At 37.0% G+C, this 59,226-nt stretch overlaps 2 protein-coding genes across 7 annotated transcripts; one reads left to right on the top strand and one right to left on the bottom strand.

Annotated features, from left to right (window-relative positions):
- The first annotated feature begins 485 nt into the window (after positions 1-485).
- LOC112521450 (BTB/POZ domain-containing protein FBL11) lies at positions 486-44,284 on the top strand. Of its 5 annotated transcripts, none has more exons than XM_025130317.1 (20): positions 486-790; positions 905-955; positions 1,873-1,990; positions 3,393-3,528; positions 4,304-4,353; positions 4,920-5,008; positions 5,084-5,174; positions 11,097-11,133; positions 11,255-11,406; positions 12,702-13,254; positions 14,914-15,189; positions 16,342-16,487; positions 24,029-24,364; positions 24,950-25,193; positions 26,541-26,596; positions 39,847-39,927; positions 41,265-41,309; positions 41,392-41,460; positions 43,423-43,612; positions 44,080-44,284. In XM_025130317.1, the coding sequence occupies exons 1-19, from the start codon at positions 516-518 to the stop codon at positions 43,594-43,596; spliced, it is 2,979 nt and encodes a 992-aa protein (XP_024986085.1). In that variant the 5' UTR covers positions 486-515; the 3' UTR covers positions 43,597-43,612; positions 44,080-44,284. The 5 variants fall into 5 exon arrangements, with proteins under 5 accessions (XP_024986085.1, XP_024986086.1, XP_024986087.1 ...); XM_025130318.1 differs by having other exon boundaries at positions 1,881-1,990; XM_025130319.1 differs by lacking the exon at positions 24,029-24,364.
- Positions 44,285-51,466: 7,182 nt separating this feature from the next.
- Positions 51,467-56,719, bottom strand: LOC112521236 (serine/threonine-protein kinase D6PKL1-like). Of its 2 annotated transcripts, none has more exons than XM_025129974.1 (3): positions 56,553-56,719; positions 53,323-55,168; positions 51,467-52,460 (listed from the first exon to the last, which is right to left on the bottom strand). In XM_025129974.1, exons 2-3 carry the CDS (start codon positions 54,945-54,947, stop codon positions 51,629-51,631), a joined length of 2,457 nt encoding a protein of 818 aa, XP_024985742.1. In that variant the 5' UTR covers positions 54,948-55,168; positions 56,553-56,719; the 3' UTR covers positions 51,467-51,628. The 2 variants fall into 2 exon arrangements, with proteins under 2 accessions (XP_024985742.1, XP_024985743.1); XM_025129975.1 differs by having other exon boundaries at positions 55,254-56,719.
- Between the last annotated feature and the right edge of the window lie 2,507 nt (positions 56,720-59,226).

The raw sequence follows: 59,226 nt of genomic DNA on the forward strand, positions 1-59,226 counted from the left end.
GAACCGGCGATGGGAGGGGGGAAGTCGTCACAACAACGTCGCGCCCTTGCCGATCGGTGTTGATTCTAGTTGCATCACTGGTGGAGGTGACCGGAGAAGGCGACGTGAAGGTGACCGGAGACGGTGGAGGTGACCGGAGACGGTGGAGGTGACCGGAGAAGGCGACGTGAAGGCGACGTGAACTCGATGGGGGGAAGGGTAGTTCTRGAAAAAACAACCTCTGAACCATTAGGCAGCCCATTAGATGCAAAATGGTTAAGAGGAGGATTGTAACCATTAAGAGACATTTTTTTTTTGCCAAACACTACCAACATCTGAGCGATTAATGTCACCGTTAAGAGGAAACAAACAACCCCTTAAATTCTAATAAGAACTTGAGCTATACAAGAACCTCTATTCTTTAACGGAGGTTGTTGTAAAAACACAAGAAAAAAATTTCAACAATGGATGCTCTTAAATCAAAACCAAACCTTATATAATTGTTAACGGTTTTGCAATTCCGCTAAAGGTGGGGAATGGTTTTTGTAGTTCTTCCATTTTATCGGTGCTTTAAAAACAAGGGTTTCAGACGTTTCGCCGATCAAGAGCAGTCCATGGCGTCGCCGGCTCAAGACGACGGTGGTGACGCTGTGCCGGTAGTTCTCACATGCATTGATCGTCATGAGCTGGTTGAGTATAATCCTACTCAAGATAACGACGAGGTTGTGATATCAACAACGGATGTTCACAGTTGGAACATTCCGTCAATTCTCCAACACAGAATCATTAAAGTTAAAGCTCACAGAAACAGGTAAACGATGATTTTCAGTTTCGATTATCATAGCTGGTTGAACTGTTCAATTGTTGTTCAGCCTTAATCTCTCGGAAATTTAGCAAGATACTGTTTCTGTATGCTATTTTACAGGCTCACTGAATATTCTTCTTATTTCCGTGGACTCCTTGGAGGAAACTTCAGGTAATTATCTTTTCGATAGCCTAGCTCTTTCCGTCCAACATTGTTTTACTTCGACTTTACTCGAAAGCATGACATTTCTGAACATTGTACTTGGTACATTGTTCTTAAACAAGCTTGAGTTTATGTTTACTTCGTTTTTGTTCTTTTTTGTTCGTAATCTCACAAGTAGATAATTTGTTTTAGAAATCTAGTGCTAATAGTAATAAAGTTGTTCAAAATACTAATCCAGAAAAGAATACTCTTTTCATTTTGGAAATTTAAGCATTCGATTCTTCAAATTCAAATTGGCATCGAGTCTTTTAGATTTCAGTTCCACAATGTTCCATTGAATCAATTTAACAATTAGTTTTTTAGTACATATTATTCTTGTTAACATTTGGAGTTTCAAAAGCAACCTATTTTACAACCGGAAGTAAGATGTGGTATTCTTTTGAATGCAGCAAGTACGTGACACGATCGTAGTCTGCATGTTTAGTAGGTTAATTGTGTAGCAAAGGTTTGATTTGATTTTTGAGTCATAATTCCTTCTTGAAACTTGGATATATTCATGTTAATGTTGTAGTTGAATGTCAGTTTTTTAATTCTGTAATGTCAAGAAGGGACTTCATTCAATCATAATGGAGGGAACATTATTGCAAATTTGCAACCCTATGAGGGCATGGAGTGAGTTGACTTGAGACATGTTTAGTAGGCTTGAATGTTGCTGAAATTCGTATATGTTTTCCATAAATATGAATTTCTTTAGATTCAAAATGATATAATATCAGCGCATTACTTCTGAGTGGTATATCTAGTTTTTCTGTTAATTTGTAAGAAACTAGAGGTATCCAATATAACTATGCATAGATGTATATCTATGAGCTTCCTGTCATGCTGTTTAATTCTTTCTTCTCTTCTAATTGTTTATATGTCATCAGTGATCCAGACCTTGAAGTCTTAGTTCAGTGGAACCAGCCAACATTTTTGAGTCTCCTGGCTTCATTGTTTGGTTCTCCAGTGGATGTTACCTCAGAAAATTTTCTTTCTCTATTTGAGGTAAAAATTTGATTATTGTTGAACAATAAAAAATCAGCCATTCCCTTATAAATTGCTTGTTTACCTCATCATTTCCTCCTGCCACCATCCATATTTTCATCTTCCCCTAAGTTTAAACCCTGATATTGACACTTTTTGTTCTACCTAAAGTAGCACATATCATCTGTGGCAGTGTTCACTCTCATTTCTAGCTTGGATTTTGCAAGTCAAACTTCCAATGTCACGTGACATCTCAGAAACATGTTCTTTTTGTTATTTTTTATTGGTACCACCATTTTAATGACCTTATGGATGTGTTCAGTTGAATATCAGTTTTTTGATATTTTAATGTGTATCCGACGTAATTTGCTATTCTTTTGTTAAACTAAGTTGTGGATGCTTAACTCTTCTTGATCAATTGTGCCATGGAAGTGGTCTCTAATCTTTCATGAAATGTCCTCTATATATTAAGGGGCATATCAGGTAGTCAAACTAGTCTACTCACCTACTTTGTGTCGGTTTCTGGGTATTGAGCTTTATTTTACCTTTGTATTGTTATCTATTTTAATCACCCAGTATCCATTGGTTCCTCCTCATTTGTTAAACAGCAAGCACTCTATTAGTCTTGTTAAGGACAATGTCTAAAAGCACTATGTTCTATCATAGTGCATATGTTTTACCATCACATGGCAACAGGTACTGGCCTAAGAGCATATACTTGAAGCAATCTAAAGTGGTTGGTATCTTAAATGCGTTCCTTTTTGTACTTGTCTTTTGGTCACAGCTCCATGTTGCGCCCATAATCATGCGAGACATGTGAATTTGACTTTTCCAATTTATCATCGTTATATTAAAGTACTGCCTCAAAATCAGAACAAGAATCCATATTTCAATTTCAAGGGTGAAATTGGTTATTTTTAACTTCAAATCTGACGAGTTATTTTCTTGGTGCAGAATTTTGATATGGACTATACAAAGAGTATAAGAATAGAAATATATTATTTTGAAGAGAAAAATCTAAAAATCAAAGTCAAGTTTGAGCATTTAAAGTGCTTATGTGGACAGGGAATGATAATTACCAGTTACGCACCAATCTCATTTTTCTCTCTCCTTATCTTACTAATCCTTCCATTAGAGTTAGTTCATCATATTGCCCCTACATTTTTATGCTTTAATGTCCTCATATATGGTATCTAGCAATAGGACTCATGAAAATAGGTTATTTATAGAATCTCGTCCTGCCTAATTATTTTTGCTATTTGCGTGTAACAACTTTGGCCATTAGGAGTTTCATTGCTGTTTATTCTTCCTACAAATAATTTGTACACTGCTTAACCATCACATTTCCTTGGATTCTCGAAAGTTCACAAAATAGTAGATGTAACAATTTATATATGATATGATTTCATTTTTGGTTTTTCAGGGTGCACTTTATTTTGGTATGGAGATGATTCTCTCAAAATGTAAGATGTGGTTGACTAAGGCAATGTCAGTAAACAGAGCACCCTTGGTACAAGTTAATGATCTTATCGGTATCTGGGAATTTGGTTCTGAAATCGGTGAGCTTACTGTTAAGAAGTGGGGTTTTTTATCCCTTGCCAAATACCTGCATCAAGTGCTTTCGGGGTGCAATTCTTTCAGTGTGCGGTGGGGTTCATATACTGTAGATGAAGTCTAAGTTTGTTAGGGTATAAATTACATTAGCTTAAAAATAGGATGAGAATATTTCGAGTCAGTCTTCCCTAATTTTGTGGGGCTGTTACAGCTTGTTACATTATTTAAAGAAAACTGATGCATGTTAATAATATACATAATAAACTATTCAATTCTTTACATACCATGCAGCACTGACCTTATCCCTGAATTAATGACCACAAAATCATCTGTATACAAAACTGGCAGCGCATAAGAGGAAGTTTTGGTCTTCCTCTTCCAACAGGAGACGATCATTCATCTTTAGCAAAACTGGAACCCTAAGGCTAAAAAAGACGACAGACGAAGTTACTTTTTAGGCAGTGTCGACTAATATGGATTCACTAACGGCATGATAAGACTAATGTTTTACCATTTTAGTGTGTATTTATCTTACATATTTAATACATGAATCATGAAAGAGTTTTATTGGTCAGGTTTTGGACTTGTATATATATACACACTTGTACACTATACAAATACAACCATAAAATCTTAAAATATCTGGATTCCAATATCTATGCGTTAGGTACCTGCATCCTTTGAACGTAGGTTTAGCACTAGTTAATATTGATAGAAATGATTAATTCACAAGATGTTGGTGGTGTTATGCCTGACAAGCTGAAGGGTTATGAATTGCAGTGAACAACTATCTTCCCGAACTATGTACAAGTTACCTTGCAAAGAACTTTGTACGTATATTACTTGACTCATCTCAACATTTTACTGACAAATTATATTTAGTAACCTTGGCAACTCGCCCTGTACGACCAATTTATTTTGGAAAATGGTTATAAATGGGATATCTAAAACCAGTATCCTAGCAGATGGCCAGATGCCAATGTTCTTTGGTAAGGGCTAGATCCCCACATGGGATGCTAGAGATCTTATGCGTATAAAATGCTTTATCTTTGATTTTCCTTGGACATGTGAACTTAATATGGTCATGATGCATGCACCGATGGTTATCTCCAATATTAAGAAAGTGATTGATCTTTATATTGATGCTAGTTGAAAGAAGTGCATATGATATTTGTAAACTAGAAAGATTAACATGAGTATTTGCAGACTTGTGGTTCTCCATAGTCAAAAGACTTACAGGATAAACCACAATGTTGTTAACTATAAAAAGATAGGAACTATGGCTTCAGACGGCTTATCTGAACTTTGAAGTCTGCATGATAAAAGTTATCACATGTTTGGTCAATCATGTTGAACTACTGATATTTATCAATGCACAAAGGTTTGATTCATGCAGATTTGGGCAATGTCCTGCAGTTCTTTTGGTGATGTTCCCCAGGATTTGTTGCTTTCTAGTATACAACATCCTCATTTGACTGTTGATAGGTTAGTTTGAATTGGCTATAGCTCTACTGTTTCATAGTGTAAAACAGAACATATTAATGTTCTAGATATCCCCAGTGAAGAACATCTTTGTGGTGCACTTCTGGCTTGGATTGCTGCTAACAAAGAACGATGTACTGAAGATGTTTCTATCGACCTTTTGAAGCAGGTTAGAATATGTCTTAACATCTATCGAAATTTTAGAAACACAATGTCAATATTTCCACTATCATCACCATTTATCTATTGAATATATGTTTTAGTCTTGATGTTATTGAATTGTTGTAAACCGTTGCATCTTAAAAACTAATACAAGATGAAATGTTACTATAACATGCAAGTTCTTCTAAGATTAATGCTGATCTCCTATCTTCTTAAAATGTTTATCTTGCATTCTCTCATGCATTTTACTTTGCTATCCTTCATCTATCTCTCATCATTTTGAATGTTTTGTGGCTTTCGGTTTAGTTTTATAAGAGTTCGATAAGAAATGCAATATCCATAGACAAAAACTAAGAGACTCGATTGAATGATTACTCTGAAATGAGAAAGGAATTACAAGGAAACAGAAAACAAGGATCCACGGACTAACTTCCCTCTCTCAAAGCAAAAGCTAAGAGCCAATGAAGTCACAAGATCATTCTCAATGCCTTTCACGCACTAACCCCTCCCTCTATTGATTAGACAATTCTTCTTTCTAATTGTAACTAACTGGGCCAAATTTCCCCTTTGGGCCTTCTAGAATACACTTTCCATACCCTTGGTTTGGGCATGACTACGATCACTCTTGTTGGATCTGTATCATTACTCCCTCCTTCCATTAAAGTCTTGTCTTCAAGACTTGCATCGGGAAATTGGTTCTTAATTGTATTAGCATCCTTTCAAGTGGCTTCCTCCAATGTATGTTCTTTTCACCATATAAGCCATTGTAATACCGATTCCCCATCTTGAAGTACTGTACGTACCACACAAATAGCTTCGGAAGAAAGCATATTAGTGGCGTCCAACTCTAGTTCGGGTGGTGGTACTTGATCAACCGTATTAGACAACACGACTTCTTTTAATAGACACATGAAAAACTGGATGCACCCACGACAAAGGAGGTAAATTCAGTCCATAAGCAACCGGTCCGATCTTTTCCGCAATCTTGAACGACTCAAAATATCTAGCAACCAGTTTCTGATGGATTCGGTGATCAACGGTCATTTGGTGATACGGCTTGAGCTTGATATAAACACATTCCCCAATCTCGAAACTAACATCTTGCTGCTTCTTACGTACAAACTTACGGTAATAGCTCGTAAAGTCCAAAAAACCATGTAAACGTTTTAGTTGTTTTGGAATTGGCCATTCCGAGACCTTTTTAGGATCCATGGCAACACCTGGCCTTTGTAATGTGTCCCAAAGATTCTATAGAAGAGTGCCAAAACAAACATTTTCCACGATCAACCCATAATACTTAACAATTTGTTAATGACTCCGCAATTGACAAACCGTCGACAATGATCAACGTGATTCTTCCAACGATAACCACATGTGTAAGGATTCCTTGGTCACTTGAGAATTAGACTACCCTTGAATACACACTGAATTTCCATGTAACATGAATCTTATTAGTTGCTGCTTCCAATTGTGAACCACATCTCCCAAGGTCTTGAGCCACTCCATGCCCAACACCATATCCAAATGCCCTATATCGAACAACAAAGCCTCAACTTCGAATTCATAGGCTCCCACTAAGACTTTGACATTTGTACAATGTTGATTAATGAAGATTTTACGGTCATCACCCAATTGAATGTTGATGCCTGAAAAAGAATTGAGGCAATCCCAATGCAGTCACAAGTTTTCGCGATACGAAATTACAAGTGGCTCCACTATCCACCAAAATCACCACAGGAATTCCCATGATTGCCCCTTCGAACTTCAATGTTTTGCCCCCAGAAGACAAATCGGCCGTTGCCCCCAAAAATTCAATGCCGTATACAATCCGGTCAGAGGAGCCGTTTCTTCTTTAGCAACTTGTTCTTCAAGAGCATCCAAAGCGTGGATCTTGCCTTCATCGTCCATAGATTTATCATCTCCCAAAAGGAGGATCCGTAGTTTCCCTTCAGGGCACTTATAAGCTGGATCAAATTGCTGCCACAACGAAAACATAAACCTTTTATCGTCGCTCCTCCCATTCAGTGCACGTAAATGATCGAAACCTCGATTACGACTGAAACAATTGGGACATGTTTCACGATGAAGCCCCTGGAGTATGGGTCTAAGGAAATTAAGGACCTGAATCCACCTGTTGGATTGGGCTTTTCTCTCTGATGTTAGAAGTATTGGGCCATTTTTGCTCATAAAGGTCTAATGGAGTAGATCTCACATCGAACTGGAAAGAAAAACCAAGCCCATCTCCTCTTTGGTAAAGAAACCGAGAATGGGAATTATTCCCTGACGAAGGCTAGAGCATCTTCTCGACGTCTTTTGCCAAATACATAGTATCAAGACATGATTGAGGGCGATGTAGGCGTACCCAGCGCTTCACCTCATCTCGTAAACCAACAACAAAATAACCCTATGCCCAAGATTCAGGCAATCGGGGAACTAAGGATAATAAGTATTTGAAATCGTCAATATAACTGTGGGTAGAAGCTACCTGTTTAATCATAGCTAACTGTTCATAAGGATTCTGAATCTCGAGAGCACTAAAATGTTGCCATAATTCGCTTGTCAATTGTTCCCAAGTAAGTGAATCATAATTTTGCTTAACAATCGTGAACCAATGTTGAGCGACTCCCACCATAATCAAACGTGCCAATTGAATTTGAGGGTGAGATGGCATACCATGAATATCGAAATACAAGTCTTCTGAATCCATCCTTGAGGATCAAAGTCATAGAACTCTGGTAGTTCTATCTTCTTTGCAGCCGAAGGAAAAAACTGGATAGAGCCCATTTGCGACCCTAGAATTTGAGAATTACCTTCCTGATTCATCGAAATACCACCTCCTTGAGACAGTGGTGGAATTAGAGAACTACCTCTCTGATTCATCGGAGTACCACCTCTCTGAGGGTTGATGGAATGTGAGACTTGCCGGAGACCACATTCGGTCCTCCACTTCCGTAATTAGGCCGTTTACCATGTTGTTCTTTACCCATGACATTACAATTTTCTGAAATTCCTCCTCTTTAGTGCGATCTGATTCCCAAGCTTAAATCGTAGTTTAGATCTCTAGGACATCCGATTGAAGCTTTTGAAGTTGCTCTTCATGTTGATCTAAACAAGCTTGTTAAGATATGTAGAATACGGAAAAGATTGCTTCAATGTCTATGTCTCAACTCTGAAGACTTCTCTCCACGAATTCTGAGAATTCAGAATTCAGAGTTCAACAAGATGAGATATTCTCTTAAGTATACCTCTGAAAGAGTTAACTTCAGAGATCTAAACTTTCAGAATTCAGAGTCCGATGCTACTTACACATTGAGTTTGGAAGTCCATCCAATGTTGAGCCTACAATGGCACAAGATGCTACTTTCCTTGACACTTGCACAAGTCAGACCTACCTAAACGGTTTGTGAGTCAAATTGTCATAACATCCATAGTTATTCCCTTAGTGGACATTCAAGGATTAGATGGAAGACCTAGTGAGATGAACATAAACAAAGTCTCATTTCAAGATACATCAATTGTACATGATGAATTCGTTTCATCCACAGGCCATCCTACACCTGTAGGCATGCTAACAGGATTATCTGTTGATCCTGGTTTCCTATCCACAATGGTCACACATACTGAATTTCAAAACTTCAGTGACTTCTGTAAGAGTGAATTTGCAAAGATTCCTTCCAAACTAAATGAATTGACGGCTACAAATCATAGAAGTTTGGAGGATAGGATGGAATCAATGGAAGAAAAGATTAGGGGGAAGGCCAAAGATTATTGCTAAGGAAGACTGGCCAAATGATAAGAAGCTAATTGTTTGGATGAGACAGTAGATTGAAGCACAGTTGAGTTACAGGGTTATCATTCAACAAAAGTTCATTCCAATTTTGAGTGACAGAAAGTTTGACATTTGAAGCAAAGGGGGAGATTGTAGAATACATAAATGATTGCTTCAATGTCTTAAGTCTCGACTCTGAAGACTTCTCTCCAGAATTTTGAGAATTCAAAATCCAGAGTTCGACAAGATGAGATATTCTCTAAATATAACTCTGAAAGAGTAAACTTCAGAAATCTGAACTTTCAGAATTCAGAGTTCGATGCAAGAAATCTTCCAAGTCAAAATGTCTAAAAGGTCTGAAGAGCCAAAGGACGAAAAGTCTGAAGAGCCAAAGGACAAAAAGTCTGAAGTACAAGAGATCAGAGTTAGAAGATCAACTTTGAACGAGTTGAACTTAGACGATTTACAGAATAAGGCTTCTCAGAAACGACGACCATCTCTAACTTGTATCATTTCTTACTTTGTTCTAGTTTGCAATTTGATTATTTGCCAAATTTACAAAAACCAAATCAAACAGACTAGTAAACATGCTCGAAAGTAGCCTCGCCCCGGGGGGGGGGGGGGGGAAGGGGGACTGTACGTAGACATGACCTCTACCTCAAAGAGCAGAGTGGCTACTTTTGTGAAGACCCCCGACTTGCGTAAAAGTATGAGATAATATGAAAGAAAAGTAATGAGTAGGGACATTGAAAACATACAAAAAAGTAAGTTAAGGCAAAACATGCACAAAACAAGTATGACAAAACACACAGACCAAACAAGGCCCCTAGCCTAAACTGCGAGCCATCTACCCCTAACCTTACTCCCTTTTTCCGAACCACGCTAAATACATGTCCCCCATCTAGTTTGCTACCCTGATCCTTTCGTCTCTAAGTACAACTATTAGAAGTCCTGTCCTCGGAAATATCTTAAGGCCCATGTCCATTCTCAATTGCTCATCCACGTCCTCCTTGGCCTTCCCCTCCTTATTTCCTCAACCATCACTATTTCTACTCTCCTACGGTGCCATCGTCGGTCGCATAAGCACGTCCCAAGACCATCACAATCTCTCCTTTCTCAATTTATCTGTTATTGGGGTAACTCCCAACTCCACTTGGAAAACCTCATTCATAATTTTGTCTGACATGGTCCGACAAGATGCCTAACTAAACATCCTTGTTTATGCAGCTTTCAACTTACTCAATGATGTTCCTAGTCGCCCACATTACAACCCATGCAACATAGCTAGCTTGATGGCGACCCTATAGAATTTTCCTTTCATTGTTAGTGGAACTTTCTTGTCACACAACATCCCTGTGGCAACTCTCCACTTTAGCCATCTGCCTTTATGCGATATGTTATGTCTTCATCAACCTCTCTCACTTTTTGGATCATGGAACCCGATTTTATGAACTCCATGCGAGCTCTCTATCAGTTTGGTTCTCATAAAGAATTTTTTCTCTACATCCTAAATTGCTTGTTTGAAACATGTGTTGTTAAGAATTACTTAGACATTTCAATTTGAAGATTATGGTCTCTTATAATATGGTTACTTCTCTCCAGTTTATCTTTCAAACTGTATCTTTCTTCAATACGTGTTCCAATGTAGCACTTTCCTCTTTCCAAAAATCCTATGTAGCATCTTTTTCATTTGAAGGAACTTTTTAACCAGTCCTATTACATAAAAGCTATTGTATGCTTGTTGGGAGCAAATAAATATACACATATCTGATACTATTATGCTAAATTGTCTGAAATGGCTACCTATTCCATTAAATCCGCATAACAAATACATGTTGCGTGTTAAAGGTGCTAATAGTTGGTGTGCACTCAATGTTGTTTTATGTAGATTAATGATATGGTGACAACAATGTGTCATTTTATATGGACGATTGCATGAACAATTTGCATATCATATTGAAAAGTGAGCTTACATACGAGGATTACTGCAACTTAAATAGACAATCCTAGAATTCTAAAATGACAATGAAATGTTTACGTCCTTTGGCTATATTATTTCTGAATATTGAGGCTTGGTTATATGTATATTACATCCCGTTTTGGAACATTGGGTGTATTATGTTATGCATGCTTCTTGATGCACCCACCTTTTGTGTGCAGATCCGTATTAGCCTTTTGCCGCTGTGGTTTGTTGCTGGTATGTTAAAAAATATCATGTTTTTCACATAGGATGTTTTGGTAAACACTATATAGGGCTAGTGTCTAGTGATTCATAATCTCTTTGGCAAAAAAATTGATTGAATTTCATTCAATAACAGGGAAAAGCACCTATCAGTCCTTATCCATGTGTTCTAATGCAAGCTCCTGCAGATCCATTACCATCCTGAAACAACCTTCTACATATTATATGGATGCGCTAAGAGATGGTGACTTGCATAATCTTAGAATCCGTTTGACAGAGTTCACTCAGGTGTGTACTGCCCCTATGCCAATAATGTTTTAACCTGCTTTTCAAATTTGGTTATCTTTGTGCAACTTTTGTCTTGAATGCCAAGGAGTATTCACGTCAATAAAACCGTCTCTTTGTGGAACACAAGAGAAAGGCTGCATAGAAAAACCTCTCCTGAATCTATGTTAAGCTGATAACCGAACTGACTCACTCTTTAAGGTCTCTATCTGTAGAATCATTTTAAAACTCAGGGATACATAGAGTTAGGCGAGGATCTAAGCAGTTAACGCGGTCCATTGCGGAAATAGCGGTCGGGACCTTGATTTGAAATAGCAGTTGTCGCGGTGATATAGTGGTAAAAAAATTATGTCTAAAATAAATACGAAAATATATAAAACTTAAAATATTGTATGTCTAATACATATCAAGTCAAAAAATTCAAACCACACAAACAACATAGTAATAGGAGCTGTGCTGTCGAGATGAGAAGAAAAATCGAGAAGAAAACTTAAGTAAAAAAATCGTGGAATCGGGAAGTAAACTCGAGTTGTTGAAGCTTTTTGGACTTGGAACCAATGAGCTGAGCTTTGGAAGTTTGACCTAATTGTTTCTATTGTTGATTTAATTGGTTTCCTTTTTGTTTACAGGCCTAAGTTTGACTCTAAATAGCCCACATGAATGACACAATGAGCGTCCAAACATAATTTAAAATTAAAAAAAGGAGTCCAAAAGAGCCCAAAAAGAAAAATCGGTATAACAACCACTATTTGGTATTAAAATTGCAGTCAATAGCGACAATAGCGGCCAGTATTTGAGGTACCGCTATAATACACCTCTATTCATGCACCGCTATTTTGGCCAGGACTGCTATATGCTATTTCGCTGATATGGCGCACTATTAACTGCATAGTCGAGGATTGATTTTATTCAATACAATGTTAACCGTGTATAGTAGGCATGGAGATATTTTACTGGATGAATACAATGGGAATATTCATTTTCTACTTAAATAGCCAAGACAAGGTCTGCAGAATATAGAAAGACATTGCTAATTCTGAAAATTTATGAGTTTTCAAATTGGCAAAATCTATAGCAACCACAAAATTCGCCATCCAAATCTCTTTGAAATTCCTTTATGTAGAAAAAAAACATTTTGAGTTACACTTCCTCTCCCTGCGTAACCGCAATCCCTCTTTAGAAAAGGGAAAACATGATGAGTTTGGTGGTAACATTGATGGTTGCTATGTGCTAGCTCCATTATGTTTCTGAGCGTGTTCTTCATCATTGTTTAATACATATGTTTGTTGTATTTGCAGCGAATGGATCTTTCAGGTTGTCCACAGATAAAACCAGCAATTATTCTCTTGTCCGTGCTTCCTTGTCCCCTTAGCTTGGAACCCCTGTTGAGGAAAAAAATCAAGCAATTAGTTATCAATCATGAATTGCTTAATGGAAATGCTTTTAAAATTTCATGGGAAATGTGGCCAAACTTGATCTTTGAAGCAGTGCAGGAGATAGATATCTCCAATTGTCCCATGCTACCTCTTGAGGTGGCTGTTGAGTGCTTTAGCATGTCGTTTCCATCCTTGAGAACGTTGAAGGCGGCTAATCATCTAAGCTTCAGTACAACAAAAGTGTTGCAGCTGGTGAAGAGATGTCCATTACTTTGTGATATTGACTTAACTGTGGATGTCAGTCCAGTGATACCAACACGAATGTCAATTTTATCCTCATTTCCTGCTACCCAAACATCTTCCGCGTCGTTTGATTTAACTGGTTCTCCTTTGCCTGGTTCACGGTCTTATATGTCTAGACCATTGCTATCCAATATTACAAAGCTCACTCTGGAGGGGCGTATTGATGTCTGCGGTATAAGACTATCTACATCTTTACTTTATGAATTGTGTGGTTAATAGCCAGCTTGTGGGATTTACTCTACTAGTGAATAAAATAAAGTTCACCCTATGCTCGTAAAGTGTGTGACATAATAATCTATTGTATACTTTATAACTTTGTAGAAAAGCTGTAAACGGAATATCGTTAAATAGTTGTATATTATACGTTAGGTAGTTGTACAAATTAGAAAGCAAATCTATTAAAATAGGTACCTATTCCTTAGCAAGTAGTTAGATGGATATCTCTAATGTATCTAATATCACCTTATGACTCTATCACATCAGTTGAGCCTTTGATTTCTTTAAATCACATGGTGTTAGAGCTCGAGAAGAATGATGGAGTCTTTAATCACATACTATCTCAAATAAAATACATTTTGTATCTTCTAAAAGATACTGGAATGACCGCTTGTTGGCTGATAGATACCTTAATGGATGGAACAAGAAGTTGGGAGACATCACCGATTGAAACTAGTCGATGTCCAACAATAATAACTAGTAGGACGACTTAATTATTACACACTCTACTTGAGATACCATTCACTGTTAGCTTGGTTGGCTGTTTCATGCACTATCTGTATTAAGAATACCTTGAAGCAGCCTACAAAAATTTTCAGATATTTGAAGAGTCATCCTAGTAAAAGCTTGCACTTTATAAAGGGTAAAAGCCGAACCACTAATGCAAGTTGGGCAGACCCAACAACAAACTAAAGATCTAATCTGGTTACCATACTTATGTATGGGGTATTCTCGTCAGATGGCAAAGCAAGTAACCGAATGTGGTGTCTCAGAGTAGCGCATAGGCTGAATTCCGAGTTATTGTATCTGTGCTACACTTTGGATCAAAAGAGCTTTTCCGACCAAAATTAGAGGTTGAGCTACCAATGAAATTGTTTTCCGATAATAAAGCAGCCATAAACATCTCATAGAATTTGTACAACACGACCAAACAAAGCACATTGAGGTGAATTGACACTTTATGAAGAAAAAAATGAACGCTCGAATAATCTGCAATAAAGATGGAGTGCAGCCTGTAGAGCACATGTAACGCACAGTCGGGTTGCTCATTCCATATGTAGCATCCAAAGACCAAACAACATATATTTTAACCAAGGGGATGTTTAAACCTATCTTTGACTTTCTTGTAAACAAGGTGATGCATGATATGTAGGTACCAACCTCAGAGGAATGTACAAATGCTGTAGTTAGAATGCGCATTAAGTAGTTGTCCATTATGCATTAGGTAGTTGTACAAGTTAGAAAGCAGATTTAATTTAATAGGTAAACATATTCTTTAGCAAGTAATTACATCACATAGATATCTCTAATGTATGTAAATTATCCTCAGCGCTCTATCAAATAAATTGAAGCATTTGATCCTCTGAAATCACAACCCATTTGGAACAAAACATGAATAATTACGATGAAATATGGAGATCATTGAGGGTGCTCGTGGATCTTTGTTCTGTAGGTACTTATCCTTTAATATCTATCCATGTTTGTGTCTCTTCTATAAGAAGCTTAACATACATGCTGTTTTCATTATCTACATTTAATCTGCAGTTAGATTTGATGTCTATGGTTTTAGATTATTTGGTTGATGTGCTTACTTTTCTATGAACTTTTCTGCCAGATTTTGACCTCCAGACTATATCTAATATCTGTGTTTCCTTAACTTACCTAAGCCTTAAAGGTTGTACTTCGCTGAGTGATGTTGGCATGTCTGCTCTTATATGCAAATGTTTGAAGCTAAACTCCATTGTGGCATGTGACACCTTTTTTGGTCAACAATCAATTTTGGCTCTTTTCTCTTTAAATAATTGTTATGATCGTGTTGCTGCAAAACATAGTGAAAAGAATATTCTCCCGGCTTGTAATCTACAAATGCTGCATATGGGTGGCTGCAAAGGTGGGCTGGTTATTTATTTTATCGTTTTGATCAATTACTTGTTTCTTATGTCTAATGTAGTTTCATTTTAAGTGAAGACAAATTAACTTGAATAAACATTGTTTACAATGTCTGTTATTTACATTGTCGAACTTTTGTTTTTACATAACATTTACTTGTTTTAATAGAACTGTTGTGCACTTATGTGTGTATATATATTATATACAGATATATAAATATATATAGACACAAACGTGTATGTATATGCATACACACGTCTATATATAAACACATAACACACATAGGTGTATATACACACACACACACCCACACACATAATAGGGGCTATTCATGTGAGAACCACAACAAAATTGAGAATGGTGATAACCTGTATATTCATCAAGGCATATGCATTAATGAATTTAAGTGAGCATATATATACATAAAAGGAAGGTTCAAATAAGGAAGGCAAAAGGGTTGAAAACGTAAGAATAAATGATTCATATGTGAATCATTGGTAAATCAAATATTCATTCGAAGATGCATATGTAAACCCATGTTCGCTTACTTACCCTTTTATCAATTATTCACACAGTCATGCGTTGCGTGCACATGCACACACACACATATAGGAAAGGGTTCAAACGAGAAAGGTACCATTTTATGCGGACGTGAGAACGCTTGAAATAGACAACCATCACATGTGATTATAAACCGGTGATGCGCACATAATGGACAAGGACGACCTTGGCCATTATGTCCAAGTTGCCCACACACTATTTTTCCCCATAAGAATATCGCATGTGATGGTTATATGTTCTTGCGTTTTCTTAAATGGTATTGTTCTCGTGTGAACCTCCACCTATATATATATATATATATATAGAGGTGTATATCTAATATACATACATATATATACTTATTTATGTGTATATATATATATATGTTTATACACATATATGATATGTACATACATAAATATACGTACTCTTATACATACCTACATGCACACATATACACATATACACACATACACATTTATATGCACATGTATGTCCATATATATACACACATATATTTTCACAGGTTTGTCTCTTGTTTTGAATTTTTTTTTTTCCGTTTTAAGGCTTTTTGGACATGGTTTTGACAGATGTGATCTTATTGTCTAAGCAGGCATCAACATGACCACTTTTTCTGAGCTTATGTTTCAAGCATACATGTTGAAGAGTCTTTGTTTGAGGGAAACCCAAGTGCTTGATGATGGCCTATTTAGTTTCTTTGGTTCTTCATTAGAGGTGCTTGATGTCTCTAATACCAAGGTATGTAAACATTGTTGAGGAAAATTGTATTATTTCACTCGACATATTTATCATGTAGATTTTATAAATATGTGCTTTTAGTTCCGGAAATTACGTGAAATCATCTGGTTGCCAAATGTACCTTAGGTTGGAAGCATAAATCTTTTTCCCGCATTTATCTTTTTCTAATACAGGGTGAATCAACCAAAGCAAATGTTAATCATCTAGAATCAAATTACTATACAAATTATGTCCTTTCTCCCTCAATTACGTATCCACTTTGCTACCCCACCTAAACCAGGCAATCCTCCACCGTTGCAGATTGCATCTGAAGGCTTCACCTTGGATGATGAGGAGGTAAGAGGTTGCCCATGGACAAATTCTTGACCTGAACAATGACGGTCACCTTGTCATAGCAGCAATCATAAATGATGGAGGAGAAGAAAATAAAGAGAAGAGATAATGAAGAGAAGGTATTACCAATAGAAGGGAAGAAAATTTACAGTAGAAGAATTATCGAATTACATATTCAACATTGGAGGCAACAAACAGAAAGGAATCAATTTGTTGACAGCTAGAAACGAGAAATCTAGGTTCGTGTCCAGACCCAAAACCAGCGGATGTCTCTTTTTAACCGCCTCAGGTTAGGTCATTGGGAGATACGTGCACAATCGACTTAGAGAGGTGTAGTGTTTAAGACGGTTTCCTCGATCCACTATTCGTCTATCCGTAGAACAACGAAAATAAATGGGGTCCATGTTCGCCCAACCCACAAGTGGTCCATGAGACGACCCAAAGCAGTCAAAATCCAGTTGCATTAGGACATGGACCTTGTAGCGATTTCGATTGCTTATTCAGTTGGGATTACCATCCGACTTACCCACAGGGCACTCCATACAGCGCAAACAAGTCTTAGGTAACGTTTGGTTCGCAGATTCTGGAGGAATCTGGAGGAATTGGAATGTTGAATTCCTTTGACCAGATTCATTTCCTTCGTTTGGTTCATTCTTTTCAGCGGAAGGAATCTTCAGATCCTATGAATTCCATGGATAAAGGATTTTAACATTCCTTAGCAACTACATGGTATTTTGATGGAATGGAATCTCTATCTTCATTATACCAAATATGCCCTTAACCTAATATATTATAATCTCACAAAACTCAATATGACCATCGTCAACCACCTCTCGACCACTATTGATCTGAACCACTGCCGACCACCACCACCGACTACCACCGATCTAAACCACCGCCGACCACCACCACCGATCTGAACCACCGTCGACCACCACCACCGATCTGAATCACCGCCGACCACCACCAACCTGAACCACCGCCGACTACCACCGATCTGAACCACCACCGCGTACCATCACCACCGACTACCACCGATCTGAACCATCGCCGACCACCACCACCGTCAACTACCACCGATTTGAACCACCACCGACCACCATTGATCTGAGCCATCGCCGACTATCACTGATCCGAACCACCGCCGATTTGAGCCACCACTGATCTGATTCACCGTTAATCTGAACCACCGCCGATAACCACCATCTGAACCACCATGGACCACCACCGATCTAAACCACGCTGACCACCACCACCGATCTGAACCATCGTCGACCACCGCCGACTACCACCAATCTGAACCACCGTCGACCACTACCACCGACTACCACCGATCTGAGCCACCACTGCTCTGATTCACCGTCAATCTGAACCTCCGACAATAACCGCCATCTGAACCACCGTGGACCACCACCGATCTGAACCACTGTTGACCATCGTCATTTGAACCACCACGGATCACCATCGATCTGAACCACCGCCAACTACTACCGATCTAAAGCACCGTCAATCTAAACCACCATTGACCATCACCGATATGATCCATCGCTGATCTGAACCACATCTGACCATCGTCACCTGAACCACAATGGACCACCATCGATCTATATTACTGCCAACCACTAACGACTACCATTGATCTGAATCACCGTCGGACACCGCCGACCACCACTGATTTGAACAACCACCGCCGCCACCGCCTATTTGAACCACCGCTGACCACCTCCATCTGAACCACTGCGGATCACCATCGGTCTGAATCACTGCGGACCACCACCATCTGAACCATTATGGACCACCATCAATCTGAACCACCATCAATCTGAACCACCGTCGAACATCGTCGATTTAGAAATGTCGTTTGGCTTATGATTATATTTGGGTTGTGTATTTTATATTGTTTTACATATTAAATAATTATTTTATTAAAGTATTTTTAGTTTTAAAAAATTAAAATTTCAAAAAACGGCATTTTGGTCATTTACCAAAATTTTATTCCAATTCTAAAGCTACATTCTGTGAACCAAACAGAAAGATTCCAATTCCTTAACAGATTCCATTTCAATGTCTGCCAACCAAACAGGTGGTCAAACCTAACAACATTCCATTCCAATTCCTTCAAAGTCAAATTCCTTTAACAGATTCCATTCCATCCAAAAACATTCTGCGAACCAAACACCACTTAGGGATGAGACGCCCCAGGGTGGAAAGACGAGTTACTATTTTCCCGAGCTCATTTGGACTTTGCACCTTGCGGTTGAGTGGCTTCACTCCTATACTAGAACCCTGCTTCTTCGATCTGCAACCTCCTATCTTATTTGACCTATCTTCTAGGGCCCTTCTATCTAAATCATTAAAATATGATGTTTTTCTTCTGCTTTTGAAGATGAACCTCCACCTATATATATATATATATATATCTAAATCATTAAAATATGATGTTTTTCTTCTGCTTTTGAAGATAGGGGCATCAAAATACACAATAGGGAGGGTCCTTTTAAGTGGATGACTCGTCGGGCTGTCGGAGGGGAACTTCTTTCCGGGTCCAACTTCATACCTGGCCTTTTTTAGTTTTCAAGGATCCTTTGTACGGTCATCGAGGCGGCGATTCAGTAAAGGGTAGGAATATAGGATGAAGGTTCAAAGAGTAGGACTACAAGGGTGTGAAAGGTCGTGAACTTGGGAAAACAATAGCACCGTAGAGGGAGTGAGATCGATTGAGGTGAGAAATTGTTAGAATGTAGATAGAGAAATATTACAAGACTGAACCGAAATAACTGTCTAAGCATACTTACAAAATAGACTCTCTACACACTTATTTATAGTATAGGGAACTGTAAAATCACATGATTGTAAAATACAAACTAATAAGAACAAGACACTGTGTTCTAATATGATATAGTCCTCAAGTACTATTACAAAAGACAACTCTGTTGAGTACAAAGTCTGAACAAGTACTTCAGACTTTCTTCCAGAGCTCCGAGTCCTTGAGCTCCAGACCTTTGAACTCAAGTCTGACTTCAGTTTCAGAGTTAACACTTGAGAGATTCTTTGAACCAACTTCAGATCTGATCTTTCAGTCTCCCCCTTTGTGTTCAAAGTAACTCTTGGGCAATTGAGTAGAACTTGATCAACATTAGCTCTCTCAAATAGATTTGGGCATTAATCATGTCTTCAATCCTTTTACAAGTATCTGGATCAATTCTTTTGCTCCTCTCCAGGCCTCCTCCTCTGAAAGCTTCCAATGATCCAGTGCAAAACTTGGCACATTCACTTGCCCATAATATACTTTTTTCTTTTCATACCTGTACATCAATCCATCTTCAAGCTCTTGTACAACATATCCAATTTTAGTTCTCTAAGTCCCTCTAAGTTTTCTGGAAGGTGCAGTCAAGTTAACTCTTGGACATTTTAATTCAAATTCTATTTGAAAGTCCATTAACGTTGCCAATCTAATTACTCTTGTCATAGCCTTCTTCACAAATACTAAGGCTTGTCTAAACTCCAAATGCCTGTCTTCAAGGGTTTCTAACAAGTTTCTCAGCTCCCAAAGGTCAAACCAACTAAGATTTTGAAATCAGCTTCAGTGAACATATCTCTTTGATCTTCTCTTGTCACTAACTGAGGACAGTCAATTGTCTGATACGCTCTCATTTTCACATCCTTAAGCCTTACAATCTTGAAATTAGATTATACTACTGCCTGAGATTGAGACTTTCTTCTAAAAAATGAGGAATATATTGCTTTGAAAATATTTGTTTCTTTGACAAATGTAGTGTGTACATACTCGTTAATTTGAAGAATTAGTTTGAATTATTCGCTTAAAGTTTGATGAACTTCTTTTCGCCTCAAGTGGTTGTAACTCATGCTCCTGTTTGAACATATATTTAAACTTCTTCAAGAAACCAAGATTCAAAATTTGAACTTTCAGTCCTTTAGTATACTCTTTTGTCATCAACATTCTCCTTCAGGTTTTCAACAAAGTCTAGTAGTTAAAGGAAACTATTAATTAATTAAGGGAAAGTCAACAAAAGCCTTTTCTAAGCATGCTACATGCTCTGAGATAATCTGCTGTGAAAGGTCTTCCAAAAGTGGCTTTATCAAAAGTCAACTCCTGTTTTTTCCTCTAGCAGTGTTTTAGCAACCTGCTGCAGTAACTTGAACAAATCACTTATTTTGCATAGTTACTCATAAATCAATTCCAATTCTTCAACCTAGCTCCAGACTTACTAAGATGTAAAATAGGAATAAAAAGGACTCCATTTGTGTTTTTGGGAGTAAAAGAAAATAAAATAGTTTCCTAAATAGGTGCTAAAGTGTACATTGTTGTAGCATTTATCGGCTGTAGAAGGACAAAAAACCAAGTAGCAATGGTTTTCAGTCTGATAATTAGAGAGGGTACTGGTTTAGAGCTTGGTAAGACTATTTTTGCTGAAACCTCCACATGTTCCAATGGGAACCTTAGATGTAACTGGGATTAGACACATACGGTATTCCAATCATTGTTGGCCCCTTGAAATCATCAATGACAAATTCACATAGACTTCGGAGATAATGGATGTTAAACGACAATATGCTCAACTGTGGAAAATGAATGAAAAGGCAGGAGAGGGGTACCATCTATCAAGGTAATGAGGACATGATCGAAGTATAGTGGTTAATCCGAAGTGCTCTTCCTAATTGTTTGAAGGATAATACAAGAGAAATGTCGAGATTATTTTTCTAAGAATTGGTTCATCTCGACCTTCTAAGGGGCTGTTTGTTTAGCTATGAATGGTTCCATTTAAAGCTGATCTCTTAATTGGTCAGAGGCAAAAAGTGTTTGGCAAAATTTTTGTATCCTCTTAATGGTGGCAACAACCTCTTGCCATTTTGTGTCTAGGGCATTATTAAATGGTTCAGATCCTTGTTTATTCCACATATGCCCTTCACGCCTAAACACCAGCCGCATCCCACACATCCTACACATCTAGAGCCCTCCTTTGCCGGTTGATCTCTCCGGTCGTCTCCCCTATCTCTCCGGTCGTCTCCCTCTAAGCGATTTAAGGTATTTCTCTTCTTTTTAGCCACCGGTTAGCTACTGTGATTTCAGATTCCTTCTTCCCTTGTTGATTCTTCACGAATTTGAGTTTTGTTTTAGCTTTTCCATCACCGGTATGGTTGATTTTCTTGACCCCAGTTCTATCACATGACTCCCAGTTTTATCACTAGCATGGTTGACTTTCTTGACCCTATGGAGATTTGTGATCACCATGGAATTTGAAGCTAGATATGCCGGTTTTTATGGCCATGGTCCGGATTTTATTGATGGTGGGGGAAACTGGTTGGACTTTTTTCTGGTTCGGTCAAAGATCGGAGTTGATATCATTGAATCTTGATATATCTTCTCTAACCTCATATTTGTTCTCTGTATTGCTTCAAGAATCTACTTAAGGGCTTTGACTTCTTTGCTTGAAGTGTTGAACTCCACTTTAGTCAACCTTTTTTCAATCTCACTATAAACAAAATGGTAGCCATGGTCAACCTTGTTGCAGCCATGGTCAACCCTCTCAGGAGCTTTCTTATTCTTGGCTGGGTGTTTCTTGCCACCTTCCTGCTTCCATGGAGTTGGTTCTACAAAATTCTTGCAACTGCTTTACCAATTCCTCTTTGAGGTGAAACAGGAATGCGACGTTTAGATTCCTCACCTTTTCTTGATCTCGAAAGTGAAACCATCTCGTCATCCAAACGGGGTTTGATCATCTTCAAGCTCTCATTTCCGTTCATGAAATCTTGTAAAACCTCCATTCAGAACAAAGGGTTAAAATGTTAATTTGTTGTCATTTAGATTGTCCATTCAGAATAGTTACCAAACAACCAATTTTCATTCAACACCATATCATGCAGAGCCTCTTAACCTTACTAACCACTTAACCATTCAGCATAAAATTGTTCAGCAACTCCGGAGCAGCCCCTAAGTATCGGAAAATTAGTTTGGTCCTCATAAATCTTCTCTCTGAAGGTAGTTTGCTATTAGATGGTGCTGGTGTTGAAGGAACACGTGGTAAGAGGAAAAGACTAAAAGGCCTGGTAGTCTAATGGACGATAACGTAGCATATCCAATTGTTAGAAACCGGAAGGCGTTTGAAACGTAGGTTTAGAGGTCGTGGTTAATCTCTCTGCTGGACATTGATCTCAAACTTTTGTATCTTTTGAAAGGCGCACTTTGGGTTCGTAATGATGGTGGAATTATACCCGGATGGAAGATAGTTTATTCTGGGGACACTAGGCCTTATCCCTATCTAGTTGAAGATTCTCAAGGAGCAACGATTCTCTTACGAGAGACAATTTTTGATGTGCTGACTGAGGAGGCCATAGTAAGGAATCATAGCACAATAAAAGAAACCATCAAGGTTGGGAACTCGGTAGGTGCCAAATCATCCATACTCATATTAGACAAAGATATCTTCAAACTCCCATGTTTAACATAAGCCATATGCTTAAAAAGTGCATTGCTCTTGCTAGGATGAGGGACAACTTTGCCAATGTATATGTGGTTCATAGACTACATTCTTGTCTAAAACTGTTACTTATAGTTAGTAAATTTGATGATGATGAAAGTAATTAGGGACAAGAAATTTTGGATGAGTCTATGAGTGGGCAGAATTCCATGAGTGGCCGACTTACCAAAACTAGCTTGATTTTGACTCTAGCATGGAAGGAAAAGGGTAGCATAATGATAAGGCATTCAATGATTAGCGACTTCAGAGTTTGTGCCCTCGTGAAGGTGAAATGGGTTCAATTGGGAAGGTGACTTTAGTGGTGGCAGCTGGTTGGGGGGATCTTGTAACATCTTGGCAGCACAAGTTTCTTTATTTTTTCTTTCCACCTTAAGGACAAGGTGTTTCTTGGGGGTGGGGTAGTACGCCAAGAATCTAAACAGGATGGGGCCAGCAACAAAAAGTAATATTTGATAAGTTAGGAATAAGGGTAACTTGGTGATTTTCTTCAATGAATTGTTAGGGGTTGAGTATAAATGGTGGAGAATAGGAGATGTGGTGGTATGCTGAAAATTTCCTATTGATTTGTATGGAGAGGCTATCCTCTCGAAAGCTATACTTGTCTTATATTTAATCCATCTAATCCTTCAGCTTACCTGTTCTCTCTCTCTCATTCTGTTTGTTAATTGCTTGAGGGTCCGGTTCTCAACACATGCTTGCAAATTTCAGGTTTCTGCTGCTGCAGTGGCTCATGTTATTGGCAGAAATCCTGGGTTGCGATGTTTAAAGGCTAGAGGATGTGAAAGTTTGCTACAGCAGGAAATCAAAATTAAAGGCAGAGAATATTCAAACAAAATTTTTCCCTTTGAGCTCGGGAAGTTCTGCAAATTGGATGAAATTAGTGTTGGGTGGGGGTTTTCATACATCTCTCTCGAGGCTTTGAAGCCTGCAGTTTCATGTCTCAAAGCAATAGAAGTGGGCTTGGGTGGAATGTTAGGCCAGGATGGGCTGAAACGGCTACCTGCAGTTTGTCCTTCACTGGAGTCTGTAGTTCTGTATTTTCAGGTATGTAGGTTGAGGTATTGTTTACGTGTAGAAAGAGTGTTTATTGTAACATATTTACAACTAATATTTGAAAGAAAATATGCACTTGCAATGGGAGTCCCTTACTAGGGGTGTGTGTTGTTTCACTTATCATTGTCAATAACTACTTTAGGTTTCAGAAACTATATACCATAGCACCAGAAAAATAGATTTAGGCGTGATTCATATGAATATCAACCAACTCTCTATCCAGCATTACTCAAGAAAGCCTTGCTTGTCCTTGTCATTGATTTAACAAATGAACGTACCTTTGGAATTCAAGATAATTCAGGCTTGTCATCTTTCTTTTGACCCATCAGACAAAGCAAAAAATAAATGACATGTGAAAATGGATGATTGGTACACTCTCCTTCAGTTGAAGCTATCGAGGGAGAGATCTGCAACCCTTTCAGTTCTTCAATGCTACTGCTTCTTGGGCTTTAAGTTATTGATGAATTCTCATTCTTCTCGTGACACAAATACATACATACATTCTGACGTGATTTTTGTATATCTCTTTAATATATAAGCTCCTGTTTTCTTTTGTTTCTTTGCTGAATCTGGCAGGTGATTTCTGATCATCTCATAGTAAATCTGCTGGAATCCCTAACACACCTCAAATCATTTGCTCTGTGCCACTGTCTTGGTGAGACATCTTCATTGAGTTTTAAAGTCAGCATGCCAAATTTGAGAAAGTTGAGACTTGAAAGGGTAGCACCATGGATGAGCAATGCTGATTTGGTTAGCCTGAGTCGGAATTGTGCAAACTTGATTGAGCTGTCATTGCTGGGATGCAGACTTCTGAATTCAGGTTTGTAGTCATTGTCTGCTTGTTTCATTTCAGCTATATTTACCTACTGGCATGACGACTATGAAAGTAGGTAATGATCGAGGTAATAGTACTATAGATGCATTGATATGCCTTGAGGGGGATAGCTACAGTATTGCCTACTAATTATGGGGTATCAACTTGGCTAAAAGAAGGATGTGGTGAGTGGATGAAGGAAGAGTATATCTCAAGAATAAATGAGATCCAAATTTACAGTAATTAGACTGAATGGTATGGGGAGCTTATTCACTTACCCATGCGTGGTTTTTTTTCCGGCTTATTGAGTAACCCATTGGGCCGATTTGGCTTATTTGGTAAGAGCTCCCCCTTGCCTTTATGCATTGAGCCACATTTCATCCCTTTATGCCCCTGTTTTCTTTTTAATTTCTCTTCTTTTCAGTATTTATTTTGTTTCATTATTTTGTTTTAATTTCTTTTTGTTTTAATCTTTTTCCCTTTCAATATTTTGTTTTAATTTCTTTTCTTTTGTTTTCAAATTTTCTTTTGTTTTACTTTTCTTATTTGTATTTTTTAGTTTCTTTTCTTTACCTTCTTTGATTTTAACTATAGGTCTTGATGATGTGTAATGTAATATCATAATTTTAAATGTTTTACAGTCTACGATTCATGTTTCATAGTTAATAAATAATGATCTTTTTCATTGTATTGTATTTACGAGAGAGATCTAGACATGGCTTGAAGGGAAAAAAGAAACAACCCCTTGGAGTTTCTAGATTTTCAACAACAATTTGATATGTAGCCTAGAAGGTCAGAATAATGGCATTCAAGCTACTAAATCACTTGCGCTTGCTTACCCTTGGATTTCCTTGATGCCTTGTCTTTCTGCGAAGGTAACACAAAACCGTTGAAGGAATTAATATAGGGATATAATACTGTTATTGTAGTGACAATGAAATAGAATCAAATAGTTGATCAATGGTTATGTTCTTATTCTACAGACAGATTTAACATTAACAATTTAGAAAAAGCCGTATCATGCTCTAAATTTTGTCATAACTTGATTGTCTCATCTCTATTTGGTTTCTCATGGTTTCAGTTGACTTTATTATTGCAGTTATAATGAAACATAATCAAACAGATGATGAAAAGGCTGTGTTGTAGTTCTGCTGACAGATATTTAACGTGAACAATTTACAAAAAGCTGTATAATGTTATAAATTTTATCTTTGCTTTTCATTTAATGGTTACACTTTGTTTTTGTTTTGATGGGATTATATTTAATGTCCGTTCTCTACTGTGTATAACTAAATGAAAGTTAGATTCAAACATATAGTTAAATCTGTCCTATCTCCTGTTTTCTCTTTGTAGAATCACAAAAAATCATTTCAAGTTGTTGGCCAGGCTTAATCTCTATCCATCTTGAGGTATGCAACTAACATTTCCTCAGTAATTCCACTAGAAGAATGTGTTAAAAGAAATCTAAATGCTTTAAAAAAACTTGTTATTGAGGCTTGTTTTCTTTATTGGTTGATATTCTATTTTTCTTCTTGTCTATTATATGTTCTGCACATGTTCTAGTTGGTGAAATACTAGAATTGGAGTTTTCCTAGTAGTGATGTTCGACCTGGGAGAAATTGATATGGCCCAACCATTATTTGCTAATAGGCCCAAACACTCAACCCATATACCCACCAAGTTGAAGGACTACCAAATGTAGTATGGGCCACATTACAGTAGAAACCCTCTTAGGTGCTAGGATCATATTTTTACTATTGCAATTTGAGCCCTAGATGATTTGTAGATGTTTTTTTGTTACTATTGTATGGCTGAAATGTAATTAGAATTTCCTATTTTAACTCAAAGAAGGGAATAGCCAGAAAAAGGTATTTGATGAATCTCATCTTCTCTCTTCATTCTTCCCTATTCTTTCTTCTTTTTTCTTAAGAACCCTAGCATTGGTGCTTTCATTACCCTGGAAATGCATGATAACTCATGCCAAATCCATGGATGAACTCGGGGTTGCAACATAGGTCAATAGTCAGGCTATTTCTGAAATCAACACCAAACTCACGGATCTCCTTCTAACTCCGGCTCAAAACCCTAAAAATTTGCACGTATTCGATCCTCCCTCCATGCTGTGAGCTCTCCTTCGATGGCTCTAATCCTTTGGATTGGATTTTCCAGCTGAACGGTTTTTCTCCTACCACTCCACACATGATGAACAACACATTGATATTGCTAGTTTTACATGACTGGTCAAGCCTTCACATGGTTTCAATGGATGCATCGAAATAAGCAGTGGTCTTCTTGGTCTTGGTCTGCTCTCACAAAGGCTCTTCGACGACACTTTGGGCTTTCTTCCTTTGCTGACCTTCAAGGTACTTTGTTCAAATTGTCACAGACTGATATAGTAGTTGCCTACCAAACAACTGTTGAGACCTACAACAATTGAGCAACCAATCTCTCCCCACCTGCACTGCTGAGCTGTTTTATGTCAGGACTCGAGGCGAGGTAATTTTGCATAAACCTTATGATTTATCTGCTGCAATCGATTTAGCAAAGTTCGCTGGAGAAAAAATTTCAGTCAATCAAAACCCCCTTAATCGAAATTCACAGACCAGATTTCAATCACCAACGATTCCACCGTTAATCACACACCCACAATCACCCAGTTCCCACACTCCCTTATTAGCTTTACTACCCCTTCCACCGCCACCTAACCAACCTCTCCTTCCACCACCTATTAAGAAATTAACAGAATGAGCAACAAAGATGTCGAGCTCAGGGACTGTGTTCTAATTGAGATGAGTGCTTCCGACCTGGCTATAAATGTGAGAACTGATTTCTGTTGCAATTGCTCGATGGGGATGGGGATGAGGATGAGGATGAGGATGAGGACTTGGACGCACTAGATCAACCATTAGAATACCTATCACGATTAGGAAATACAGATCAGGTCCCCGAAATTTCTCTCTGCTCTCACTAGAATAACCCGTCCCCGAACCTTCAGATGGAAGTCGATAGAAACTCAATGCTCGTTATAGAAACAATTGCCAATATCAAAACCTTGATCGTGAAGAAACCTTGACGCCTATGAAACAGTGGCAGAAACTTTTCACAGGATTTAGGGTATTTTCTCCGCACCCGCAAAGCAGAGTTTCGCGTTCACGAGACATTGACAGCAACCATGGTCTTTCATCTTCATCTCTTTCAATGATTTTTCCTCTTTGCTCTACATTTCCTTCTTTTTTCCTTCCTTCTTGGCTTCATCTTTGGTTCCGTGAGACATAATAAGCTTTAGGAACACCCGTCTTTGCCGGCTCTATTTTCACAAGTTATTTCTCAGACTTCTTTTCCACGTTCACTTGATTTTTCTCTTCTTTCATCACCTTGAGCATGCCTTCACCCATGTGAGCTTTAAAATAATGCACAATCTGCACAAAAAACACATACCAAAAGCATAAAAACTATCTCGAAAAAAATTCCAACCGTAATTAGAGAAATAAAGGAAAAATAAATATAAAGTGCATGAAAATGATAGACTAAACACTAAAATTCGCTCATAATGCAACTGATATACACAAAATTAGGTGCATAAAATGCACTTAACAAACCACCCATAAGCTACACTTTCTTGTCGTCAAGAAAGAAATAGAATTTATTCGGGTAAACGGAAAGAAAAGAAAGAAAAATGAAAGAAAATCTTCGAAGGTGTCAAAATGAGTAATCCCACAATCTCATAAACCTAATTAAGCATTAAGATTACACATCATAAATAAACAACCAAACACCATGTGTTGCAATGGAGTAAACATAAGTAGGAGTCTGATTACCAAAGTGTCAAACTAACACACACCAATGAAGCATATAGCAAAAAAAATCGCAACCTAAAAAGATTTCGAAAACATACCATAGCCGCTAAGCGAAGGGGTACTGATCAATAAGGATGGATGCTTATGTTATCGCTCTATGCTCTCAAGCGTGTATAGGGACGTGTATATGCTCAAATTCGTCCCAATCAAGATAAATAGAATGTAGCCTTGACACGATCAAACTTATTGTCAAGTCCAGAATTTACCAAAACAATACATGTAATGAGGGCTTTGAGGTAAGGTTAGAGGTTAAAGGTAAGATTAGGCTCAATTGTTGGTGTTGGGAGACTTAATTTCTTTGGTTTATGGTTTTTTTGTTGTATTCTTTTTTCAATAAGGCTATTGTGTCACCTATTGATTTGGTGATGACTCACTGATCTGTCCCACTATCCTATCAACACTTAGTAGTTATTGGTTTCTTTGTATATTAATTTATTTGTACATACTTAAAGCCCTTGGCAAAATCAAAGACTAGTCGATGTGAAGACGATGCTGTCAAAATTACACACCAAGACTCCAAAGTAGCTGATTAGAAGATTGAAGATGTTTTGAAGCTACTAGCCGATTGAAGAAAGATCTTCATGCACCAAGATTCTAAGTAGTTTTTTGAAGCTACTAATCGATCCAAAGATCTCCCTACAGACTAACCATATCTCTGCAACACCTGTGTACCTGATAAAGACTTTCCTTTTCATTAGGTTTGTCTCTACTGAACAGTGCTATGTGCATACAAAGTACGATGAAAATGACATATCAACTGTGGAAAGTTTCCTTGGATACCAAGGTAAGGGCTATCATTGCTTTGTCTCTTCCTGATGATGTTTACCTCTCCTTGGTGAACCTCACTACCAGTAAGGACATGAGGAACACCCTATGTGTTCTATATGAAGGAACTATTGAAGTAAAGAAAAGCAAGAAGTTTGGCCTCGTTAGGCAATATGAGCTCTTTATGCATGGGAAAGGTGAATCTCTCACTGAGTACTATAACAGGTTTAACAGCTTCCTGAATGATCTGAAGCTTCATGGCAGGTTTGTGTAAGTTCATGGACTGTTTACCAGATTTATGGGAAAACACTTGCACTGGCATCAAAACATCTTTGACTACATGCCTCTTGCTACTCTTTATGGAACACCCAGATCTAAGCTCACCAACCGAAAAACCTTAGACCGACGCTCCTCTTGACAAGTCCAATAAGGAATGTTTCAACTGTGGCAAGAAAAGTCACTTTGTTGCAGAGTGCAAAAGCAAGAAAATCTCCAAGAAAGTTGACCTTTAACTTAAGAGTCTAACTAGTTAGTTACAGAAATGCATGAATCAACTGAAAGACTTTGATAAATGATCTGAAAGAACAAAAGCTAATTAACAATGTTCTTAACAAAGAAATAACCCAGACCTACCAGAAGCTTGAGAAAGAAAAAGCTATTCTGCATAAATGGGCTAGATCATCCAAAAACTTAGATAAAATCTTATATGATCAAATCCCAAGTGAAGTAAAGGTTGGTCTAGGTTATGATTATGATGAGACATTTGCTTCGGTAGCAAGATTGGAAGCTATCCGAATCTTCCTTGCCTATGCTGCATACAAGAACTTCAGAGTTTTCCAGATGGATGTAAAAAGTGCTTTTCTGAATGATAAACTTACTAAAGACGTCTACGTGAAGCAACCTCCAGGCTTTGAGGATCCTAAACATCAAGAGTATGTCTATAAGTTAGACAAGGCCTTGTACTGTCTTAAACGCCTCCTTGTGCATGGTATGACACTCTCTCTACTTTTCTTTTGGAAAATGGCTTCTCTCGTGGTAAGATCGACAGTACCATATTTCTTAGGAAACATAAGGTAATGTCATTCTTGTACAAATTTATGTGGATGATATCATCTTTGGTGCCACTAAAGAATATGTGTAGAAAGTTTTCGAAACTCATGCAAAGTAAATATGAAATTAGTATGATTGGTGAACTCACCTTTTTCTTAGGTTTGCAAGTCAATCAATCCGAAAGAAATCTTTATAAATCAAAGTAAATATGTTAAAGATCGTTTAAAGAATTGTGACTTCTCTGAATGTTCATCCATGAAAACACCAAAGGCACCTCCTTTGAAACTGAATGCAAACCCTGATGGCAAATCGGTGAACATGACCAGATATAGGGTATTCCCAATCTGGGTCTTTGGTATCCCAAAGACTCGGGTTTTTAACTAACCGGTTTCTCAGATTTTGACTATGCAGGTTGTAAGGTTGATAGAAAGTACAACCTGAAGTTGCTAGTTGTTGGGTGGAAAGTTAGTCATTTGGACTAGCAAGAAGCAACACTATGTGTCCATCTCAGCTAAAGCTGAATATGTTGCTGCGAGTAGTGCTGTGCACAAGTCCTATGGATGAAAAATCAGTTAGCTAATTATGATCAGTTGTTCTCAGAAATTCCTTTTTTCTGTGACAATTCATGTGCAACAGTTATCGCCAACAATCCAGTGCTCCACTCTCGTACAAAGCACATTGATATTCGGTATTACTTTATTAGAAACCATGTGATGAAAGGTGATGTTGGACTTCATTTTATTCCGACTGACTATCAACTCGCCAACTTATTTACCAAGCCTCTCAATGACGCTAGGTTTAATTTTCTAAAAGGTGAGTTGGGAACGTTAAACGTGGAGAATTAAAATTTTGAGTTGTCACTAGCTGATTTCCGTGGTTAATGACACTTAAAATAGTTGTTGATTGAATAAATTTTGTTCAGAAGTTCGATTCTTTCAATAGTTCGTTGTTTTATCTCCAAGTTCAAAAGAATTTTTGTTGCAAGTTCTTTTTCAAACGAACCTACATACCTTGGTGATAACACAGATACCTCCCCTTTCCGAGGTCCTTCTCCTTCACGTACTCACGGCCAATCACCTGAGATCGATAATCTCGATGATATTGCAAGGATCAATGACCTTTCAACTACGGTTAGCGATGACATCCTCTTTCTACATTATCTACGGGTGCCCGAATCAAAGGTCCTCAAAAATTGACCCACGATTTAGATCAGATTTATCTGATAATTGGTCGAGCAAACAGAGTGGTGAGAACTGAAAAGCTATCATTGATAAATGATATGGCTTATCTGAATAGATGGAGATAATCAAATTTCTCAAGAAAAGCAGACACATGTATTGTGAGTATGTCTTGAATCATTTTTATTAACTATTGGAAAGGATCTTAATGATCAAGAAGCATCACCATTTAAGTTCCCCTCCACAACTCTCTTGTTCGTAAGTCACTTTTGACTAAAACTGGCTCACTTGTACCTCTCAATATGTTAAGAAGCAAGACTCTCTTCTTCAGAAACTTTCAAAGGAAGGTAAGGTCTCTGATGTCTCACTTCTAGATCTTACTCTCCCTACTGATGATTGTCATCTAGAAAGAACTATCGTGTCTACACTCGAGCATTGAATCTTCTTTTGGGACGCGAGTATCTGACTTCGATTTTTTCAAGCCTCTTAGATACCAATAGTTGATTCTCAGCTACTTCATGAGATACTTAGTATCATTAAAACTAGTGAAGCCGTAAGAGTCTTCTATACTTTGATATATGATAAACCGAAGAAAAGAGATGCAGTTGCAGCCACCATGGAAGTAGATGATTCTGCTAGCTGATCTCTCATGTGTCTCTTGTTCTTTTGATCTCTCATCTTTACTTTATGTACTTTACTTTCCATGCCTAGTATAAATTTATAATTCATATTCCAATATTTACTTCAAATTTCTTCATTCTTGTTGCATTCTTTGATTCATTATTTGTTGTACATATGTTATTGTAAAAAATCAAAAAGAAAAAAAAATCAAAAATAAAATAAAGAAGATAAAAAAAATCAAAAGAAAGAACCCAAAAAGAATATATACATGGGTTACCGAATTTATGAGTTCTTATTTGGGTGACCCATGTATATATTCTTTTTGGGTTCTTTTCTTTAGATTTTTTTTTATTTTATGTTTTTGATGTTTTTTGATTTTCTTTTATTTAACATACATACAAAGCAAATAATGAATCAAAGAATGAAACAAATAAAAAATGAAGAAATACATAAATTGGACATTTATACTAGGCATGAAATGTAAAATACATAAAATAAAGAAGAGTTCAAAGGAAGAAGCACATAGAGATCAACTCGTAAAATCATCATCTACATTCATGATGTCTACTATATCGGTGGCTATAGCTGCAGTCACCTTAAGAGAAAATAGTTGAGGAAGGGCACTTAGCTTGTAGTGTTTCTTGATTATTGAGATCTTTCCATGAGACGGTCAAAATGATTCAACATAGTCACGATACATGCTTCAACTTCTTCTGATAAATTTGACCGTCTCCATCCATCCAGATAAGCCATATGAATTCATCCACGATAGCTTTTCATTTCTCACTACATCATTTACCCGTCCAACTATCAGAAAAATTTGATCCGGATCATGGGTCAATTTCTGAGTACCTTTGATTTGGGCACTAGTGATTCGAGTAGGAATATATCGTCGAAGTATAGAATCATTATACCATTTTACCCTCTTCTCCCTAGTCTCTTCATTTTCTGACTAATCTACCAAAGACTAAGACCTGTTGGCTTCATCAAATTGCTTTTGAACATCAATTAAATTTTAGCCGTATCCTCAGCTGAAATGCCCAAGATATGATGATCATTTCCAACGGGAGTCGGAACTTTAAGCATAAGTTTCTCATTTGTGAAAGCTTTTGCCAATCTTAGTTGCATTAGCTTCGGCAGCTTCTTCATCCGGTGTCATGGGTGACTTTTTTCTCGACGAGTTGGGACATCCATGTCCCCAAAAATTGAAGTAATAGAATCCTGAGAAGAGACAACCTTTTGATGCTAAATCAGCTGGAATAGTAGGCCGAGAACTGGGCTGCTCCCTCTCAATAGATAATATGGCTGCATCTCTATCTTGATAAACCAGCTCCCCCTTAAAAGGAGCATGTTGATCATCATTGTCGAAAGAATCATCATCAGAAGAGGAAGAAGAATTTGGTTTGTCCTCGTTGTCACTTGCATGGATAACTGTCTTCTCCCCCCAGTGGGAACGGGGGAAAGCATAGAAGCGGCAACACGGGAAATGGGGGTAAGAGGAGCATCAGTGGCAAGCTGAGTCAGTAATATCCGATCCGAGTCAGTCAACTAACTGGTACCAAAGTCAAAAAAAAAAAAAATCAGATGGAGTCTTTTCTAAAACCATCTTTGAGATTTGGGTTTGAGCATCGGTTTTAGAATGTAGATCAATAAGAGAGAAGAATAGCTTGATTCACATCAGCTTGAGAATCCGAGTGTGCACGAATATCTGCTATATCCTTCAGAATAGCTAACTGAGAATCTGATAGAGCAGCCACTCGGGCGCTAAGATCATCAACACGTTCCCCAGGTGTCATAATAGTATGACCATAATCATGCAGGTCGGCATCCCGTCCATCTTCCATAGCAGTACTATGGTGGCAAGGGTGTCCAACTTGCTAGAGAGATCAGTATGCAAGGTGGCCTACTGACAACCAAGCATCCGAGAATGAGCTATGAGGTCATGAAACAATTCTACCACTTCGTGAGGTAGAGCACATAAAATGTCAGGAGGAGATGGAGCAGCAATCTGAAAACTCGGCTGAGGTGTAGGCCTGTAGAAAAATCACCAAGAGGCATGTGATCTAGAGTAGGCGAACGAGCTTTGATTGGGATCGCTGACCTATCCCGAGAAGGAATCTCAACACTCACTGTATCATCGGCGCTCTGAAAGTTACCGATGGGAATATCACTAACGTCGGCTTGAGGCTGGACGTCTGTATCTAAGAAATAGGCATGAGGCTCAATGTCTGTATCAGTAACACTGGCGTGAGGCTCAATTTCTGTATCATCGACGCCTGGGAGAGGACGGTCATCGATTACCAACTGAGGAGAGTCAGTGGGCTGGTAAGACTCACGACCAACATCTAGAAGCAAATAGCATAGAAAAGGGATCACATCCTAAGTCGGAGCTGAAGTGTCATCAACCATGCAATGTCATCGGGATTATCAACCTTGGGTGATCGGCCGTGAGCATGTGGAGGAGAAGGACCTCGGAAAGAGGAGGCATCCGAGTCATCCCCAAGGTCCTGTAGAGACGCCGAGGTGGAGTGATGTGGGATCCTCGACTGTACAACAATGTCTTGTTGGGAGGGCACTGAGGAGCTGGGGGTGTATAGTAGATGTCTTGGGCTCTGTAGGACAAATTTTCAACAACCTTGGACTGTTGAGAGTCCTTGGTTGGAGATATGTGTTAAGCCCTCATAGGTTTCTTGGCCTTGTTAGATGAAGAACCAAGAGTGGATAACTTAGAGTGCCTCTGCTTAACTTTAGAAGGGTGTAAGGCGATGTGAGACTCCGAAGGATCTTTCGGAGTCGTAGCCTCAGAAGCAGATGTATGCGGAGGGTGTTGGTAGAAAACTATTAGCCAACCTTGCCAAGTAGCCTTTTGTGGCCAAGGAAGTGGCCTTTTTAGAGGCAGTAGTTGATGTAGGAGAAGGGGCAATAGATTGGAGGAGTTCTTGGTGACTGGTGCAATATAAGGATGGACCTTAGCTGCTGTGGACACCAAAAACTCTCCCCAAACCGGATTAGGAGATCTGGCAAAAGAAACCATACCTGAGGGGAGTGGAAGATAAGTAGGCAAAGATGCCTTCTTCAATGTTTGAAAGCCAATTTGAGAAACTTTTAGATCATAGTAATTGTCAACATCGGCTGGCATGCTTGACCCAAGCTTATCAACTATCATCATGGAGAGATATGATAAAAGGTATTGTTGGACTCTTAGAAGAGCCCATCTTATTCACTATCTCCCCGAAGAAATAACTAGCAAAGTCAATCTTCTTTTGAAAGATCAATGCATAAGCAATCTGTGTAACCGAGGTAGGAGACTCATCCATGCCTCCGGTCTTGGAGCTGAAACACTGAATAACGTGCGAGAAAAAGAAGTTCCAAACACCACCCATATTTTTGCGATAAAGAGTTCCTTGAATCTTAATAGTAGGGTCTTGCACGTAACCCATAACAGTAGCAACAATATTAGATCCTCAACAGAAACAAGCTCATCAACAGAAAAGGACACATCATTTGTAGAGAGAACGGAAGCCTGAACCTCCTTAGTGGTGTCATCATATACACAGTGCCATCATATACACAGGTGGCCCGAAAATTGCCTATAAGAAACTTAGGGGCCGTTTACCAAATGCTTACTTGGGTAAGCGCTTACCAAGTTATATTACCTTACCGGATGAATAAGGTAAGGACCAAAAATATTATCCGGTAAGAACGAGGCAAGGACTGAGAGTCTTACCCGGTAAGTGAGGACAATGATTCTTACCACGGTCAGCTCTTACCGGGTAAATTGTTGCATAGAAAGCCGTTTTTGTTGACTAAAATCTTACCTGATAAGTAGATAATAGTATTGAATTTTACTGGTAAATGCTTACCGGGTAAGTGTTTGGTAAACGACCCCTTACTCATCTTTGGAGAGTAAGTTAAAGCTTTGTGAAGAGGGCACTTACGAAGAAATCGCTGATGATGTAGAAGTCCGGATACTTCTCATTGTGATCTAACAATGCTATGTAGTTGCATGGTGAGAATGCAACAATATCAAAAGTGAGAGAAACGGGTTGCTCTTTCCTTAAAGCTTTGGATGGGTGGAAAACTTGGACGCCATTGTTGAGCTTGAAAACACACAGTAGATTGGCTAGAAGGTTTGAAGATGTTTGGAAAGGGATAAGGGAGGGAGAAGACATATAAAGGAAAAGATGAAAACAAAAGTCTACATTTTATTGACCAAAAGTTGTCAGATTAAAAACCTAAAAAGTCACCTTTTGTCTTATCAAAGCATTTTCCAATAGATGTATCCAAGTGGCTAATAGGGAATTTTCAAAGATATAAGTGTGAAGATTGGAAAAGATAAACCGATTGGATCGCGTAATCGACTAGAGAATTGGTCGATAGAGGTTGGTAACAATGGGAAAGTAGCCGAATGGAAATCGGTTGGGATTGGTGGATGAGGGAGTACTCGATTAGGGGGTTCGGGTATGGAACGGGTAAGGTGAGATCCGCTAGGGGAGAGGCTCGATGGAGAACGGGAACAGAAGGGGTTTTGGGCGGTGTGGATCGGCTAGATGAGGGGACGATTAGGAAATGGTATAGTCGGGTAGGTTAGATGCTGTAACAAGAGGGTTTAGAGAGGAGTTAAGGTTTTGACCGGGAAGGTGTTTGGGATGCGAGTGGATTGGAATCGGGGAGGGAACGAAGGAGGATACAGTAGTCGATTAGGATAGAGGTGCAGGTAGGAGGAGATTACGTAAGAGGTTTCGGTGAGTGAGATAGTGGTTCGTGATGTTGGCGCTAATGGGAGTGAAACCGGGTAGCCGACTAGAAGTGATGGAAATCGGTGAAGAAAAAGGGGAGGGTGAGGTCGCCGATGAGAAGAGATCGGCTAGGGTAGGGGTCGCTGACTCGGGGGTGTAAGGGAGGTGAGGGTAGCCGAAGATATTAGAGAGAGAAAGGAGAGGGAGCGATTGGTGAGAGTGCGAGTTCAACTTGATTGGAGGCCGATGGGTTCGGAGTAAGTCACCGATTTGAGAAGTGGGGGAAGGGAATCGATCACTTGAATTGAAAATCGACTAGAGGAGGGAGCCGATTGGAGGTGAGTACACCGATTGGTTAGAGGGGAAAGAGAGAAAGAGAGGAGATCTGGTAGATAGTGTGTGTGGGGAGGCTGATCGGTGAGGGGCCGAGAGGTTTGTAAGCGTAGCTGATTTGGTAACGAGACCGAAGTGGAGGCGTTGACCGATTAGGGTGATTGACTGGAGTAGAGTAGGCGATGATGATACAATCGGTTAGGGAAGAGTTTAGAGAGCCGAGTGAGGACGGGTTTGGTGAGAAAAATTGGTTGGATGGGATATGAATAGAGAGGTATCCGAATAAAGAGGTAACCAATTTGGATATGGAGAAGGATTTGATCGATTAGGACTAGAGTGACCGACCAAGGTTTCCAAAAACAACTGCCTTTTAATTCTTTGTCAAAAATCATCTTTCGAAAAATGAGTTGATGTTTTGAGACCAAACCACACATATTCTTTTTAACTAGAAATTCGTGTTGGGCCGAATGAAAATGGTGGTTGGCTAGTCTAGGAAGGAAGATTTTCAATCACCATTTTCCTCTTGTCCCTCAAAATTATTTAGCAAAAACCAAATACTTTCAAAAATAATTTTAAAGAAAAATCAGCATGTCAAAAATACTTTCACAAAATTACTTTTGAGCTATCACACAATTTCGTATATCAAGAGAGAGATAAGATACTTAGCTGATTTCAAAAATCAACCGGTTCAGAAACCCATCATTTCCAAAATAATTGTTTTTTTAGAAATGAGTGTCTGAAAGTCTTGACATTTCCAAAAATCAACATTATCAAAGATCACCATACTTACAGTTTTGTTCTGAAAATGAATTTCTGATGGGTAGAAAGAAAATTTCACTCATCGAGGGGGATGGAACACTTATTCACACAGTTGACTAATACTTAGTAAATTATGCTTCAGTCCATCCGCATAAGCTACTCGGTTGAAGGAGTACACCATATTCTTTAGTAATACCTCTTGCATTATCTCCAAAGGTTACAGAAGGACCAGGTTCAGACACATAGTTGATTAGCAGGGACTTGTTTCCGGTCATGTGTCTTGAACATCCATTATCTAAGTACCATACATGGCTTGTCCTAAGCCCAGCAATCACATATAAATCAGTTTTTAGGTACCCATTTTACAATTGGTCCATTGGGTTAGGAGATTTTTCTTCCTTTACGTTCCGTACTGGCTTAGTAATTTTTTCGTTCGGACGTCACCACAGTTATAACATTTACGATAAATAAACACAGGTTAAATAGATATCAACGGTGTATGCTTTACTGTGCTAACATACTTCTTTAGATCTTTTGATAGAGGAACACTACATGCAAAGGAGATAAGGAAAAGGATAAACATGGTAGGGCAATAAAGTCCGTGGAGAAAATACAACAACCTGAACAGCTTAAACAGAAGTACATTCTCTATATATCCTAGGACACTTCTAGCCTACATATTGTCTCTGTGACCCTCCCCCATTCAACCCTCTACTTCACCATCTCCTCTCCTCCCAATTTCAATAGCTACTAGACCTACAAATAATTTGCTACCCTAGTTCTACGTCTCCAAGAACGCCTTTAAGATATCATGTCCTTAGAAAGGTCTAAGGCTGCCATGTCCTGCATCAGTTGCTCATCCTACGTCGTCCACGGCATGGCCTCCTCCTCACCTTATCGATTGATTGAGGAAACTATTGATGGATATAAAACATCTCTCAATGCAATGGAGGAATCTGCATAAATCCACTATGTGTATCATTCAGGAAGTCTCATGACCTTTTCCCTTCAAACTATTCACGATTTCTTCTCTTTACCAGAGTAAACTATACAAATATCACTTCCTTCATCTTTTTACTTGTTTAGCTTATTTCATTTGACTTTTTTGTGCATACATCCATGGAAAGCATATTCACCACAGCTCAAGACTCAAGTGCTAGATGTACCTGCTATTGATTGTTTGCATTCCTAGTTTACATTATTGAACTTATTTTACCCATTCGAGTTTCCATGTGTCATCATGTCAACATATAAATAAATTTAAGTTATTATCGGCATCAGTAATTGACCTTCTTTAAATCCCTTTTAATGGTGATTTTTATGATGTTCTCACTGATTTATCTCATTACTTCTCTAGGAATGTGGAGATGTGACCAGTGACGGCGTTGTGTCCCTTTTCGATTGCCATGCCATTGAAGATATCTTGTTGCGCCACAATGTAAGCCTTCTTTAACCACTTTCATCCTCCTCCTCCTCCCCTCTCCCTCTTCTAGAACCTAATAATTATATACAGGAACTATCACAGTGCAACAATAATAACAATATATTTTTTGCCACAAAATCAAAGAAACAATCTTGTTAGGAAGACTTGCTGGGACTATCGTATGAAACCCCGAATAAACAAAAACAATGTAAATCATGTTTTAGTTATGTTTCCATGTTTTATCTGGCACACATTACACAAACATGTTGAGGTTCAATTTTATGATGGAATGGATTGAACATATTGTTTCATCTACTTGGTTCTTCAAGTTAAGAAATGTTGTCTGCTTTGTTTTTCAACCTTTTTATGTTAAGTTAGGTATTGTATATTGTTTTCTTCTATTACAATTTACAAATTCAGACTAAAATCGTCATTTTGGAACCACAAATACCAACATAACTTATAAGAATGTCTTTTGACTGCATTAATCCTCGAAAAGACAACCTGCCGCTTGGTGCTGCACAATACTGTCTGAATCAAGAATTCGTATCCCTAAAGTGAGTGTAAGGGTGATTTTTCAACCATCTGAAAACATTTTGATATGAATGGTGGAGATGAGACGGTGTCCTATTGTTACTCTAGGGGATCCTGATACTGAATTCCAATCTCAATTAACGGATTAAAGTTGTGGCTTTTAACCATAAAGCGGTTTCATAGTTTTTTCTTCCTTCTATAATCAAGCATTTATGAACACTTCTTTCTATATGGATCCTTATATTCCTATATTCACTTTAAAATATTCTATGTGTGCACATGCTCATAATTTGTGTTCAAGAGGATATAGTATTTGGTTAGTTTGTATTTACAAGCTATACAGCTGTTGTTTGTGTTTGGTCACTCTTAAGTTATTATTAATGCTACCTTGGGTAAGATGTACACAGACTCAACCTCTACCCAGTAGAGCGGTTGTTTCTGTGAAGATCTATGGCTTTCAAAAAGTATGGCAAAGAAAGAAAGCTAAGAGAAAGCATTAACATACAAATAGAAGTATAACCAATTTAAAGAAACTAGGCACCCCTAGTCTAACTTGCTATCCCAATATAAGCACACCCCAATTTGAGAATAAGCACTACCTTTTTTAATATTCACGTTAAAATACTCCAACTACATTTTTACTTGCTGCATCAAACCTACCATCTTAACACTTCCTCTATGATTTCAAAAGAATCTGTTCATTTGTATTACAAAACTTGGCTAGTATGAATATCTATATCTCTAGTCTCAAAATGTCAATTTTACATGGAATATTTTCTTCAAGACTGTGCTATTAACTTTTTAACCTTTTGATGCAGGGTTCTGGAATTCAGAAAGATTTTATTGGTAATGCTGTGAAGAAGGTATATGAGTAATGTTACATATAATGCTATCTTTTCCTATATGATAGTAGAGAATATTTACTTGTGATTTTGATGAAAGCAGCTGCCAATGCTTCGGAAAATATCCCTTGATATATGTGATGCCAAGGACAAAGACTTTGACATTCCAGAGGTAAGTCGTGGTTCACCTTCTTGTTATAACTGTTCATATGCATCAATTTGTAGGAAATGTGATTAGAATTGTGTAATTTGTAGTTTCATATTTTCATGCCTGTTACATTCATCTACGTAAAAAAAATTGACTTCCGGTTGGATTGATGATCGACTGGTAATTCAGCCTCCATCTCAAAACATATGCCACACATAATTTACCTATTATCTAGAAAAAATGTGATGAAATTATACCCTTTCCATCCGATGAAAACTGCAACAGTTTTCCTTGTGGAATATCTCATGAAAATTGCAACAATTTCCTTTGCGGAATGTCTAATCAAAATTACATCATTTTCTTTTTGGAAGTTTCCATGCTAAAAAAGAATTTTTTTATTAAACGTTGCTACAAATAGATTTTTATGATATTGATTTGGGTTCACGAGATTATTCTTCGACTGTATTGAAGTGTTTTCTCATTTCACAAGTAGTCATTAACTTCCTTAAACCACGTGCCAACTTAAGCGTTGCAAAAAGCGAATATATGTTTAACTAATAACAGTTAGTGGGAACTTGGAAGGGAAATAACTTAAAAACATGAGTGCATACATGTACACTTACATATGGTTCTGAGTTGGATGTATGTATATATGTATGTATGGTGTTCTATTTAGTTGGTGGTGCAATTAGATCCCAAGAAAGCATGTTAATGTGAAGCCTAACAACCACTAAACAACCCTTGAAGAGAGAATATATAGATGTGATCAAGGGTGTGTAGGAAGTCATCCAATTCAATTTTAACCGACCCGTCGAAATTGGGTATCCAATTGTAATTGTATAGGATAGGCCAGGATCCAAAATTTCAATATTCAAATTATATTGGATGGTTCTTGGGTGGAGGAATCCAATAAAGCTGAGGATATCCAATCCAATTGTCATCCATGATTCAATTAATATATATATATATATATATATATATAGAAAGAGAGAGAGAGAACATTGACTATTTAAGTGAATCATATACGATTTTGTATATTAACGATATTTTTCTTGTTTTATTAAATAGTTAGCGTTCTCGTTTGATCCTGCCCCTATATATGTCTGTGTGTGTGTGTGTGTGTGTGCGCGCGTGCATGTGTGTTATGGTCAGAAGGTAAGAAGGGATCTTCACATTTGGATCAATCCTAATTGAAGATCAACAGTAATGAGATGCACCGGATCAAGCGCAAATCAAGCGATGAGGGTGAGATTAAAAGCGATCAAGGGTCCAGATCCCTTCTTACGCTTCTCACCTTAAGTTCTATTCTGATCTTTCATATATATATATATATATATATAATTAGTATTTTTTACAATTTTAATATTATAATTTTAATATTGTTAAACAATATATACTTCAAATAGAAAAAAAAAGAACTTAAAAATCAAAATCAAATGTTGAAAACCCTAGTGCAAAATCAATGATCAATTTTTATATTTGTATGTGGTATTTTGGTGTACGGGCCTAGTTTTCTTCTTATGATTGTGCTTACAAATTATGTGGTTATGAATATCTATTTATTTTATTTGATATTTTGTATGTAGTGTTTTAAGGAAATTAGAAAAATATAATGAATGGTCTCTAATTGGTTGGATAATTGGATCAAAATATTGAATGGATGTAATCCGATCCTATGGATAACTAATGTATGAAACCGTTCTGATCCAATCATCAATTGGATAGGTTGGCAAAATGTAACATACAATGAATGATCAGATTGGATTGATTCCGACAAAATTCATTGCATTTCAACCGCTGATTATCACATGTCCAACAATGATTGCTTTTGAACGTGGACTAGTCAATCTCATTCAAGCACTTTCCAGTTTTAAAACAACAATTTCTTGGGAAATCCCAAAGATTAGTAGAAAATATGTTCTTTTTATAAAATTTTAGGCAGCATATTTGAGATTTAATTCGTTGGTTTTCATGAGTATGCAACAGTTGGATGATAGGCACTTCTTAAGCCATGTGAAGATAGCAAGATGTAAATCTCAGGGATGCAATTTCAATCTTCAACATGTGCGGGCTTCCAGGTCGCCAGTACATACGGAAACCTTGGTTCTTGTGTGGGATAGCAAACAGTTGACCCGGACTATCATCAAGGAACGAGTCTAGCATTTCCGAGAAGAAGGTGCTGTTTGGTTTAACAGAATTGGGAGGAATTGGATGGTCACTTCATTTGACCAAATTCCTTTCTTTTATTTGGTTCATTCTTTTAAAGGAATCAGAATCTTTAAATTCCTTTTGAATTCAACCTATGGTTGAAAGATCCTATAGTCGCCTGCCACCCGAGCAAACCGGAAGATGGCTTCATGCCCCTCCTTGTCAACCAATCACGTGAAGCCACATCATCACTTTGTTGAGTAGGGAAAATTAAATAAATAAATTTATATTAAATAAAATAACGATGTGTATTCAAGTGATTGGTGATATGGACATGGAATTTGGGGACAATAGATTTTTTGGCGCGCTTCAACTGCAATCTCTTAGTCTCATAACTAATTGTCTATCTAGTAGCCACACCCTGTTTTGATCAGTTAAGTGAAATGACAGTAAAAGGTATGTTTCTGATATTCTATTGACCCCTTATTTCTGCAGTTGACATTTCTCGATCGACCTGAACCCAGAGTTTGTTATTGATACGAGACACTCCAAATGTAATGTTTGTATGTGATAGGTTAATGATGTTGTATACTCCCATATTGTACGTAGATGACTTGTATTTGACAGGATATGTCATCCCAAAATGATGTTATTACAAGAAAGAAAGAATAAGAGCATCCACAGTGGCGGCTCCTACAAATCCCCGAGATATGACGATTCTTGGAGCCTCAATAAAATACAACATTAGTTTAAGGGAAGCCATCATAAGCGTTTATTGGGTAACAATCTTCACTCTCACTTTATCAGCTACATTTTTTTGGTCATTGGAATAGCACTACTGTATAAGTGTCTCTTGTTAGCGCTCAACAAGTAAGAGTTACCACCCCCTCACTTTATCGGGTAAGATTTTTGTTTATTAAAATAGCTAAATATAAGTATCTCTTACCCGGTAAGTGCTAACAAATAAGAGTCGCCACCCTCACTTACAGTAAGATTCTCGATAACCACAAGGGTGGTGCCTGATTGGTTTGAGTTTGGCTCCAAAGGTCAAAAGTACCAGGAGGTCCTAGGTTCAAATCCACAAAGCAATAAAAATCCTCTTGTGGCCACGGAGGTTCAAATGCGGTGACTTCGGGCTATCTGCAAAGCAGGTAGTCGTCCTGGGATTAGTTGGCTCGCATAGCGGGTTGGATATCCAGGTTAATCAAAAAAAAAAAAAGATTCTCGATTGTTGGTAAAAACCATCTCTCACTGGATAAGCGTCTATTACCAATGTGAGGCAATAAGCGTTTCATTACCTGATAAGAGGTAGTAAATGTTAGTAAACAGTCTCTTACTATTTCTTTTAATTAGGGAAATTGCAACAAAATATGATATACATAAAAATCTCAATTTTATGTTTACTACAAGACATCTTAAATAAGAAAGTTTTATACTTATTTTAAAAAAGATATTTTTGCCTACATAATTGTAATATATTCTCGTTTTTTGTGAATCAAAGTTAGTAATATCAGTTGTAGCATTAGTGTTAGAATTGCAAGGTTTATTGTGTGTTCAATGTAAAATAGTTTAGAAACGAGGTCATAGAATGAAGAAGGGGTAGAATTACTGAATGAATACGAGCTGACTAAAGAAGGCATCGGAGCTACTTGTTTCTAGAAGATGTGGTATGGCTAGTATGCCAGTCGGGAGTTTTATTAACACCATTGCATATAGTATTTTTCATCCCTCATATTTAACTTACAAAGGCAAAACCGATTAAATTGTTGTGTGTATTAATCCCTTTCAATCAATACATGTTCATTATGATGAAAATAGCATTGCACCATCCATTTCCATAGATACCTACAATAAAAATGAACTCAATGAATGGATCTCTTTATGTCTAATGAAATCCATTCAACAATCCTCTTTAAATTCCCTTCAGGTATCATCCTATAATCCCTCATCTCCTTCTAGATCTATCATCACCAGGTCTTCTGGATCTATTATCACCAGGTCTGGAGAATATAACAACAACAGAGTTGAGCATGATGTTTAGCATATTGAACTTATATTCGAAATTGTTCCTGATTCATCCCATATCTCCTCTCCTATCACTTCAACCACCTGTTCATCTGTTTCTCTTCCTCTTCCTCTTGCCTTTAATGGATAAATAGCTACCTCATTGATCAAATCATAGGGGATCATCATACATGAGTAAAAACTAGAAGATTAACAAATATGTGTCTATATGTTTATCTATTCTTGAATAAAAAAGGATTGAAAAAGCCATTGAAGATTCAAGTTGGGTAAGTGCTATGTAAGAACTCGTTCAATTTGAGCGAAATAATGTGTGGAAACTTGTTCCTTCACCTACCCAGAAGACCATCACTGATATATAGTAGATCTTTAGAAACAAAATGGATGAAGCTGACATAATTATCAGGAACAAAGCCAAACTTGTAGCTCAAGTATATTGTTAAGAAGAAGGAATAAATTATGAAGAAACCTTTGCTCCTGTTTCTAGACTTGAAGCCATGAAAATCTTTTTAGCATATGTTGCTTACAAAAACTTCAAGGTTTTTCAGATGGATGTTAATAGTGCTTTTCCAAATGGAAAGCTGTCAGTAGAAGTATATGTGAAACAACCTCCAGGATTTAAAGATCTAAATCATCCGGACCATGTATACAAACTCAACAAAGCACTCTACGGCCTCAAACAAGCACCTCAAGCATGGTATTATACCCTATCAACCTTTCTTCTTGATAATAAATTGGTAGTGGTAAGATTGACAATACTCTATTTCTCAAAGAGATTTATAGGAATGTCATTCTCGTTCAAATATATGTAGATGATATAATATTTGATGCAATTGATGTTTTTATGTGTGAAAATTTCACAAATCTAATGACAAGCAATTATTAAATAAGCATGATGATGAACTAACCTTTTTTCTTGGATTACAAGTCAAACAATCAAATGATGGCATTTTTATTAGTCAAAGTAAATATGTCAAAAATTTGATAAATAAATTTTAATTTGAACAATGCTAACCCATAAAGACTCCAGTAGCTCCTCCATTAAAATTACGTTATATTCCTAATGGGAAACCAATAGATGTAACCAACTATAGAGGAATGATTAGCTATCTTTTATATTTAATTGTTAGTCGCCCATATATTATGTTCTTTATATGTCTTTGTGCAAGTTACCAGGCTCATTCAAAAGAATATCACTTTGTAGCCATGAAAAGGATTTTAGGTATCTAAATGGTACTCCCAACCTAGGTCTTTGGTATCGCAAAGAAAGATTTTGATCTAATTGGATATTCAAATTTCTGAATATGCAAGTTGTCAAATAGACCAAAAAAAAAAAAGCATTACAAGAAGTTGCCAACTTTTTGGTAGTGAACTTGTAAGTTGTTCTAGCAAGAAACAAAACTCAGTTTCTCATCTATTGTTGAAGCTAAATATGTTGCCGTTGGAAGTTGTACAACTCAAATTTTATGGATGGAAAATCAGCTAGCTGATTATGACATAAAATTTTATGTTATACTTATTCTTTGTGACAACTCTAGTGCCATTGCTATTGCCAACAATCTTGTACTTCACTCTAGAACCAAACACATTGACATGCGGTATTACTTCATTAGGGACCGCATATCCAAAGGAAATGTGGAACTACATTTTATCCTAATGGATAATTGATTGGCTGATTTGTTTACTAAATCACTGGTTGAATCAAGGTTGCTAAATCACTATCTGAATACCCTATTTACTACAGACGCAAATTGGGTGTACCCTTCAGATATATGAATATTTGCTTTACAACGATCAAATGAGATTTTTTGGGTTTAGTTTGATAACGTATACAAAGACAAATAGCATATATGATGTCTGGTCGGCTAGATATGAGATATAGCAAGGAGCCGATCATTCCTCTATAGGTTGTAACATTAACAAATTTCCATTAGGATCTTTGTTCAATGTTAAGGAAAGAGCCATAGGGGTTTTCATCACTGAGCATTGGGTTAGGTTAAACTTTTAAAGCATGTCCTTGACATACTTGCCTTGGTTGATAAAAATGCCTTTTTCAGATTGTTTGATTTGAAGACCAAGGAAGAAGGTTAATTCAGCCATCATACTCATTTTATATTCTCTCTTCGTCAGATTTGAGATTGTCACACATAACGATGGTTTCGTGGATCCAAATATAATGTCATTGACATATATCTGAACAAGAAAGACATGACCCTTGATTTTCCTAAGAAATTAGGTGTTATCAATCTTCCCATGACTAAAACCTTCAGATAGAAGAAAATAATATACGGTATCATACGAAGCACAAGGTGTTTGTTTCAATCCATAGAGTCTTATCAAGTTTATCAACATAGTCAGCGGATATGCGACAGCTGATTTGATTTGCTACAACTAATCTGGATATTTGGAATCAATAAAACTAGGAGGTTGTTCAACATAGGCTTCTTTTTGAAGTTTGCCATTTAGAAAGACACTTTTCACATCCATTTAATATACCTTGAAATCTTTGTGAGCAACATAGGCTAAAAATAGTCAATTTCTTTGAGCCTAGCCACTGGAGCAAAGATTTCATCATAGTCTATGCCTTCCTCCTGTCTGTATACTTGAGCAACAAGTCTAGTCTTTTTCTGAGTTCAGTGCCATGTTCATCCAGTTTGTTACGATACATCCACTTGGTGCCTCTAACTGAATTTTTGGATGGTCGAGGAACAAGATACCAAACTTTATTTCTTTGAAACTCAGTCAATTCTTCTTGTATAATGCTAACCCAATTTGGATCTTTGATGGCATAATCAATTTTCCTTGGTTCGAGAAGAGATATGAAATTTACAAAGAGATAGATATTACCTAAACCATGTGGGGGATGAATAGCTGAGTTTGGATCACCCAAGGATTCAATCAATGAGGTGACTCTTTGTCCATCTTTGAGTAGATAGCTGAGGAGTTAGCACTAAGTCTGGAGTAGGTGAAGGTTCATGTGCTGAAGAAGAGGCTTCAGTAGAAGATACATCATCATTCAATCTTAACTCTTGAAGAGGTTCAGATGGAATGTTATTCATTGAAGAGGGCTCAGTATTTGAAGATGGTTTAGCATTTAAGGAACCTAAAGGTGGTATGGTGTTAATTAGAACAGAAGAAATCCTTGAAAAGGATTCAACTATGTTGTTATGTGCACCAAGGATGATATTTGGATCATCATCAACATTTGGTTCTTTAGTGTGAGGAGGATTACTAAAAATCTTTCAGGTTCTCCAAAGTGAGATATCATCCATTGATTCAGCTGTTCGTCATCGAGAATAGTCTTAGAGTTAGTTGAACGAGATTCATGAAAGATTACATGAATTGTTTCTTCAATGCACTATGTTCGTTTGTTGAACACTCTGAATGTTTTAGATATAGAATAATATCCAAGAAAGATGCCATCGTCAGGCTTGGGATCAAACTTTCCAAGATTATCTCTATTGTTGAGAATATAACACTAACAACCAAAGATATTAAGAAAGCTCAGAGTGGGTTTTTATTGATCCAAACTCTCTCAGTGATTCGATGATGACCCTCCATACTTAGTGAAAAATACTTCGTTTTGTTTTTGTTCAGTTTCAACGATCATCTCTGAGTCTGTTCAATGATCGTTTAACATGTATTGTAAACATTCCTAGAACAAGTATTCTTCGATGATAAAACTCACACCAAAGAAACCTTCAGTGATGTCAAAGATAGAGTTGAAGAAAGAGACATTCTATTCATGATTTGAAGCGGACATTCAGTGATAACAAGACAGTCTACAATTAGAGTATTTCCAATATATTATTAATAAAATTTATTTTAAAATAGAGAAGTAAAAATTAAAAATTTAGAAAATTTACACTCAACTTCAACAATTTTATTTATCTTTATTTTGAAGATTTAAATACTAATTATATTATTAAAATATTTTATAAACTTGTCAACTCAATAAACTTTAAACTTTTTGATTTAAAAGAATATATATATATATATATATATATATATATATATATATAGTCATCGGTTATTTTGAGAAGTGGTAAACATTTTAGAAAGAAGTGATCCTAGCCTTTTATACGATCAAGATCGGATTTAACTAGTCAAGTATTACGACTTTGACTAGTCAAGAATTGCGAATTTGATTGGTCAAAATTTACAGCTATACAAAAAATAGAGGGGGTAGTTCCTTATCTTGTACAAATAGGCGACAAACGAGTTCATATGTAAGTTTGTGTGATTCACATATGAACTATTTTAACTAATTCACATATGTAAGCTTGTGTGATTCACATATGAACTATTTTAACTGATTCACATATGAACTATTTTAATTGATTTACATATGAACTATTTTAACTGATTCACATATGAACTATTTTAACTGATTCACATATGTAAGCTTGTGTGATTCACATATGAACTATTTTAACTGATTCACATATGAACSTGTGTAATTCGCATTTGAACTAATTAACTGATTTACATATGAACTATATGTTTATATGTGAACCTGTATAATTCACATATGAACTATTTTAACCGACTCATATATGAACCCACAGGTTCATATGTGAATCACAGGGGATCACATATGAACTTGTTTGTCGCATATTTGTAAAAATTATGAAACTACTCATCTATTTTCCGTATACCCATGTGAGGAATTATCCGGTGATTCACAATCAAAGCCGCAAATTTTGACCAGATGAGGTACTAGGATCTCTTCTTTACTTCTCAAATACTTATCATTTCTCAAATAAACCTTTCCCTACTAATATATTCAACCTCATCGAAAACAATATGAAACATATCTCTCTTAGAGCTTCTTCAAAATCAATGCTAAAGTAGAGATCATGAAGATTTAGATTTTTTTTTTTGCTATAACACCTGTGCTAAAGTGTATGCTAAAATAAAAAGACGTAGATAGAAATCTTTAATTTGGAGAAATCTTTAACACTTGGGGTTGTTTACCAACACTTACTCGGGTAAGTGCTTACCGGAAAAATTAAAACTATCAATTACTTACCCAGTAAAATTTTAGTCCACTAAAACAGTATCGTATGCAACAACTAACCGTGGTAAAAGTCGTCGTCGTCACTTATCGGGTAAGACTCTCAGTCCTTGTCTTCGCTCTTACCGGGTAAGATTCTTGGTTCTTGCTATATTAATTCGGTAAGGTAATGTGACTTGTAAGCGCTTACCTGGATAAACATTTGGTAAACGGCCCCTTAATATTATGTGAGACATTATTATAAATGTTTCCACCAATATGGTTGAATGTGTTATAATTTTTTATAAAGTTTTTTCAAAAATATATTAGGATGGTAGTATATTTTAATAATTTAATAATACAACTAATGTTGAAATTGTTAAAACAAAATAATTGTTAAAGTTAGATGTAAATTATTTAGAGATTTTGATTTCGACTGGGGTTGTTTGCGGTATGGTTTAAACGGTTTAAGCCCCCAAACCATAAACTAAACCCCAACGGGTGGTTTAGAAAATTTTATAAATCAAGCGGTTTGTCAACAAGTGATAAACCGATCAAACCAGACAACAAAAAAGGCGATATGGTTTGATGGATTTAAACGCTTTGGGCCTATTACGGACTTTTTAAAGTAAAAAAAAATATCACATCTATCTTCAAAATGAGATCTCCATCAATACAAGGGATCGTCTGGTTTAGTCCAAATCCATTAGAATGATCAATTTCGTTGACCAAATTTCATTCTAACGTTTGGTTATTTATGGGTTGGAATTTTTCAAATGTAGATTTCACCATTCTTTCACAAAAGAGTTGAAATCCATTTCAATTAAACTAAGCAAAATCTCATTTTCTTCATTTTAAAAGAAGTGGCATCCAAACAAGAATGCTTTTTATTACTGTATATAACATCATTGCTTTCGGAAAACGTTTCGTGACTACTCAATTAACTACAAGTTGTACTTCATCCTCAACCCCATTTACATTATGTAGTATACAAAACATAAACTCATCTCCAATGCCTGATTTCCGCTAAAACAGCTCGAATTCCAGGTGCCCTCTGCTCGCCCCGTTGCACTCCAGATACTTCTTCACTTTCGCAACTCCGATATCATAATTCTCCGGCACCTCTGGTGGAACCGCACATCGTATCAGAGCCCAATTCAGACCATCAAAGAACGGGTGTTGTTTAATCTCTGAAGCCCCTCTTTCCGACCCCAATCGATTTTCGGGCTCCTTCACCAACAACCCTTTAATCAAATCTCGAGCCTGGAAACCAACGAGCGGGGTGTCGGGAAACTTGAGGCTCTCAAGAACCACGTTGGCTAACGTTTCATCATTCACCGAACCTTTAAAGGGTGTCCTACCGTACAAAAGTTCGTAAAGAAAGATGCCAAACGTCCACCAATCAACTGCGCTCCCATGGCCATCCCCTTTGATGATCTCGGGCGCCAGATACTCATGGGTCCCGACGAACGAGTTAGATCGTGCTTCAGTTGGCTCGGCCACGAGCTGTGGCAATGAGCGGTGAAGCGTTGTAGGATCGGGTTTCGTTTTCCGGTTTCTGTGTGTAGGTAAAATCCGAGGGCTGAAGCATGAGACTTGACATGACGGTTTAATGCAAAATGGGTCGATGCAGTTTGAACCAGCACACGGGCCCGACATCCGTGGCGGTTCAGTTGCATCAGATGAAGGCGATTGCAGGAGGGTTGGGTTCACCACACAACGAAGAGAGAGGTCGAAATCCGTGAGCATGATGTGACCATCTTGTCGAACTAGAATGTTTTCCGGTTTCAGATCTCGGTATACAATACCAAGCATATGCAAGTATTCCAAGGCAAGAAGGACTTCAGCAACATAGAATCTGCAAAATATATCAAGCCTAAGTTAGTACACAAGTGGCATAACTATTTAAAATCCCCAAGAGTGGGGTCTACAGAGGAGTAGAGAGGCTATTTCCAATAACAATTAACATCATATATGTAAAGCTCCATAAGTAGTCAAAAAGAATGATGTAAACATCAATAAACATAAATTCTCCGATTAAGCAAATCGAGCCCTTAAATTATATGTAACCCTTAACTCCTTGTCTAGATCAACTCTTTTCCAATGATGCACCATCCTAAAAAATGGGAAAAAAGGTTATATACAGTTACACGTTTGGGCTAGGGATCATTAAGGGGCCAAGACTGGCTACGCTGTACCCGATTACGTGGTGGCATCTTTTCACTGCCCGACCAATTATAACCCGTTAACGGTTATATAGATAATGCTCAACTGTTTTCCAACATATATATGCCTGTACATTTGGAGGCAAGGGTAAAATGGGAATATAGCATGGTATAATAGGATCCTCAAGGCCCGGTCGACTTCCTACAAAACACCCCAACTCTTTTCCAGTGATGCATTATCCAAGGAATACTTCTTCAATATATATTATTGGGACATTTTTTTCATCATTAAAGAGCAGTTCATATAGAAGTCTCCTCACACATAAAGTGTCGAAAACAACCTATAAATTCCATGCTATAAAGCAAATTTAAATCAAACTAAACCAAACAGACCCTGTAAACCCCATGCAGAGGTATGGTCTGGAGAGGGTGGTAAGATGTATGCAGACTTCACGTTTTAACCCTGAAGGACTGAGAGGCTTTTTTCCATAAAGACCCCAGCTTGCAAAAACAAATAAAAGATGAAAACTATATGAAAATGGCAGTAGTGATTACCTTGCTGCTTGTTCATGATAATATCGGCCAGGTTGCTTCTGTCGAAGGACGTGCAAATCCCCACCCGGGCAATACTCCATAACTAAACACGATAAGTTCTCAGACACGAAATGAGCATAGAGCGTGGGGAGAAACGGATGATCCAGAATTCTCAAAATCTCTCTTTCTGTATGTGCTCTCGGCATCTTTTTCCTTCTCTCCAAAAACTCATTATCCATCACCTTTATGGCAAACAGACAGTTTGTATCAACTAATTCAGCTAGATATACTGTACCAATATCTCCACATCCCAGCTTCTTCAACAGATTGAAATGCCTCAATCCTAGATACCCATTTTGTTTCATTGTTTGATGGATCGCCTGCCACCTTATATCCGTCGACATATGAGGTTTATTGCCAATGCTACACCTGCTGAGACTGCTTTCTTCACTAATGCTAGTGCTACTACTATATTCACCAATGCTGCTATTTGAACTTTGAGTGAACTCCCCTTTCTCTCCACGTTTTGCAACATTGTTTCTCTTGAGAAAATGGACTTCATTTGTCTCTTTTTCTGCATCCTTTAAAGCACAATGGCATCTTTGGCATACCAACTGGCTTGTTTCTGGAACCAAATTAACATTCCCACCGACAGATGCATTAGGAGTCAATGCTGATTCTTGCTTCGACTTCTTCTTCTTCACAATGTGTTTGTTTCTGAGGACCGTTTTGACTGCTCTAGGAGGAACTCTTGTTGACTTACCAAACTTGCTGCTGCTGATAGAAGTAGATGGTGGCAGGCTCGGCAACCGCCCTTTTCGCCGCAACTTAAGGGTTGTTTTATTTACTTCCTTAGGTGGCGCGAAATTATTCTTCTCACAGATGTCTGCCGGCTTAACTTCAGAACTGTTCATAACTGACTTTGATGAATTGGTAGCAGCAATACAAGGTGCCGAACTAATTGAAATAATATTATCATTCCCAGATTCTGGTTCATGTAAAATCTCATTCAATCGGACTGCGGGCGTCACTTTCTTTGTTGACTTTTCACTATTCAATTGAAGAGAAGACTGTAAACCATCATCATACGACTTCATCTTGATCTCTTGCAGGTAATGAGGCATCTTTCTTGAAGAACTGGATGTGCTTTCTTCAGGGATTACCACTTTGACCTCCTTAATTTGACCTACAGAAGTACCAGATTCACTTGTTCTAACGGACCTGTATCCTAGCTTTCCAGAGTCAGAGAGAGCGGGAGACCCTGGAGGCTTAGATAACCTTTTCATGGCAGCCATTTCTGATGCCTGAGAAATGCAAAGTCCTCGAAGAGCCTGCTTCAGAGACACGGGCTCGGAATATCCGATTCCTGAGGAAGATGACGTGCTCATCCTCATTGGTTTCTTTGATGGATTTCTCCTTGGTGTGATGCTGCCTGTTTCATCAGAGATGGCGAAACCATGGAATGAAGTTCTGACATTAATTGCCTCAAACAGCTTATTGATATCATCTTCGATAGATTTACTGCACCCTTGAGGCTTTTTCCCTTTGTCATTTGCCCTTTCTAGGTGATTTTTCTTGGAATAATCACTTGATTTGGGCTCATCCTCTAACTCGACAATCTCACAATTACCATAATGTGAACCCATCTCATATAAATGATATTTAAGATGTGATGAATTGTTTGGAGTACGGTAGACTTACAAGACCTTGGAAGCAATTATTCATCTGAATAGGGCTTTTAAATACTTGGATTCATACAACATCAAAGCCCATACAGTATCCAGCCTTCTATCATGGCTTACAAACAAGACCCCTGATTTATCATACCATCATATTATTAAAGTCAGGTTCAGAATTGCACCAAATCCTGCAATGAGACCAATTTAAACTTAAGTTAGTCCCGTCACCACCTCTTCCATGAAGATACTTCCATCAAACCAAACCAGACCGACCAGTAAATCCCACTCGAAAGTAGGGTCTGGGAGAGGTGAGACTGACCTCTACCCAGAAAGGGTAGAGCAGTTGTTTCCATTAAAATCCGCAGGCTTGTGCAAGAGTGTGGGCAAGCAGACAGGAGGAATAATGACTAACACAACTCAGAAACCAAGAAGATCCTTCCATCATCATGTTTAAAGTGAAGAGTGCTAGCACAACTAGAACCAAGAAAACAATTCAAAAAGAAACATAAAAACATAGAAACAGTCCTTTCCTTCTCAGAATTCTTTCTTCAATGCCAACAGCAAAAATATATTTTTTTCATGTTTAAAAGGATAGTAGAATATATATTGTGAGCCCACTTGCAGATATTACTATAATAATAGATATACTCTTCCTAATCAAGTTCTGAACACAAATCATTGAAGATATCTCCTGTATCATTACAGGATCCATGTTTCCTCATGACTACAGCATCCGTTTAGCTTTCAACCAAGTCTATCTCAATATTTTTCTTCAAGGTTTTAATCTGCTACTCAATTTGAATATCTTTGTTTCTTTTATGGCTCCTGTACGGTTTATTGTGATGGATGGATAAGTGATAGATGGAAAGTAATGGTTAGATATCTTGGTGTTTACAACCACTAAATTTCTTTTTAGTATCGCTAAAAAAATGAAGAAAAATAAAGATTTTATTTCCTGCCATTTTGGACCCGATTAACAGGGAAAATATCAATTTATCGGTCGAACAGATGGGTTCTCAAAATGCTATACGTTCATTCTAGTCACTATGGGTCACTTGAAGAACATGATTCACCATATTCAATCGAAGTGGATACACAGTAAATCAACGGATAAGCAACTCTAACACTATCTGTCATTATCACGGCTAATCGAAAAGGATTGGAAATAATATATTTTTTTTCTCCAATTTTCAGTGATACTAAAAAAGAAATAAGTGACTGTAAAAACACCAAAGATCTACTGATCCTAGAATTTTTCGTCTTCTCCTTTCAATCCATAACTTATCCATCAATCACAATGAACACATTCAAATATCGAGATAAACTTGTTGAAAAGTAGTTTTTCTCCGTATAGCAACAGAAATCGGTAACAAGAACAAAGTCAGTAAAAATAACATAAAAATTACTTCATTCATCAAACAAAATGACCCATGAGTCATGATAAACAAGAATGAAAGATTTAAAAAACTGAAAATTGTAAGATTGCAAATGAACCTCCAAAATCTGGCACAGTAAACTTCAAATCTGAACGAAAAGAAAGTAAAAGTGGATCGAGAACAGATGATAACTTACATGAATAATTGAAGGTAGAGTCTGAGATCTGGAGAAATTGAATGAAAAGTTGAAATTTTTTGAATAATGTTGCAGAAATAACAGATAGAAATGGGGAGTAGGAACCCTAGGAAACGGTGGGGTTTGGAAGGGAAGAGCAGAGCAGAGCAGCGCAGAGCATCTGAGGAGAGAGATGGGAGGTGAGAATATTACTTTAGTGAAAAGCCATGGTCGAGTGTGATGTATGTAGCCGGATCGTAGAAGGCTATAAACAACACATGGGGCCCACCCCACACCAAAAGAGATGATAAATGCATTTATTTCATACATAATTACACAAATACATAAAAAAATTTGAAATTGAATTTGAATTAATTATTTTATTCTTATTTATATGTTTTATACTTATTTATATGTTTTATGTATAAGGAAAAAAAAAAGAGAAATTGACCAAATTCATCATTTTATACAATGTATCTTAATCAAATATTATTTTTCAATTTTTTTTTAACAAAATGACCATCAAATCACCCCCGGGCGATTTTTATTTTTTGGGGGCGATTTTGACCCGAACGTACAGAGGAGTTTATATGTATCTGATTTGGAAGACAAAAACTAGATATTATATTTGATATAGAAGAAATCGTCCTAGAAGGCCTAAATCGTCCCCGAGACGATTTTGACCCTAAATTTCTCTTCTAGTGAAGACAACCTATGACATAGCGATTTGACACTTCATGGGCGATTTTCATTGGTATTTTTTTTAGGACCAAATGTAGTGTGTGTGTGTATGTATATATATATAAATCTTGTAGTATTCTCTATAAAATAGTAATGATCCAAACACTTCTACTCTCATAACCCTTAACCCTTAAATACAATTTATCATCACAACCCTTAACACAAATATGAAATCACGTCAAGGTTTACATTTTTTACTACTTTTTTAAACACAAATAAAAAACAATGTTTTTATATTTTCGTGAGAAAATATAGTTTTTATGAAAAACCAACGAATGTTAATATTTTTTAATAATTGTTGATAAGAAAATAATTATTTTCACGATTTCTCTATTTGAGGTACGGATAGGTCTCACATGGATAGCATTTGGAGGTCAAAATCTGATAAGAACCAACGAATGTTATATTTATTATCAAAAATATAGTTTTTATGAAAAATCAACTAATGTTAATAATTTTTAATAATTGTTGATGATAAAAAAATTATTTTCACGATTTTTTCCATTTGAGGTACGGATGAGTCTCGCATGTATACCATTTGAGGGTCAAAAATATGATAAGAACCAACGAATGTTATATTTCTTATAAAAAATATAGTTTTTTTTATGAAAAAACAACGAATGTTAATATATATTTTTTAATAATTTAGTTTAAGAAAAAAATTATTTACCCGATTTCTTCATTTGAGGTATGGATGGGTTCACACATGTATACCATTTGACGGACCAAAATCTGATTTTCTCCATTTTTTTTAATGAAAATCGCCCATGGGGGACAAAAATATGATTTTCTAGTACTCTACATGTATCCCATTTGGGGGTGCAAAAATAAGATATTATATCTTATGTAACAACCCAAGATCCACATTTACATATAACCATGTATTTCATATAATAAGAAAATACAATATTACACATTCGGTCCCAAAAAGTACAAGAAGCTACATTACAAAGTTAGCTAACAAATTTTTCCACATCATTCTTGTACATCATTTGCATATATAACAAGTATTCAAGATCAACATATAACAGTTCTCCTCCACAATCCAAGTAAGCACATAAGGATTCTCACATTTTTCGTTTTCCTTTATCCCTTGTTAGTGCCCTACCTGTAATGCACAATTTTTAAACACAAAATAAGGGTTGACCTTGAGGTCTAGTGAGAAATCCATTTTTATGCAATTACATGGTAAAAATCACCAAAACATATTATAAAATCATATTTTGTATCTATAGTATCTTATAAAGCATTTGGCTAAAACTCTTAAAAACTCTTAAACTCGTTCATTCCTAAACGATTTCATCTCTATCCGATTTCATCCCATATCTGAATTCGTGTAACTGCAGATAAACACAAGCAAATACAGGATAAACATCTCATTTTAAATATAAAAAATGTAAAATATAATTTGTATAATCATTAAATTCTAACGGAATACTTAATTATTATCTTTATAAAATTTAAAATATTAAACCAAAAATAAATTGTTTTATTATTAAACTTAAATTAAATTATATATATAAAAAATATATTCTATATTATAAATCATTTGACAAAAACTCTTAAAAACCACTTTTTATGCGTAAAGTATTGTTTATTAATGCATATTACTTAAAAATTAATATTACAAGTAAATTATGCGTAGGTACAACTTATAAAGCTCCATATCTGAATTTGTGTAACTAACTGCAGATAAACACAATCAAATACAGGATAAACATCTCATTTTAAATATAAAAAATATAAAATATACTTCGGATAATCATTGGGTTCTAACAGAATACATAATTATTATCTTTATAAAATGTTATATTATTAAACCAAAAATAAATTATTTCATTATTTAACTTAAATTAAATTATAAAAAAAATAATTTATACTATATTATAAAGCATTTGACAAAAACTCTTAAAAACTACTTTTTATGCGTAAAATACTGTTTATTAATGCATAT

Source organism: Cynara cardunculus (assembly GCF_001531365.2).
Source record: "Cynara cardunculus var. scolymus isolate 2C chromosome LG 11, CcrdV1, whole genome shotgun sequence".
NCBI classification, from domain to species: Eukaryota; Viridiplantae; Streptophyta; class Magnoliopsida; order Asterales; family Asteraceae; genus Cynara; species Cynara cardunculus.

Excerpts from the sequence above, each read along its gene's own strand:
- LOC112521450 (XM_025130317.1), top strand. The coding sequence starts at position 516 with ATGGTTTTTGTAGTTCTTCCATTTTATCGGTGCTTTAAAAACAAGGGT. Across the intron at positions 11,134-11,254 it reads GCCGCTGTGGTTTGTTGCTG|GGAAAAGCACCTATCAGTCC; the intron begins GTATGTTAAAAA and ends ATTCAATAACAG. Across the intron at positions 24,365-24,949 it reads CTGTAGTTCTGTATTTTCAG|GTGATTTCTGATCATCTCAT; the intron begins GTATGTAGGTTG and ends TGAATCTGGCAG.
- LOC112521236 (XM_025129974.1), bottom strand. The coding sequence starts at position 54,947 with ATGGGTTCACATTATGGTAATTGTGAGATTGTCGAGTTAGAGGATGAG. Across the intron at positions 52,461-53,322 it reads TATCATGAACAAGCAGCAAG|ATTCTATGTTGCTGAAGTCC; the intron begins GTAATCACTACT and ends TATATTTTGCAG.